Raw genomic sequence first — 70,884 nt, forward strand, 5'->3', positions numbered from 1 at the left:
AGGTCGTGGAGGGTGTTGAAGTGGTTGACGTGGTTGAGGTGGTTGAGGTGGTTGAAGGAGTTGAGGTGGTTGAGGTGGTTGAGGTGGTAGAGGTGGGAGAGGTGGCAGAGGTGGTGGGTGAGGCTGAGGTGGTTGAGGTGCCGGTTGAGGTGGTGAAGGTGGGAGAGGTGGTGGAGGTCGTGGAGGTCGTGGAGGGTGTTGAAGTGGTTGACGTGGTTGAGGTGGTTGAGGTGCTTGTTGAGGGGGTGGAGGTGGTGGACTTCGTGGAGGTGGTGGAGATGGGAGATGTGGTGGAGGTGGGAGAGGTGGTGAAGGTGGTGGAGGTGGTGGGTGAGGCTGAGGCGGTTGAGGTGCTGGTTGAGGGGGTTGAGGTGGTTGATGTGGTGGAGTTGGGAGAGGTGGTTGAAGGGGTTGATGTGGTTGAGGTGGTGGAGGTCGTGGAGGTGGTGGAGGTGGTGGAGGGGGTTAAAGTGGTTGACGTGGCAGAGGTGGTTGAGGTGCTGGTTGAGGGGGTTGAGGTGGTGGAGGTCGTGGAGTTGGGAGAGGTCGTTGAAGGGGTTGTCGTTGAGGTGTTGGAGGTCGTGGAGGTGGGAGAGGTGGTGGGTGAGGCTGAGGTGGTTGAGGTGCTGGTTGAGGGGGTGGGGGTTGTGGAGGTGGTGGAGGGGGTTGAAGTGGTTGACGTGGTTGAGGTGTTTGAAGGCATTGACGTGGTTGAGGTGGTGGAGCTGGTGGAGGTGGTGGAGTTGGGAGAGGTGGTGGTGGTGGGTGAGGCTGAGGTGGTTGAAGTGCTGGTTGATGTGGTGGAGGTGGTGGAGGTGGTGGAGGTGGTGGAGGTGGGAGAGGTGGTTGAAGGGGTTGATGTGGTGGAGGTGGAAGTGGGGTAGGTGGTGGAGGTGGTGGAGGTGCTGGAGGTAGTGGAGGGGGTTAAAGTGGTTGACGTGGCTGAGGTGGTTGAGGTGCTTGTTGAGGGGGTGGAGTTGGTGGAGGTGGTGAATGTGGTGGAGGGGATTGAGGTGGTTGACATGGTTGAGGTGGTTGAAGGAGTTAAGGGGGTTGAGGTGGTGGAGGTATTGGAGGTGGGAGATGTGGTGGAGGTGGGAGAGGTGGTGAAGGTGGTGGAGGTGGTGGGTGAGGCTGAGGTGGTTAAGGTGCTGGTTAAGGGGGTTGAGGTGGTGGAGGTGGTGGAGTTGGGAGAGGTCGTTGAAGGGGTTGACGCTGTTGAGGTGGTGGAGGTGGGGGAGGTGGCAGAGGTGGTGGGTGAGGCTGAGGTGGTTGAGGTGCTGGTTGAGGGGGTGCGGGTTGTGGAGGTGGTGGAGTTGGGAGAGGTCATTGAAGGGGTTGAGGTGGTTGACGTGGTGGAGGTGGTGGAGGTGGTGGAGGTGGTGGAGTTGGGAGAGGTGGTGGAGGTGGTGGTGTTGGGAGAGGTCATTGACGGGGTTGACGTTGTTGAGGTGGTTGAGGAGGTGGAGGTGGTGGAGGTGGTGGAGGGGGTTGAAGTGGTTGACGTGGTTGAGGTGGTGGAGCTGGTGGAGGTGGTGGAGTTGGGAGAGGTGGTTGAAGGCGTTGATGTGGTTGAGGTGGTGGAGGTGGGAGATGTGGTGGAGGTGGTGGGTGAGGCTGAGGTGATTGAGGTGCTGATTGAAGTGGTGGAGTTTGTGGAGGTTGTGGAGGTGGTGGAGGGGGTTGAAGTGGTTGACGTGGTTGAGGTGGTTGAAGGCGTTGACGTGGATGAGGCGGTGGAGCTGGTGGAGGTGGTTGAGGTGGTGGAGGTGGTGGAGGTGGGAGAGGTGGGAGAGGTGGTGGGTGAGGCTGAGGTGGTTGAGGTGCTGGTTGATGTGGTGGAGGTGGTGGAGGTGGTGGAGGTGGTGGAGTTGGGAGAGGTGGTTGAAGGGGTTGAGGTGGTGGAGGTGGAAGTGGGGTAGGTGGTGGAGGTGGTGGAGGTGGTGGAGGTAGTGGAGGGGGTTAAAGTGGTTGATGTGGCTGAGGTGGTTGAGGTGCTGGTTGAGGGGGTGGAGTTGGTGGAGGTGGTGAAGGTGGTGGAGGGGATTGAGGTGGTTGACATGGTTGAGGTGGTTGAAGGAGTTAAGGGGGTTGAGGTGGTGGAGGTATTGGAGGTGGGAGATGTGGTGGAGGTGGGAGAGGTGGTGAAGGTGGTGGAGGTGGTGGGTGAGGCTGAGGTGGTTGAGGTGCTGGTTGAGGGGGTGGGGGTTGTGGAGGTGGTGGAGTTGGGAGAGGTCATTGAAGGGGTTGAGGTGGTTGACGTGGTTGAGGTGGTTGAGGTGGTGGAGGTGGTGGAGGTGGGTGATGTGGTGGAGGTGGGAGAGGTGATGAAGGTGGTGGAGGTGGTGGGTGAGGCTGAGGTGGTTGAGGTGCTGGTTAAGGGGCTTGAGGTGGTGGAGGTGGTGGAGTTGGGAGAGGTCGTTGAAGGGGTTGAGGTGGTTGAGGTGGTTGAGGTGGTGGAGGTGGTGGGTGAGGCTGGGGTGGTTGAGGTGCTGGTTGAGGGGGTGGAGGTGGTGGAGGTGGTGGAGTTGGGAGAGGTCATTGAAGGGGTTGACGTTGTTGAGGTGGTTGAGGTGGTGGAGGTGGTGGAGGTGGTGGAGGGAGTTGAAGTGGTTGACGTGGTTGAGGTTGTGGAGCTGGTGGAGGTGGTGGAGTTGGGAGAGGTGGTTGAAGGAGTTGAGAGGGTTGAGGTGGTGGAGCTGGTGGAGGTGGTGGAGGTGGCGGAGGTGGTGGAGGTGGGAGAGGTGGTGGAGGTCGTGGGTGAGGCTGAGGTGGTTGAGGTGCTGGTTGAGGGGGTTGAGGTGGTGGCGGTGGTGGTGGAGATGGGAGAGGTGGTTGAAGGCGTTGACGTGGTTGAGGTGGTGGAGGTGGTGGAGGTTGTGGAGGGGGTTGAAGTGGTCGACGTGGTTGAGGTGGTTGAGGTGCTGGTTGAGGGGGTGGAGGTGGTGGCAGTGGTGGAGTTGGGAGAGGTGGTTGAAGGTGTTGACGTGGTTGAGGTGGTGGAGGTGGTGGAGGTCATGGAGGGGGTTGAAGTGGTTAATGTGGTTGAGGTGGTTGAAGGGGTTGAGGGGGTTGAGGTGGCCGAGGTGGTGGGTGAGGCTGAGGTTGTGGCGGTGCTGGTTGAGGCGGTTGATTCAGTGGAGGAAGCCGAGGTCGTTGAGGTGGAGGAGGTGGTTGACGTGGTGGACTTGGTGGGGGTGGACTCGGTGGTGGAAAAGATGGACTCAGTGGGGGCGGCTGAGGTGGATGAGGTGGTCAATTGAGGGGGCCTGACCGAGGTGGTTGAGGTGGTGGTGGACATTGTGGACTCGATGGGGGCAGCCGATGTTCTTGAGGTGGACAGAGTGGACTCAGTGGCAGAGGTGGCTGAGGACGTGGTAGAGGAGGTGGTGGAGGAGGTGGTGGATTCAGTGGGAATGGCCGAGGTGGTTGAGGAGGTGGTTGAGGTGGTCGATTCAGTGGGCCCAGCTGAGGTGGTTGAGGTGCTGGACTCGGTGGTGGATGTGGTGGACACAGTGGGGGCAGCTGAGGTGGTTGAGGAGATGGTGGAGGTGGTGGACCAGGGGGTGGACGTGGTGGTAGAGGTGGCGGACAGGGTTGATTCAGTGGGACCAGTCGAGGTGTTTGAGGTGCTTAAGGTGGTGGAGGACGTGGTCGATTTGGTGGATGCAGCTGAGATGGTTGAGGTGGAGGTGGATGTGCTGGACTCAGTGGGTGCAGCAGAGGTGGTTGAGGTTTTGGTCGACATGGTTGGTTCAGTGGATGCAGCTGAGGTGATTGAGGTTGAGGTAGAGGATGTGGTGGACTCAGTGGACACAGCTGAGGTGGTTGAGGTGGAGGTGGACGTGCTGGACTCAGTGGGGGCGGTTGGTGTGGTTGAAGTGCTGGTGGTGGTGGACTCAGTGGGCATGGGCGAGGTGGTGGACGTGGTTGAGGTGGTCGATTTAGGGGGCCGGACGGAGGTGGTTGAGGTGGTGGTGGACGTGGTGGGGGTGAACGAGGTGGTGGAGGTGGTGGATTTGGTGGGGGTGGCCGAGGAGGTTGAGATGGTTGAGGTGGTTGATTCAGTGGGCCCGGCCAAGGTGGTGGAGGTGGTGGACTTGGTGGTGGACATGGTGGACTCAGTGGGCATAGACAAGGTGCTGGAGGTAGAGGAGGTGGTCGATTCAGTGGGCCTGGCTGAGGTGGTTGGGGTGGTGGACTCGGTGATGGACTCAGTGGGGGTAGCCGAGGTGGCTGAGGAGATGGTGGAGGTGGTGGACCAGGGGGTGAACGTGGTGGTAGAGGTAGTGGACAGGGTTGATTCAGTGGGACCGGCCGAGGTGATTGAGGTGCTTAAGGTGGTGGAGGACGTGTTCGATTCGGTGGACGCAGGTGAGGTGGTTGAGGTGGAGGTGGATGTGCTGGACCCAGTGGGTGCAGCAGAGGTGCTGAAGGTGGTGGTGGATGTGGTCAATTCGGTGGGGGTGGTTGGCGTGGTTGAGGTGGAGGTAGAGGACGTGGTGGACTCAGTGGGGGTGGATGAGGTAGTTGAAATGGTTGAGGTGGTTGATTCAGTGGGCCCGGCCAAGGTGGTTGAGGTGCTGGACTCGGTGGTGGACGTGGTGGACACAGTGAGGGCAGCCGGGGTGGTTGAGCCTGAGGTGGACATTATGGATTCGGTGGGGATGGATGAGGTGGTGGACGTGCTGGACTCGGTGGGTGCTGCTGAGGTGGTGGAGGTGAAGGTGGACATGGTGGACTCCGTGGGCATAGACGAGGTGTTGGAGGTGGAGAATGTGGTGGATTCAGTGGGCCCGGCTGAGGTGGTTGGGGTGGTGGACTCGGTGGTGGAGTCAGTGGGGGCAGCCAAGGTGGTTGAGGTGCTGATGGACGTGGTCAATTTGGTGGATGCAGGTGAGGTGGTTGAGGTGGAGGTGGACATGCTGGACTCAGTGGGTGCAGTAGAGGTGGTTGAGGTGCTGGTGGTGGACATGGTTGATTTGGTGGATGCAGCTGAGATGGCTGAGGTGGAGATGGACATGGTGGACTCTGTGGGTGCAGCAGAGGTGCTGAAGATGGTGGTGGACATGGTCGATTCGGTGGGGGTGGTTGGCGTGGTTGAAGTGCTGGTGGTGGCGGTGGTGGACTCGGTGGGGGCGGATGAGGTAGTTGAAATGGTTGAGGTGTTTGATTCAGTGGGCCCGGACAAGGTGGTTGAGGTGCTGGACTCGGTGGTGGACATGGTGGACACAGTGAGGGCAGCCGAAGTGGTTGAGGCTGAGGTGGACATTATGGATTCGGTGGGGATGGATGAGGTGGTGGACTCAGTGGTGGAGGTGGTGGACTCAGTAGGTGCGGCCGAGGTGGTGAAGGTGGAGGTGGACATGGTGGACTCTGTGGGCGAAGACGAGGTGGTGGAGGTGGAGGACGTGGTGGATTCTGTGGGCCCGGCTGAGGTGGTTGGGGTGGTGGTAGGCATGGTGGACTCGGTGCGGGTGAACGAGGTGGTAGAGGTGGTGGACGGGGTTGATTCAGTGGGACCGGTCGAGGTGGTTGACGTGCTTAAGGTGGTGATGGACGTGGTCAATTTGGTGGACACAGCTGAGGTGATTGAGGTGGAGGTGGATGTGCTGGACTCAGTGGGTGCAGCAGAGGTGCTGAAGGTGGTGGTGGACGTGGTCGGTTTGGTGGATGCAGCTGAGGTGGTTGAGGTGGAGGTAGAGGACGTGGTGGACTCAGTGGGGGCGGATGAGGTGGTTGAGGTGGCTGAGGTGGTTGATTCAGTGGGCCCGGCCAAGGTGGTTGAGTTGCTGGACTCAGTGGTGGACGTGGTGGACACAGTGAGGGCAGCCGGGGTGGTTGAGGCTGAGGTGGACATTATGGATTCGCTGGGGATGGATGAGGTGGTGGACGTGCTGGACTCAGTGGGTGCTGCTGAGGTGGTGGAAGTGGAGGTGGACATGGTGGACTCCGTGGGCATGGACAAGGTGCTGGAGGTGGAGGATGTGGTGGATTTAGTGGGCCCGGCTGAGGTGGTTGGGGTGGTGGACTCGGTGATGGACTCAGTGGGGGCAGCTGAGGTCATTGAGGAGATGGTGGAGGTGGTGGACCCGGGGGTGGACGTGGTGGTAGAGGTGGTGGACAGGGTTGATTCAGTGGGACCGGTTGAGGTGTTTGAGGTGCTTAAGGTGGTGGAGGACGTGGTTGATTTGGTGGACACAGCTGAGGTGGTTGAGGTGGAGGTGGATGTGCTGGACTCAGTGGGTGCAGCAGAGGTGCTGAAGGTGGTGGTGGACGTGGTCGGTTCGGTGGATGCAGCTGAGGTGGTTGAGGTGGAGGTAGAGGACGTGGTGGACTCAGTGGGGGCGGATGAGGTGGTTGAGATAGTTGAGGTGGTTGATTCAGTGGGCCCGGGCAAGGTGGGGGAGGTGGTGGACTCAATGGTGGACGTGCTGGACTCGATGGGGGCAGCTGAGGTGGCTGAGGAGGTGGTGGAGGAGGTGGTGGAGGAGATGGGGATGGCAGAGGTGGTGAATGAGGTGGCTGAGGTGGTTGATTCAGTGGGCCCGGCCAAGGTGGTTGAGGTGCTGGACTCGGTGGTGGATGTGGTGGACACAGTGAGGACAGCCAAGGTGGTTGAGGCTGAGGTGGACATTATGGATTCGGTGGGGGTGGCCGAGGTGGTTGAGGTGGTGGACTCCGTGGTGCAGGTGCTGGACTCGGTGGGTGCTGCTGAGGTGGTGGGGGTGGAGGTGGACATGATGGACTCAGTGGGCGTAGACGAGGTGTTGGAGGTGGAGAATGTGGTGGATTCAGTGGGCCTGGCTGAGGTGGTTGGGGTGGTGGACTCGGTGGTGGAGTCAGTGGGGGCAGCCAAGGTGGTTGAGGTGGTTGAGGTGCTGATGGACATGGTCAATTCGGTGGATGCAGGTGAGGTGGTTGAGGTGGAGGTGGACATGCTGGACTCAGTGGGTGCAGCAGAGGTGGTTGAGGTGCTGGTGGTGGACATGGTTGATTCAGTGGGTCCAGCTGGTGTGGTTGAAGTGCTGGTGGTGGCAGTGGTGGACTCAATGGCGGTGGACGAGGTGGTGGACATAGTTGAGGTGGTCGATTCAGTGGGCCCGACAGAGGTGGTTGAGGAGGTGGTGGATGGGGTTGATTCAGTGGGACCGGCCGAGGTGGTTGAGGTGCTGAAGGTGGTGGAGGACGTGGTCGATTCAGTGGACGCAGCTGACGTGGTTGAGGTGCTGATGGACGTGGTGGACTCTGTGGATGCAGCAGAGGTGCTAAAGATGGTGGTGGACGTGGTCGATTTTGTGGGGGCGGTTGGCGTGGTTGAAGTGCTGGTGGTGGCAGTGGCGAACTCGGTGGGGGTGGATGAGGTGGTTGGTGTGGTGGACACAGTGGTGGACTCAGTGGGGGCAGTCGAGCTGGTTGAGGAGATGGTGGAGGTGATGGACTCAGTGGACGTCGATTCAGTGGTGGAGGAGGTGGACTTGGTGGGGGTGGACTCAGTGCTGGACTCGGTTGACTCAGTGGATGCAGCTGAGGTGGCTGAGGTTGTGGTGGACATGGTGGACTCACTGGGTGTGAACGAGGTGGTGGACATCATGGACTCAGTTGGGGTGGCCAAGGTGCTGGAGGCTGAGGACGTGCTTGAGGTGGTTGAGGTGGTTGGTTCAGTGGGCCCTGCTGAGGTGGTTGATTCCGTGGGCCCTGCTGAGGTGGTTGATTCAGTGGTGGACTCAGTGGTGGAGGTGGTGGAGTCAGTGGGAGCAGCCGAGGTAGTTGAGGTGGAGGACGTGGTTGATTCTGTGGGGGCAGCTGAGGTCATTGAGATGGACTCAGTGGTGGACATGGTGGACTCGGTGGGGGTGGACTCGGTGGTTGAGGTTGAGGTGGACATGGTGGACTCGGTGGGGATGAAGGACGTGGCAGAGGCGGCGGACAGGGTTGATTCAGTGGGACCGGCCGAGGTGATTGAGGGTCTTAAGGTGGTGATGGACATGGTCAATTCGGTAGATGCCACTGAGGTGGTTGAGGTGCTGATGGACGTGGTCAATTCAGTGGATGCAGCTGAGGTGGCTGAGGTGGAGGTGGACATGCTGGACTCAGTGTGTGCAGCAGAGGTGGTTGAGGTGCTGGTGGTGGATGTGGTTGATTCAGTGGGGGCGATTGGCATGGTTGAAGTGCTGGGGGAGGCGCTGGTGGACTCGGTGGGGGCCACTGAGGTAGTGAAGGTAGAGGTGGGCATCATGGATTCGGTGGGGGTGGATAAGGTGGTGGCTGTGGTGGTTTCAGTGGGCCCAGCCGAGGTGGTTGATGAGGTGGTTGAGGTGTTTGATTCAATGGGCCCAGCTGAGATGGTGGAGGAGGTGGACTCGGTGGAGGTGGACACAGTGGTGGGGGAGGTGGACTCAGTGGATGCAGCTGAGGTGGTTGAGGTTGCGGTGGACATGGTAGACACAGTGGGGATGAATGACGTGGCAGAGGTGGTGGAAGGGGTTGATTCAGTGGGACTGGCCGAGGTGATTGAGGTGGTTGAGGTGCTGATGGACGTGGTCAATTCGGTGGACGCAGCTGAGGTGGTTGAGGTAGAGGCGGACATCGTGGACTCAGTGGGGTTGGAGGAGGTGGTGGAGGAGGTGGGGAAGGCTGAGGTGGTGAAGGAGGTGGTTGATGTTGTGGATTCAGTGGGCCTGGCTGAGGTGGTTGGGGTGGTGGACTCAGTGGTGGACTCAGTGGGGGCAGTCGTGGTGATTGAGGAGATGGTGGAGGTGGTGGACTCAGTGAAGGTCGACTCAGTGGTGGACTCGGTGGATGCAGCTGAGGTGGTTGAGGTTGCGGTGGACATGGTGGACTCACTGGGTGTGAACAAGGTGGTGGACATCATGGACTCAGTGGGGGTGGACTCGGTGGGGGTGGCCGACGTGGTTGAGGTTGAGGTGGACATGCTGGACTCAGTGGGGATGAATGACGTGGCAGAGGTGGTGGACAGGGTTGATTCAGTGGGACTGGCCGAGGTGATTGAGGTGGTTGAGGGGCTGATGGACGTGGTCAATTTGGTGGACGCAGCTGAGGTGGTTGAGGTGCTGATGGACGTGGTAAATTCGGTGGACACAGGTGAGGTGCCTGAGGTGGAGGTGGACGTGCTGGACTCAATGGGTGCAGCAGAGGTGGTTGAGGTACTGGTGGTGGACGTGGTTGATTCAGTGGGGGCAGTTTGCATGGTTGAAATGCTGGGGGTGGAGGTGGCGGACCAGAGGGTGGATGTGGTGGTAGAGGTAGTGGACAGGGTTGATTCAGTGGGACCAGCCGAGGTGATTGAGGTGCTTAAGGTGGAGGACGTGTTCGATTCGGTGGACGCAGCTGAGATGGTTGAGGTGGAGATGGACATGGTGGACTCAGTGGATGCAGCAGAGGTGCTGAAGATGGTGGTGGACGTGGTCGATTCGGTGGGGGCGGTTGGCGTGGTTGAAGTGCTGGTGGTGGCGGTGGTGGACTCGGTGGGGGTGGATGAGGTGGTTGAGGAGATGGTGGAGGAGGTCGACTCAGTGGGGGCAGCTGAGGTCATTGAGGAGATGGTTGAGGTGGTGGACTCAGTGGGGGGCCCTGAGGTAGTTAAGGTGGAGGTGGACATCATGGATTCGGTGGGGGTGGACGAGGTGGTGGATGTGGTGGTTTCAGTGGGCCCGGCCGAGGTGGTTGATGAGGTGGTTGGGGTGTTTGATTCAGTGGGCCCAGCTGAGGTGGTTGAGGTGGTGGACTCAGTGGTGGAGGTGGTGGACTCGGTGGGGGCTTCCAAGGTTGTTGAGGAGACGGTATAGGTGGCGGACTCAGTGGAGGTCGACTCAGTGGTGAAGGAGGTCGTTGAGGTTGTGGATTCAGTGGGTCTGGCTGAGGTGGTTGGTGTGGTGGACACAGTGGTGGACTCAGTGGGGGCAGTCGAGCTGGTTGATGAGATGGTGGAGGTGGTGGACTCAGTGGACGTCGATTCAGTGGTGGACTCGGTGGGGGCAGTCGCGGTGGTTGAGGAGATGGTGGAGGTAGTGGACTCGGTGGAGGTCGACTCAGTGCTGGACTCGGAGGACTCGGTGGATGCAGCTGAGGTGGTTGAGGTTGCGCTGGACATGGTGGACTTGCTGGGTGTGAAGGAGGTGGTGGACATCGTGGACTCAGTGGGGGTGGCCAAGGTGCTGGAGGCAGAGGACGTGCTTGAGGTGCTTGAGGTGGTTGATTCCGTGGGCCCTGCTGAGGTGGTTGATTCAGTGGTGGACACAGTGGTGGAAGACTCGATGGGAGCAGCCGAGGTAGTTGAGATGGAGGACGTGGTTGATTCTGTGGGGACAGCTGAGGTCATTGAGATGGATGAGGTGGTTGACAAAGTGGACTCAGTGGGGTTGGACTCAGTGGTGGACATGGTGGACTCAGTGGGGGTGGACTTGGTGGTTGAGGTTGAGGTGGACATGGTGGACTCGGTGGGGATGAATGAAGTGGCAGAGGTGGTGGACAGGGTTGATTCAGTGGGACTGGCTGAGCTGATTGAGGTGCTTAAGGTGGTGATGGACATGGTCAATTCCGTGGACACAGCTGAGGTGGTTGAGGTTGCGGTGGACATGGTGGACTCGCTGGGTGTGAACGAGGTGGTGGACATCATGGACTCAGTTGGGGTGGCCAAGGTGCTGGAGGAGCAGGACGTGCTTGAGGTGGTTGAGGTGCTTGATTCCGTCGGCCCTGCTGAGGTGGTTGATTCAGTGGTGGACTCAGTGGTGGAGGTGGTGGAGTCACTGGGAGCAGCCAAGGTAGTTGAGGTGGAGGACGTGGTTGATTCTGTGGGGGCAGCTGAGGTCATTGAGATGGAGGAGGTGGTGGACATGGTGGACTCGGTGGGGGTGGACTCGGTGGTTGAAGTTGAGGTGGACATGGTGGACTCAGTGGGGATGAAGGACGTGGCAGAGGTGGTGGACAGGGTTGACTCAGTGGTACCAGCTGAGGTGATTGAGGTGCTTACGGTGGTGAGGGACATGGTCAATTCAGTGGACGCAGCTGAGGTGGTTGAGGTTGAGGTGGACATGCTGGACTCAGTGGGTGCAGCAGAGGCAGTTGAGGTGCTGGTGGTGGACGTGGTTGATTCAGTGGGGGCAGTTGGCATGGTTGAAGTGCTGGTGGTGGCGGTGGTGGACTCAGTGGGGGCCACTGAGGTAGTGAAGGTGGAGGTGGACATCATGGATTCGGTGGGGGTGGATGAGGTGGTGGATGTGGTGGTTTCAGTGGGCCCGGCCGAGGTGGTTGATGAGGTGGTTGAGGTGCTTGATTCAGTGGGCTCTGCTGAGGTGGTTGATTCAGTGGTGAACTCAGTGGTGGAGGTGGTGGACTCCGTGGCAGCAGCCGAGGTAGTTGAGATGGAGGACGTGGTTGATTCTGTGGGGGCGGCTGAGGTCATTGAGGTGGAGGAGGTGGTTGTGGAAGTGGACTCAGTGGGGGTGGATTCGGTTGTGGAGGAGGTGGATTTTGTCGGGGTGGCCGAAGGGTTTGATGTGGAGATGGACATGGTGGACTCAGTGTGGGTGAATGAGGTGATTGAGGTGGAGACCATGGTTGATTCAGTGGGGGTGGCCGAGGTGGTTGAGGTGGACATGGTGAACCCCGTGGGGGTGTACGAGGTTGTGGATGTGGTGGGGATGGACAAGGTGCTGTAGGTGGGGGACGTGGTTGATTCAGTGGGACTGGACGAGGCAGTTGCGGTCGTTGAGGTGATGGAAGACATGGTGGACTCAGTGGGTGCAGAAGAGGTGGTTGAGGAGGTGATTGAGGTGGTTGATTCAGTGGGCCCAGCTGAGGTGGTTGAGGTGGTGGACTCGGTGGTGGACATGGTGGACTCAATGGGGGTGGACGAGGTGCTGGAGGTGGAGGATGTGGTGGATTCAGTGGGTCCGGCTGACGTGGTTGGGGTGGTGGACTCGGTGGTGGACTCAGTGAGGGCAGTCGAGGTGGTTGAGGAGATGGTGGACTCAGTGGACTCGGTGGACGCAGCTGAGGTAGTTGAGGTTGAGGTGGACATGGTGGACTCACTGGGGGTGAACGAGGTGGTGGAGGAGGTGGACGTGGTTGATTCGGTGGAGGAGGCCGAGTAGGTTGTGAAGGTGGTTGTCCTGATTGATTCAGTGGGCCTGGCCGAGGTGGTTGAGGTGATGGACTCGGTGGTGGAGGTGGTGGACTCGGTGGGAGCAGCTGAGGTGGTGGACTCGGTGGTGGAGGTGGTAAAGTCGGTGAGGGTGGAGGTGATGGAGGAGGTGGTTGATTCAGTGGGTCCGGCCAAAGTGGTTGAGGTGGTTGAGGTGATGGACATGGTCAATTCGGCGGAGGCAGCTGAGGTGGTTGAGGTTGAGGTGGACAGGGTTGACTCGCTGGGGGTGGACAAGGTGGTGGAGGGGGTTGAGGTGCTGCTGGTGGACGTGGTGGACTCAGTGGGGTTGGAAGTTGGGGACTCTGTGGTGGACGTGGTGGACTCAGTGGTGGCAGCTGAGGTGGTGGAGGAGATGGTTGAGGCAGTTGGTTCCGTGGGCCCGGCCGAGGTGGTTGAGGTGGTTGAGGCGATGAACGGGCTTGATTCGGTGAGGGCAGCTGAGGTGGTTGATGTTGAGGTGGACAGGGTGGACTCGCTGGGGGTGGACAAGGTGGTGGAGGAGGTGGCTGAGGAGATTGATTCAGTGGAGGTGGAGGAGGTTGTTGAGGTGCTGGGGGACACAGTCGCGCTGGTGAGGGTGGTGGACAGGGCTGATTCGCTGGTGGCAGCCGAGGTGGTTGAGGCGCCTGGGGATGCAGTTAGGCTGCTGGTGCTGCTGGATGGGCGCGATTGGGTGGGGGAGAGGATTGATTCAGTGGTGGCAGCCGAGGAGATTGAGGAGCTGGGGGATGCAGATAAGCTGGAGGGGGTGGTGCTGCTGGATAGGGCTGATTCAATGGTGGCAGCTGAAGTGCTGGAAGGGCCTGGGGATGCAGTCGAGGTGGTGGTGCTGGTGCTGAATGGGTTCATTATGGTGGTGGCAGCCGAGGAGATTGAGGCTCCTGGCGATGCAGGCGAGCTGGTGATAGGGGTTCTGGATGGGTTTGTTATGGTAGTGATGGCCGAGGAGATTGAGGTGTATGGGGACTCAGTCGAGCTGGTGGTGCTGGTGCTGGATGGGTTTCTTATGGTAGTGGCAGCCGAGGAGATTGAGGCTCCTGGGGACGCAGGCGAGCTAGTGATGGGGGTGCTGGATGGGTTTGTTATGGGGGTGACGGCCGAGGAGAATGAGGTACCTGGTGACTCAGTCGAGCTGGTGGTGCTGGGGCTGGATGGGTTTGTTATGGTGGTTGCAGCCAAGGAGATTGAGGTGCCTGGCGACTCAGTGGAGGTGGTGATGGTGGTGCTGGATGGGTTTGATTGGCCAGTGGCAGCCGAGGAGATTGAGGTGCCTGGCCACTCCTTTGAGCTTGTGGTGCTGGATGGGTTTGTTATGGTGGTGATGGCCGAGGAGCTTGAGGTGCCTTGGGAGGCAGTCGAGCTGGTGGTGCTGGATGGGTTTGTTATGGTAGTGATCGCCGAAGGGATTGAGGTGCCTGGGGACTCAGTCGAGCTGGTGGTGCTGGTGCTGGATGGGTTTGTTATGGGGGTTATAGCCGAAGAGATTGAGGTACCTGGCGACTCAGACGAGCTGGTTACGGTTGTGCTGGACGGGTTTGTAATGGGGGTTATAGCCGAAGAGACTGAGGTGCCTGGAGAGGCAGTCGAGCTGGTGGTGGTGGATGGGTTTGATTGGCCGGTGGCAGCCGAGGAGATTGAGGTGCCTGGCGACTCTGTCGAGCTGGTGCTGCTGGTGCTGGGTGGGTTTGTTATGGTAGTGGCAGCCGAGGAGATTGAGGCTCCTGGGGACTCAGTTAAGCTGGTGGTGCTAGGGCTGGATGGGTTTGTTATGGTGGTAATGGCCGAGGAGATTGAGGTGCCTGGGGATGCAGTCGAGCTGGTGGTGCTGGTGCTGGGTGGGTTTGTTATGGGGGTGACAGCCGAGGAGATTGAGGTACCTGGCGACTCAGTGGAGGTGGTGATGGTGGTGCTGGATGGGTTTGATTGGCCAGTGGCAGCCGAGGAGACTGAGGTGCCTGGCCACTCCATTGAGCTTGTGGTGCTGGATGGGTTTGTTATAGTGGTGATGGCCGAGGAGATTGAGGAGCCTGGTGACTCAGGCGAGCTTGTGATGGGGATGCTGGATGGGTTTGTTATGGTGGTGATGGCCGAGGAGCTTGAGGTGCCTTGGGAGGCAGTAGAGCTGGTGGTGCTGGATGGGTTTGTTATGGTAGTGATCGCTGAAGGGATTGAGGTGCCTGGGGACTCAGTCGAGCTGGTGGTGCTGGGGCTGGATGGGTTTGATTGGCCGGTGGCAGCTGAGGAGATTGGGGCACCTGGGGACTCAGTCAAGATTGTTACGGTTGTGCTGGATGGGTTTGTTATGGTCGTGATGGCCGAGGAGATTGAGGTGCCTGGGGACTCATTCGAGCTGGTGGTGGTGGATGGGTTTGATTGGCCGGTGGCAGCCGAGAAGATTGAGGTGCCTGGCGACGCTGTCGAGCTGGTGGTGCTGGGCAAATTTGATTGGCCAGTGACAGGCGAGGAGATTGACGTACCTGGCCAGTCAGTCGAGCTGGTGGTGCTGGGACTGGATGGGTTTGATTGGCCAGTGGAAGCCGAGGAGATTGAGGTGCCTGGCGACTCCGTTGAGCTGGTGATAGGGGTGCTGGATGGGTTTGTTATGGGGGTTATAGCCGAAGAGATTGAGGTGCCTGGTGACACAGGCGACCAGGTGATGCTAGGGCTGGATGGGTTTGTTATGGGGGTGGCGGCCGAGGAGATTGAGGCACCTGGCGACTCAGTCGAGCTGGTGGCGCTGGTGCTCGGAAGGTTTGTTATGGTTGTTGCAGCCAAGGAGATTGAGGTGCCTGGCGACTCCGTGGAGGTGGTGATGGTGGTGCTGGATGGGTTTGTTATGGTGGTGATGGCCGAGGAGATTGAGGCTCCTGGCCACTGTGTCGAGCTGGTGGTGCTGGGGCTGGATGGGTTTGATTGGCCGGTGGCAGCCGAGGAGATTGAGGTGCCTGGCGACTCAGTCGAGCTCGTGGTGCTGAATGGGTTTGTTGGGGTGGTGATGGACGAGGAGATTGAGGTGCCTAGTAACTCCGTTGAGCTGGGGGTGCTGGTGCTGAATGGGTTTGATTGTCCAGTGGCAGCCGAGGAGATTGAGGTGCCTGGGGATTCAGGAGAGCTGGTGATGCTAGGGCTGGATGGGTTTGTTATGGGTGTGATGGCCGTGGAGAATGAGGCTCCTGGCCACTCAGTCGAGCTGGTGGTGCTGGGACTGGATGGGTTTGATTGGCCGGTGGCAGCTGAGGAGATTGAGGTGCTGGGCGACTCCGTCGAGCTGATGATAGGGGTGCTGGATGGGTTTGTTATGGGGGTTATAGCCGAAGAGATTGAGGTGCCTGGGGATGCCGTCAAGCTGGTGATGCTGGGGCTGGATGGGTTCGTTATGGTGGTGATGGCCGAGGAGATTGAGGCACCTGGGGACTCAGTCGTGCTGGTGATGCTAGGGCTGGATGGGTTTGTTATGGGGGGGATGGCTGAGGAGATTGAGGTACCTGGTGATTCAGTCGAGCTTGTGATAGGGATGGTGGATGGGTTTGATTGGCCTGTGGCAGCTGGGGAGATTGAGGAGCCTGGCATTTCAGTCGTGCTGGTGATGGGGGTGCTGGATGGGTTTGTTAATGGGGTGGTGGCCAAGGAGGTTGAGGTACCTGGCCACTCCGTTGAGCTGATGGTGCTGGGGCTGGATGGGTTTGATTGGCCAGTGGCAACTGAGGAGATTGAGGTGCCTGGTGATTCAGGCGAGCTGGTGATGGGGGTGCTGGATGGGTTCATTATGGGGGGGATGGCTGAGGAGATTGAGGTGCCTGGCCACTCAGTTGAGCTGGTGGTGCTGGGGCTGGATGGGTTTGATTGGCCGGTGGCAGCCGAGGAGATTGAGGTGTCGGGCGACTCTGTCGAGCTGGTGATAGGGGTGCTGGATGGGTTTGGTATGGGCGTGCTGGCCAAGGAGATTGAGGTACCTGGCGACTCCGTCAAGCTGGGGGTGCTGGTGCTGGACGGGTTTGATTGGCCATTGGAAGCCGAGGAGATTGAGGTTCCAGGCAAGTCAGTCGTGCTGGTGGTGCTGGGGCTGGGTGGGTTTGATTGGCTGGTGGCAGCTGAGGAGATTGAGGAGCCTGGCGTTTCAGCCGAGCTGGTGATGAGGGTGCTGAACGGGTTTGTTATTGGGGTGGTGGCCAAGGAGGTTGAGGTGCCTGGGGACTCAGTCGAGCTGGTGGTGCTGGATGGGTTTGATTGGCCGGTGGCAACTGGGGAGATTGAGGTTCCAGGCAAGTCAGTCGAGCTGGTGATGCTGGGGCTGGATGGGTTTGTTATGGGGGGGATGGCCGAGGAGATTGAGGTGCCTGGCCACTCAGTTGAGCTGGTGGTGATGGGGCTGGATGGGTTTGATTGGCCGGTGGCAGCCGAGGAGATTGAGGTGCCTGGCGACTCCGTCGAGCTTGTGGTGCTGAATGGGTTTGTTGGGGTGGTGATGGCCGAGGAGATTGAGGTGCCTAGTAACTCCGTCGAGCTGGGGGTGCTGGTGCTGGATGGGTTTGATTGTCCAGTGGCAGCCGAGGAGATTGAGGTGCCTGGCGATTCAGGCGAGCCGGTGATGCTAGGGCTGGATGGGTTTGTTATGGGGGGGATGGCTGAGGAGATTGAGGTACCTGGTGATTCAGTCGAGCTTGTGATAGGGGTGGTGGATGGGTTTGATTGGCCGGTGGCAGCTGAGGAGATTGAGGTGCTGGGTGACTCCGTCGAGCTGGTGATAGGGGTGCTGGATGGGTTTGTTATGGGGGTTATAGCTGAAGAGATTGAGGTGCCTGGGGACTCAGTCAAGCTGGTGATGCTGGGGCTGGATGGGTTCGTTATGGTGGTGATGGCCGAGGAGATTGAGGCACCTGGGGACTCAGTCATGCTGGTGATGCTAGGGCTGGATGGGTTTGTTATGGGGGGGATGGCGGAGGAGATTGAGGTACCTGGTGATTCAGTTGAGCTTGTGATATGGGTGGTGGATGGGTTTGTTATTGGGGTGATGGCCAAGGAGGTTGAGGTGCCTGGGGATGTTGTCGAGCTGGTGGTGCTGGATGGGTTTGATTGGCCGGTGGCAGCTGAGGAGATTGAGGTTCCTGGCCATTCCGTCGAGCTGGTGATGCTGGGGCTGGATGGGTTTGATTGGCTGGTGGCAGTCGAGGAGATTGAGGTGTCTGGTGACTCTGTCGAGTTGGTGATAGGGGTGCTGGATGGGTTTGCTATGGGGGTTATAGCCGAAGAGATTGAGGAGCCTGGGGATGCAGTCGAGCTGGTGGGGCTGAGGCTGGATGGGTTTGTTATGGTTGTGGCAGCCGAAGAGATTGAGGTGCCTGGTGACTCCGTTGAGCTGGGGATGGTGGGGCTGGATGGGTTTGTTATGGTAGTGACGGCCGAGGAGATTGAGGTGCCTGGAAACTCAGTCGAGGTGGTGATGGTGGTGCTGGATGGGTTTGTTTGGCCTGTGGCAGCTGAGGAGATTGAGGTGCCTGGCCACTCCATCGAGCTTGTGGTGCTGGATGGGTTTGTTATGGTGGTGATGGCCGAGGAGATTGAGGTTCCAGGTGAGTCAGTCGAGCTGGTGATGCTGGGGCTGGATGGGTTTGTTATGGTGGTGACGGCCGAGGAGAATGAGGCTCCTGGCCACTCAGTCGAGCTGGTGGTGCTGGTGCTGGATGGGTTTGATTGGCCGGTGGCAGCCGAGGAGATTGAGGTGCCTGGCGATTCAGGCGAACTGCTGATGGGGGTGCTGGATGGGTTTGTTTCGGGGGTTATAGCCGAAGAGATTGAGGTGCCTGGTGACTCCGTTGAGCCGGGGATGGTGGGCCTGGATGGGTTCATTATGGTGGTGATGGCCGAGGAGATTGAGCCGCCTGGGGACTCAGTCGTGCTGGTGGTGCTGGGGCTGGGTGGGTTTGATTGGCCTGTGGCAGCCGAGGAGATTGAGGTGCCTGGCGAATCAGTTGAGCTGGTGGTGATGGGGCTGGATGGGTTTTTTATGGTGGGGACGGTTGAGGAGATTGAGGCTCCTGACGATTCAGGCGAGCTGGTGGTGCTGGTGCTGGATGGGTTTGTTATGGGGGTGGTGGATGAGGAGATTGAGGTACCTGGTGACTCAGTTGAGCTTGTGATAGGGATGGTGGATGGGTTTGATTGGCCTGTGGCAGCTGAGGAGACTGAGACTCCTGGGGACTCAGTCGAGCTGGTGATGGGGGTGCTGGATGGGTTTGTTAATGGCGTGATGGCCAAGGAGGTTGAGGTGCCTGGCGAATCAGTTGAGCTGGTGATGCTGGGGCTGGATGGGTTTGTTATGGTGGTGATCGATGAGGAGACTGAGGTGTCTGGCGATTCAGGTGAGCTGGTGATAGGGGTGCTAGATGGGTTTGTTAAGAGGGTTATAGCCGAAGAGATTGAGGTGCCTGGGGATGCAGTCGAGCTGGTGGTGCTGGGGCTGGGTGGGTTTGGCTGGCCTGTGGCAGCTGAGGAGACTGAGGAGCCTGGTGTTTCAGTCGAGCTGGTGATGGGGGTGCTGGATGGGTTTGTTATGGTGGTGACGGCCGAGGAGAATGAGGCTCCTGACGATTCAGGCGAGCTGGTGGTGCTGGTGCTGGATGGGTTTGATTCGCCGGGGGCGGCCGGGGAGATTGAGGTTCCTGGCGAGTCAGTCGAGCTGGTGATGCTGGGGCTGGATGGGTTCGTTATGGTGGTGACAGCTGAGGAGAATGAGGCTCCTGGCCACTCAGTCGAGCTGGTGGTGCTGGGGCTGGATGGGTTTGTTTGGCCGGTGGCAGCCGAGGAGATTGAGGTGCCTGGCGATTCAGGCGAACTGCTGATGGGGGTGCTGGATGGGATTGTAATGGGGGTTATAGCCGAAGAGATTGAGGTGCCTGGTGACTCCGTTGAGCCGGGGATGGTGGGGCTGGATGGGTTTGTTATGGTAGTGACGGCTGAGGAGATTGAGGTGCCTGGAAACTCAGTCGAGGTGGTGATGGTGGTGCTGGATGGGTTTGTTTGGCCTGTGGCAGCCGAGGAGATTGAGGTGCCTGGCCACTCCATCGAGCTTGTGGTGCTGGATGGGTTTGTTAAGGTGGTGATGGCCGAGGAGATTGAGGTGCCTGGTGATGCGGGCGAGCCGGTGATGGGGGTGCTGGATGGGTTTGTTATGGGCGTTATGCCCGAGGAGATTGAGGTTCCTGGCCACTCTGTTGAGCTGGTGGTGCTGGTGCTGGATGGGTTTGATTGGCCGGTGGCAGCTGAGGAGATTGAGGTGCCTGGCGACTCCGTCAAGCTGGGGGTGCTGGTGCTGGGTGGGTTTGATTGGCCGGTGGCAGCCGAGGAGATTGAGGTGCCTGGGGATTCAGGCGAGCTGGTGATGCTGGGGCTGGATGGGTTTGTTATGGTGGTGATGCCCGAGGAGAATGAGGCTCCTGGCCACTCTGTCGAGCTGGTGGTGCTGGGGCTGGATGGGTTTGATTGGCCGGTGGCAGCCGAAGAGATTGAGGCACCTGGTAACTCAGTCGAGCTGGTGATGTGGGTGCTGGATGGGTTTGTTATGGGCGTGCTGGCCAAGGAGATTGAAGTTCCTGGCGACTCCGTCAAGCTGGGGGTGCTGGTGCTGGATGGGTTTGTTATTGGGGTGGTGTCCAAGGAGGTTGAGGTGCCTGGGGATTCAGGCGAGCTGGTGATGCTGGGGCTGGATGGGTTTGTTATTGGGGTGGTGTCCAAGGAGGTTGAGGTGCCTGGGGACTCAGTCGAGCTGGTGGTGCTGGATGGGTTTGATTGGCCGGGGCCGGCCGGGGAGATTGAGGTTTCAGGCAAGTCAGTCGAGCTGGTGATGCTGGGGCTGGATGAGTTCGTTACGGTGGTGATGGCCGAGGAGATTGAGGTATCTGGCCACTCCGTTGAGTTGGTGATGGGGGTGCTGGATGGGTTTGTCATGGTGGTGATGTCCGAGGAGATTGAGGTACCTGGCCACTCCGTTGAGCTGGTGATGCTGGGGCTGGATGGGTTTGTCATGGTGGTGATGTCTGAGGAGATTGAGGTATCTGGCCACTCCGTCGAGCTGGTGATGCTGGGGCTGGATGCGTTCATTACGGTGGTGATGGCCGAGGAGATTGAGGCTCCTGGCGACTCAGGCGAGCTGGTGGCGGTGGGGCTGCTGCTCGTTTCTGTTTTTGTCTTCCCGGCTGGAATAAGTGGTGGCTCTGTCATCCCAGGACAGACACGGCCACGCCCTTCAAGATGGCCGTCCCATCATCTCCTACATGTGAATCACCTGCCCTGGCCAACCTCACCAACATCTCCCAAACCCCATGGACCTCCAAAGCCTGCAGCGCCCCAAGGGAACAAAGACCCCCCACCCCAGAGGTGTCCTCAAGGACCCCCCCCCACAACACACCAACCCTTCCCTAAGCCTCGCCGTTGGTTCTCCAAAAATGCCCCAAGAATTCCCGAGACCCACAGTTGAGTCCCAAAACGCCGTGACCCCAAAGATCCATTGACCCCCACCCCCCCAAAACACCACTGGACCCCCAAAGACCCTCACCCACTTCAGACTCCCCCAAAAACCCAACCTTGGTTCTTCAAAGATGCCCCAAAAATGCCCCAAGGATTCCCACTTGGGTCTCAAGACCCCCATAGTGGGATCCCAAAGCCCTGTGACCCCAAATATCCATTGACCTCCCCTAAAGACCCCTGGATCTCCCCCAAAGACCCCTGGACCCCCCAAGACCCTCCGCCACCACAGACCAGCAGCCCCCCCAAGACCCAACCTTGGTTCTCCAAAGATGCCCCCATGATTGCCCCCAAGACCCCCAGTTGGGTCCCAAAAACCCGTGAACCCCAAGACCCATGGACCCCATTGAGGGTTGCTGGACCCCCTCAAAGACCCTCACCCACCTCGTGCCGACATCCCCCCAAAACCCCAACCTTGGTTCTCCAAAGATGCCCCCAGGACTCCCCAGACCCTCCAGATCCTCAGCTGGGTCCTGAAGACTCAAGTATCCACCTCAAAAACCCCCCAGACCCCCTCAAAAGACCCCTGGACCCCTCCCAAAATCCCCTTGACCTCCCCTTGAGCCCCCTCCAAAGACCCCTGGACCTCCAAAGACCCCCGTGCGCAACATCCCCCCAAAGACCCAACAGTGGTTCTCCAAAAATGCCGCCAAGGCTCCCAAGACCCCCAGCTGGGTTCCAAAGACCCAAGGACTCCCCCCAAAGACCCCCCAGACCCCCCCAAAGACTCCTGGACTTCCAAAGACCCTCCCCCCATCCACAACACCCCCCCCCCAAAGACCCACCCTTAACTCCCAAGACCCCAATTGGGTCCTGAACCCACCAGGTGGGTCCCAAACACCCCTGGATCCCCCCAAAGACCCCTGAAGCCCCCCCCCAAACACCTCTGAAAACTCCCAAAAATCCACTGACTCCCACCCCCCCCACAAAGACCCCTGGACCTCCAAAGACCCCCATCCACAACATCCCCCCAAAGACACAACCTGGGCTCTCCAAAGACCCTCCCAAGACCCCAGCTGGGCCCTGAACCCTCCATGTGGGTCTCAAAGTCCCCTGGATCCCCCCAAAGACCCCTGAACCCCCCAAAGACCCCTGAATCCCCCCAAAGATCCCTGAACCCCTCCAAAGATCCCTGGACCCTCCCCAAAGACCCCTGGACCCTCCCCAAAGACCCCCCACCTTGGGGTGTGGGACGTGTCCCAGTGCCACCACGGGGTGGGGGACATGTCCCGGTGCCCCCATGGGGTGGGGAGGGGTCCCAGTGCCACCACGGGGTGGGGAGGGGTCCCAGTGCCACCACGGGGTGGGGAGGGGAGGGGTCCCAGTGCCACCAGGGGAGGGGAGGGGTCCCAGTGCCACCACAGGGTGGGGGGAGGTCCCAGTGCCACCACAGGGTGGGGGACATGTCACAGTGCCACTACAGGGTGGGGAGGGGAGAGGTCCCAGTGCCACCAGGGGATGGGGGATGTGTCCCAGTGCCACCACAGGGTGGGGAGGGGAGAGGTCCCAGTGCCACCACAGGGTGGGGGACACGTCCCAGTGCCACCACCAGGTGGGGAGAGGTCCCAGTGCCACCACAGATGGGGGATGTGTCCCAGAGCCACCAGGGGGTGGGGAGAGGTCCCAGTGCCACCACAGATAGGGGATGTGTCCCAGTGCCACCATGGGGTGGGGAGGGGTCCCAGTGCCACCACAGATGGGGGATGTGTCCCAGTGCCACCACAGGGTGGGGAGGGGTCCCAGTGCCACCAGGGGGTGGGGAGGGGTCCTGGTGCCACCATGGGGTGCAGGACGTGTCCCAGTGCCACCAGGGGGTGGGGAGAGGTCCCAGTGCCACCAGGGGGTGGGGAGGGGTCCCAGTGCCACCACGGGGTGCAGGACATGTCCCAGTGCCACCATGGGGTGGGGAGGGGTCCTGGTGCCACCACAGGGTCAGGAGAGGTCCCAGTGCCACCATGGGGTGGGGGACATGTCCCACTGCCACCACGGGGTGGGGAGAGGTCCCAGTGCCACCACAGATGGGGGATGTGTCCCAGTGCCACCAGGGGGTGGGGAGAGGTCCCAGTGCCACCAGGGGGTGGGGAGAGGTCCCAGTGCCACCAGGGGGTGGGGAGAGGTCCCAGTGACACCTGGGGGTGGGGAGAGGTCCCAGTGCCACCACAGATGGGGGATGTGTCCCAGTGCCACCATGGGGTGGGGAGGGGTCCCAGTGCCACCACTGTGTGGGGGATATGTCCCAGTGCCACCATGGGGTGGGGAGGGGTCCCAGTGCCACCACAGATGGGGGATGTGTCCCAGTGCCACCACAGATGGGGGATGTGTCCCAGTGCCACCACCGGGTGGGGAGGGGTCCCAGTGCCACCATGGGGTGCAGGACATGTCCCAGCGCCACCATGGGGTGGGGAGGGGTCCCAGTGACACCATGGGGTGGGGGATGTGTCCCAGTGCCACCACGGGGTGGGGAGGGGTCCCAGTGCCACCAGGGGAGGGGAGGGGTCCCGGTGCCACCATGTCCCACCTGAGAAGAGGAGCAGGACGCAGACGCAGAGCACGGCCGGGTGTCCCCAGAGCCGCCCCATGTCCCCCCGGACTCCGGAGTTGGGGACAGAGGGACGCGAGAATCCGTCCCCAACGGCGGGCGCGGCGGGACTGGGGACACGGAGGGCGCCCGGAGGGGACCTTTGTTCGCAATAAAAGGAGGGGGAAGAAACGAAAGCGACACCGCCGCAGGTGCCAGGAATGTGCCAGGCAGGTGCCACCACCCTGTTCCCGGCACATGACACCGCAAAATGACAATAGGGTGGCCTTGAGGGGACAGTGACACTCCCAGGAGGTTCCTCGGGGCACCTCGCGGTGTCACCACCGAGGGGAACATCCAGGTGTGGCTCTGATCCCGTGGGGACGTGGGGCGGGGGGGGGGACAGGGGACAAGGGACACGGGATGGGCATGTCGGGCATGGGGTCAGGATGAGGGACAGGGGACAAGGGACAAGGGACAAGGGACGTGGGATGGGGACGTGGAGCATGGGATGGGGAGGTGGGACACGGGGTGGGGACATGGGACAGGGGACAAGGGACATGGGATGGGGATGTGGGGCATGGGGTCAGGATGAGGGACTGGGGACATGGGACAAGGGACAACGGACATGGGATGGGGAGGTGGGACACAGGGTGGGGACATGGGACAGGGGACAAGGGACATGGAATGGGGAGGTGGGACACAGGGTGGGGACATGGGACACGGGATGGGAACATGGGACATGGGATGGGGACATGGGGCATGGGATGGGGATGTGGGACACAGGATGGGGACATGGGACATGGGATGGGGACAGGGGACAGGGGACATGGGACGTGGGGTGGGGACATGGGACATGGGATGGGGACATGGGATAGGGGACAAGGAACAAGGGACATGGGATGGGGACGAGGGACGTGGGGTGGGGACATGGGACACGGGATGGGGACATGGGACATGAGATGGGGACGGGGACAGGGGAGAGGGGACATGGGATGGGGACATGGGACATGGGATGGGGACGGGGACAGGGGACAGGGGACATGGGATGGGGATATGGGACATGGGATGGGGAGAGGGGACAGGGGACAGGGGACATGGGATGGGGAGATGGGACATGGGGTGGGGACAGGGGACACGGGACAAGGGACATGGGATGGGGACATGGGACGCAGGATGGGGACATGGGACATGGGATGGGGACATGGGACATAGGGTGGGGACAGGGGACATGGGATGGGGAGGTGGGACACGGGGTGGGGACAGGGGACAGGGGACAAGGGACATGGGATGGGGACATGGGACATGGGATGGGGAGAGGGGACAGGGGACAGGGGACATGGGATGGGGAGATGGGACATGGGATGGGAACAGGGGACATGGGATGGGGACATGGGACATGGGATGGGGACGTGGGACGTGGGACGTGGGACATGGGACATGGGACATGGGATGGGGATGTGGGACAGGGGACAGGAGACAAGGGATGGGGACAAGGGACACGGGATGGGGACATGGGGCATGGGATGGGGAGGTGGGACACAGGGTGGGGACATGGGACAGGGGACAAGGGACAAGGACATGGTGGGGCACAGGATGGGGACATGAGTTGGGATGGGGACACGGGACAAGGGGTCAGGATGTGGGAGAGGGGACACAGGACAGGGGATGGGGACAGGTGACATTGGAAGGGACACGGGATAGAGGACGAGGGACAAGGACATGGTGGGACACGGGATGGGGAAGTGGGGCAGGGGGCACGGGACAAGGGATGGGGATGTGGGGCACAGGGTCAGGATGTGGGACAGGGGACAAGGGGACAGGGACACGGGATGGGGACATGGGACAGGGGATGGGGACACGGGATGGGGATGTGGGGCACAGGGTCAGGATGAGGGACAGGGGACAAGGGGACAGGGACACGGGATGGGGACATGGGACAGGGGATGGGGACACGGGATGGGGATGTGGGGCACAGGGTCAGGATGAGGGACAGGGGACAAAGGACAAGGACATGGTGGGACAGGGGATGGGGACACAGGATGGGGAGGTGGGACACGGGGTCAGGATGTGGGACAGGGGACAAGGGGACAGGGACAATGGTGGGACACGGGATGGGGACACGGGATGGGGAGGTGGGACACGGGGTCAGGATGTGGGACAGGGGACAAGGGACAAGGACAATGGTGGGACACGGCATGGGGACAGGGGACATGGGGTCAGGATGTGGGACAGGCTACACAGGACATGGGATGGGGACATGGGACACAGGAGGGGGACGTGGGTGATGGGATGGGGAGGTGGGACAGGGGACAGGGGACAGGGACAATGGTGGGACACAGGATGGGGATGTGGGTGATGGGATGGGGAGGTGGGACACAGGGTCAGGATGTGGGACAGGGGACAAGGGGACAGGGACAATGGTGGGACACGGGATGGGGACATGGGACAGGGGATGGGGACACGGGATGGGGACAGGGAATGGGGACGTGGGACACGGGGTCAGGATGAGGGACAGGGGACAGGGGACAAAGGACAAGGACATGGTGGGACACGGGATGGGGACAGAGGACATGGGATGGGGACACGGGATGGGGACGTGGGACACAGGGTCAGGATGAGGGACAGGGGATGGGGACAGGGGACATGGGGTCAGGATGAGGGACAGGAGACAGGGGACAAGGACAATGATGGGACACGGGATGGGGACATGGGACAGGGGATGGGGATGGGGACATGGGACACGGGGTCAGGATGTGGGACAGGGGACAAGGGACAAAGGACAAGGACATGGTGGGACAGGGGATGGGGACACGGGATGGGGACACGGGATGGGGATGTGGGGCACAGGGTCAGGATGAGGGACAGGGGACAAGGGACAAGGACAATGGTGGGACACGGGATGGGGACATGGGATGGGGACATGGGATGGGGACATGGGACAGGGGATGGGGACACGGGATGGGGACAGAGGACATGGGATGGGGACACGGGATGGGGATGTGGGGCACAGGGTCAGGATGAGGGACAGGGGACAAGGGACAAAGGACAAGGACATGGTGGGACAGGGGATGGGGACACAGGATGGGGACGTGGGACACGGGGTCAGGATGAGGGACAGGGGACAAGGGACAAGGACAAAGGTGGGACAGGGGATGGGGACACGGGATGGGGACATGGGGCACGGGGTCAGGATGAGGGACAGGGGACAGGGGACAAGGACAAGGACATGGTGGGACAGGGGATGGGGACACGGGATGGGGACACGGGATGGGGACAGGGGATGGGGACAGGGGATGGGGACAGGGGACATTGGCAGGGGCACAGGATTTGGGACACGGGATGGGGACACCGTAGGAGATTTGGGACACGAAGGGGACAGGAAGGGGACACCCCTGTGGGGGTGGGGACAGATTTGGGATCTGCTGGAGGTTTTGGGGTGAATCCCTTCAGTTTTGGGGTGCAGTGAGGATTTGGGGTGAATCCACGTGGATTTGGGGGTGAATCCATGGAGATTTTGGGGTGAATCCATGGGGATTTGGGGGTGAATCCAAGTGGATTTTGGGGTGAATCTCTCCTGATCTGGATCTGTGAAAGTTTTTGGGGTGAATCCTTTCATTTTTGGGGTGCAATGAGGATTTGGGGTGAATCCATAGGGATTTGGGGTGAATCCAGGTGGATTTGGGGTGAATCCATGTGGATTTTGGGGTGAATCTGTGGAGATTTGGGGTGAATCCATGTGGATTTTGGGGTGAATCCACGTGGATTTGGGGTAAATCCGTGGAGATTTTGGGGTGAATCCGTGGAGATTTGGGGTGAATCTCTCCTGATCTGGATCTGTGAAAGTTTTTGGGGTGAATCCTTTCATTTTTGGGGTGCAATGAGGATTTGTGGTGAATCCATAGGGATTTGGGGGTGAATCCGTGGAGATTTTGGGCTGAATCTCTTCAGCTTTGGGGTCAATCCCAGTCACTTTGGGGCTGTGAAAGTTTTTGGGGTGAATCCCTCCGGCTTTGGGGTCACAGCGAGGTTTTTGGGATGGATTTGGGACCCGGTGCCCGTTTTTGGGGTGAATCATGAGGAATTTGGGATGAGCTGGACGTGACACCCACCCCACCTCCCCGGGGACCCCGCAGGAAGGAGCTGAGACCCGGCTGAGTCACCCCAAAATGAGTCACCCCGGGGAGGGGAGGGTCCTGGGGGGGGAATTTGGGGGGTCCCAGAAGGGATTTGGGGTCCTGGTGGGGTTTAGGGGGGTCCCAGGGGGGATTTTGGGGTCCTGGATGGGGTTTTGAGGGGTCCCAAGGGGAATTTTGGGGTCTTGGGTGGGATTTGGGGGGTCCAAGGGGAATTTTGGGGTCCTGGATGGGGTTTGGGAGGGGTCCCAAGGGGAATTTTGGGGTCTTGGGTGGGGTTTTGGGGGGGTCTCAAGGGGGATTTGGGGTCCTGGGTGGGGTTTTGGGATCCTGGGTAGGATTTTGGGGTTCCCAGGGGGGATTTTGGGGTCCTAGGTGGGGTGCTGGGGGTCCTGGGTGGGGTTTGGGGGTCCCAGGGGGAGATTTGAGGTCCTGGGTGGGGTGCTGGGGGTCCTGGGGGGATTTTGGGGGTCCTGGGTGGGGTGCTGGGGGTCCTGGGTGGGATTTTTGGGGTCCTGGGGGGAATTTTGGGGTCCTGGGTGGGGTTTGGGGGGGTCCCAAGGGGGATTTTGGGGGTCCCAGGGAGGATTTTTGGGGTGTTGGGTGGGATTTAGGGGGGTCCCAAGGGGGATTTTGGGGTCCTGGAGGGGATTTTGGGGTCCTGGGTGGGGTTTGGGGGGAGTCCGAAGGGGAATTTTGGGGTCTTGGGTGGGATTTGGGGGGGTCCAAGGGGAATTTTGGGGTCCTGGATGGGGTTTGGGAGGGGTCCCAAGGGGAATTTTGGGGTCTTGGGTGGGGTTTTGGGATCCTGGGTAGGATTTTGGGGTTCCCAGGGGGGATTTTGGGGTCCTAGGTGGGGTGCTGGGGGTCCTGGGGGGGATTTTGGGGTCCTGGGTGGGATTTTGGGGGTCCTGGGTGGGGTGCTGGGGGTCCGGGGGGGGATTTTTGGGGTCCTGGGGGGAATTTTGGGGTCCTGGGTGGGGTTTGGGGGGGTCTCAAGGGGGATTTGGGGTCCAGGGGGGAATTTTTGGGGTTCTGGGTGGGATTTTGGGATCCTGGGTGGGATTTTGGGGTCCTGGGTGGGGTTTGGGGGGGGTCCCAAGGGGAATTTTGGGGTCTTGGGTGGGATTTTGGGGGTCCTGGGGAGGATTTTGGGGTCCTGGGTGGGGTTTTGGGGGGTCCCAAGGGGGATTTCGGGGTCCTGGGTGGGGTTTTGGGGTCCTGGGGGGGATGTTGGGGGTCCAGGGGGGATTTGGGGGGGTCCTGGGGGGAATTTGGGGGTCCTGGGGGGGGTTGGGGGGAATTCCGGGTGTGTTTGGGGGGGGGGAGCGTTCTGGGTTTTTGGGGTGTTCTGGGTTTTTTGGGGAGATTTGGGGGCACTTCTGGGGTTTTTTTTAGGGGAGGTTTTGGTGCAGTTCTGGGTTTTTTGGGGGTTTTAGGGGAGATTTTGGGGCACTTCTGGGGTTTTGGGGTTTTTTTGGGGAGATTTTGGGGCACTTCTGGGGTTTTGGGGTTTTTGGGTGGAGATTTTGGGGCAGGTTCTGGGATTTTTTGGGTGGTTTTGGGGGAGATTTTGGGACAGTTTTGGGATATTTAATTTTTGGGGGGTTTTGGGGGAGATTTTGGGGTGGTTCTGGGATTTTTGGGGGGTTTTGGGGGAGATTTTGGAACAGTTCTGGGATTTTTTTTGTGGAGGTTTTTGGGGACGTTCTGAGATTTTTGGGGGGTTTCTGTTTTTTTGGGGGGGAGGAATTTTGGGAACGTTCTGAGATTTTTTTTGGGGGGGGGCGTCAAATTTTTTAGAGGGATTCTGGATTTATTTTTCTTTCATTTTGGGGTTTTTTTGGGGGGGAGATTTTGGGGCAGTTTCTGGGTTTTTTGGTTTGTTTGGGGTTTTTTTTGTGGGGGAGACTTTGGGGCAGTTTTGGGGTTTTTTGGGGTTTTTTTTTGGGAGATTTTGGGTTTTTTGGGGGGGGGGATGTCCCCATGTCCCCCCCCTTTTGTCACACGCGTGGCTGAACGTGACCAGACGCATCCCCCACCCCCACGATGAATAATTCCCCTATTTTGGGTGGAAAAACGGCGATTTTGGGTTCCTGAGGAAATTCCTCTCCTTTGACTCCGCTCCCGCGCCCCCACAACGGGACGAGTTTGGCCAAGTTTGGGCAAAAAAAGGCGCCGGAGATTAAAAAAAAAAAAAAGGGAAAAAAAATTGAATAAAAGGGAAAAAAAAAGGAAAATAAAAAGTGAAAAAAGGGAGGGGGGGGGAAGGAGAAAAAAATGGGAAAAAAGGGAAAATGGGGAAAAATGGCAAAAATAAAAAGGAATAAAAAAGGGGGAAAAAAGGAAAAAATTGGGATTTCTTTTTTTTTTTACCCCAGAGGGGTTTGGGATTGGGGGGATTTATGGGGTCTATAGGGGATCTATGGGGTCTATAGGGGATCTATGGGGTCTATAGGGTCTATAGGGGATCTATGGGGTCTATAGGGGGTCTATGAGGATCTATAGGGGATCTATGGGGTCTATGGGGTCTATGGGGTCTATAGGGGATCTATGGGGTCTATGGGGTCTATAGGGGATCTATGGGGTCTATGAGATCTATAGGGGATCTATGGGGTCTATGGGATCTATGGGGTCTATAGGGGATCTATGGGGGATCTATAGGGTCTATAGGGGTCTATGGGGTCTATAGGGGATCTATGGGGTCTATGAGATCTATGGGGGGTCTATGGGGTCTATAGGGGATCTATGGGGTCTATAGGGGTCTATGGGGTCTATGGGATCTATGGGGGGTCTATGGGGTCTATGAGGGTCTATAGGGGATCTGTGGGGTCTATAGGGGGTCCATGGGGTCTATGGGGTCTATAGGGGGTCTATGGGGTCTACGGGGTCTATAGGGGTCTATAGGGGTCTATAGGGGGTCTACGGGGTCTATAGGGGATCTGTGGGGTCTATAGGGATCTATAGGGGATCTATGGGGTCTATAGGGGTCTATGGGGTCTATAGGGGGTCTATGAGGATCTATAGGGGATCTATGGGGTCTATGGGGTCTATGGGGTCTATAGGGGATCTATGGGGTCTATGGGGTCTATAGGGGATCTATGGGGTCTATGGGGTATATAGGGGTCTATGGGGTCTATGGGGTCCATAGGGGTCTATGGGGTCTATAGGGGTTCTATGGGGTCTATGGGGGATCTATGGGGTCTATGGGGTATATAGGGGTCTATAGGCATCTATAGGGGATCTATGGGGTCTATGGGGTCTATAGGGGTCTATGGGGTCTATAGGGGGTCTATGAGGATCTATAGGGGATCTATGGGGTCTATGGGGTCTATGGGGTCTATAGGGGATCTATGGGGTCTATAGGGGATTTATGGGGTCTGTAGGCATCTATAGGGGATCTATGGGGTCTATGGGGTATATAGGGGTCTATGGGGTCTATAGGGGATCTATGGGGTCTATGAGGGTCTATAGGGGATCTATAGGGGATCTATGGGATTTATGGGGTCTATAGGGGATCTATAGGCATCTATAGGGGGTCTGTGGGGTCTATGGGATCTATGGGGTCTATAGGGGGTCTATGGGGTCTATGAGGGTCTATAGGGGTCCATAGGAGTCCATGGGGTCTATAGGGGATCTATGGGGTCTATAGGGGGTCCATGGGGTCTATAGGGTGTCTAGGGGGTCTATAGGGGTCTATAGGGGATCTATGGGGTCTATAGGGATCCATAGGGGTCCATGGGGTCTATAGGGGGTCCATGGGGTCTGTGGGGAGCTGGAACAGACCCCAGACCCCACAGGGAGGTTGGGACAGCCCCAATTCCCCTCCCCCCACCCCCCGCCCTCTGTCCCCGGTGTCCCCAGAGCTGCCACCGCAGCTGCCGGCGCGTCACCCCGCAGGAAGGGGCCCGGGTGACACCCGGGGTGACAGCGGGGGGGGACAGCGGGGGGACAGCTGGGGACAGCCAGGGGACAGCCAGAGGACAGCTGGGGACAGCCTGGGGACAGCCAGGGGACACAAAGGTCACAGGGGACAGCCAGGGGACAGCCAGGGGACATGGGGGGGACACAAAGGTCACAGGGGACAGCCAGGGGACAGCTGGGGACAGCCAGGGGACACAAAGGGCACAGGGGACAGCCAGGGGACAGCCAGGGGACACAAAGGGCACAGGGGACAGCCAGGGGACAGCCAGGGGACACAAAGGGCACAGGGGACAGCCAGGGGACATGGGGGGGTCACAAAGGTCACAGGGGACAGCCAGGGGACAGCCAGGGGACAGCCAGGGGACAGAAAGGGCTCAGGGGACAGCCAGTGGACAGCCAGGGGACACAAAGGTCACAGGGGACAGCCGGGGGACAGCTGGGGACACAAAGATCACAGGGGACAGCCGGGGGACAGCTGGGGACACAAAGATCACAGGGGACAGCCGGGGGACAGCTGGGGACACAAAGATCACAGGGGACAGCCGGGGGACAACCAGGGGACACAAAGGGCACAGGGGACAGCCAGGGGACACAAAAGTCACAGGGGACAGCCGGGGGACAGCCAGGGGACATGGGGGGGGTCACAAAGGGCACAGGGGACAGCCAGGGGACAGCCAGGGGACAGCCAGGGGACAGCCAGAGGACATGGGGGGGTCACAAAGGGCACAGGGGACAGCCAGGGGACAGCCAGGGGACAGCCAGGGGACACAAAGGTCACCGGGGTCACAGGGGACATGGGAGGGACATGGTGTCACCCCAGGGTGACAGCGGGGCGGGGGGGGGGACAGCCAGGGGACAGCCAGGGGACACGGGGGGACACAGGGGGACACGGAAAGGGACACGGGGCGGGGGACACGGGGGACACAGGGGGGACATGATGGGGACACCCAGGGACATGATGGGGACACCCAGGGACATGGGGGGGACATGGGGGGGGACATGGGGGACACGGAAAGGGACACGGGGCGGGGGTCACGGGGGACACAGGGGGGACATGATGGGGACACCCAGGGACATGATGGGGACACCCAGGGACATGGGGGGGACATGGGGGGGGACATGGGGGACACGGAAAGGGACACGGGGCGGGGGTCACGGGGGACACAGGGGGGACATGATGGGGACACCCAGGGACATGGGGGGGACATGGGGGACACGGAAAGGGACACGGGGCGGGGGTCACAGAGGGGACATGATGGGGACACCCAGGGACATGGGAGGGACACCCAGGGACATGGGGGGGACATGGGGGGTGTCACGGGGGACATGGGGGACACGGAAAGGGACACGGGGCGGGGGTCACGGGGGTCACAGAGGGGACATGATGGGGACACCCGGGGGGTCACAGAGGGGTCATGGGAGGGGACACGGGACACGGGTGGTGACGTCAGGGGGGGACACCAGTGGAAATCCCCCCCTCCCTCTTTGTCCCGCCCCCGCCCCGCCCTTTAAAGGCGCCGGCGGGGCCGGAGGCGGCTCCAGAGACGGGACCGGGACCGGGACAACCGGAACGGGATCGGAACCGGGACCGAGATCAGAACCGGGACATCGGAATCGGAACCGGGACATCGGGTCCGAGATTAAAACACCGAGACCGGGATCGGGAACGGGACATCAGAACCGGGACACCGGGAGAGAGACCGGGACCGGGACCGGGACATCAGGAACGGGATCGGAACCGGGACATCGGGACCGGGGACATCAGGACCGGGACATCGGGAACGGGATCGGAACCGGGACATCGGGTCCGAGATTAAAACACCGGGATCGGGATCCGGGACGGGACAGCGGGAGTGAGACCGGGACATCGGGACTGGGGCCGGGACCGGGTTCGGGATCAGAACCGGGACATCGGGACCGGGATCAGAACCGGGATTAAAACACCGGGACCAGGATCAGGACTGGGATCAGGATCGGAACCGGGACAGCAGGACCGAGACTGGGACTGGGATACTGGGATACTGGGAGTGAGACCAGTACCAGTACCGGGATACTGGGAGTGAGACCAGTACCAGTACCGGGATACTGGGAGTGAGACAGGACCGGTACCGGGATACTGGGAGTGAGACCAGCACCAGTACCGGGATACTGGGAGTGAGACCAGTACCAGTACCGGGATACTGGGAGTGAGACGGGACTGGGACCGGGATACCGGGAGCAGAACCGGAGCTGATTCTGGGACAACGGAACCGGAACTGAGACCAGAGAGAGGTGAGGGGACAGCGGGACTGGGACTGGGAATGGAACTGGGACTGGGACTGGGATTGGGACTGGGACTGGGACTGGGAATGGAATTGGGACTGGGACTGGGATTGGGACTAGGATTAGGATTGGGACTGGGACTGGACTGGAACTGGGACTGGGACTGGGACTGGGACTGGGACTGGGACTGGGATTGGGACTGGGACTGGGACTGGGATTGGGATTGGGATTGGGACTGGGACTGGGACTGGGGGTGAAACTGGGACTGGGATTGGGACTAGGATTAGGATTGGGACTGGGAATGGAATTGGTATTGGGACTGGGATTGGGACTAGGATTAGGATTGGGACTGGGACTGGACTGGAACTGGGACTGGGACTGGGACTGGGATTGGGACTGGGACTGGGATTGGGATTGGGACTGGGACTGGGGGTGAAACTGGGTCTGGGATTGGGACTGGACTGGAACTGGGACTGGGACTGGGATTGGGACGGGGACTGGGATTGGGATTTGGACTGGGACTGGGACTAGGACTGGGACTGGGACTGGGACTGGGACTGGGATTGGGACTGGGACTGGGATTGGGACTGGGACTGGGATTGGGACTGGGAGTGAAACTGGGTCTGGGACTGGGGCTGGACTGGGACTGGGACTGGGGCTGGACTGGGATTGGGACTGGGACTGGGACTGGGGCTGGGACTGGGATTGGGACTGGGACTGGGACTGGGACTGGGACTGGGACTGGGACTGGGACTGGGGCTGGGACTGGGATTGGGACTGGACTGGGACTGGACTGGGACTGGGACTGGGACTGGGACTGGGACTGGGACTGGACTGGGACTGGACTGGGGCTGGGACTGGGACTGGGACCTGGACTGGAACTGGGACTGGACTGGGATTGGGACTGGACTGGGACTGGACTGGGACTGGGACTGGGACTGGGGCTGGACTGGGGGTGACACCAGGACTGGGACTGGGACTGGGACTGGGACTGGGACTGGGACTGGGACTGGGACTGGGACTGGGGCTGGACTGGGGGTGACACCAGGACTGGGACTGGGACTGGGACTGGGACTGGGACTGGGACTGGGACTGGGGGTGACACCAGGACTGGGACTGGGACTGGGACTGGGACTGGGGGTGACACCAGGACTGGGATTGGGACTGGGACTCGGTTTAGGATTGGGATTAGGACTGAGGGTGACACCAGCACTGTCCCCACCCCTGGTGCCACCCCAGGTGTCACCCTGGTGTCCCCTGGGAGCGGGAGGGGGCTGCCCCATCACCCCCAGTGTCCCCAGTGTCCCCAGTGACCCCAGTGTCCCCATGTCCCTCCAGGATGCACGTGACCCTGATGACCCTGATGACCCTGGTGACCCTGGTGGCCCTGGTGGCCCTGGTGGCCCTGGCGGGCTCAGAGCCACCAGAACCGGCCGGGGTGTCCCAGCTGGTGACAGATTTTGGGCTGCGGCTGTTCCGGGCGGCGCTGGCGGACCGAGGTGACACCAATGTCATCTTGTCACCCTACGGGGCCACCTCGGTGCTGGTGGCCCTGCAGGTGGCCACGGCCGGGAGGGGCCGGCGGCAGCTGGAGGAGGCCACCGGCTTCAGCATCGACGGTGAGGGGACACGGAGGGGACACCTGGGGACACTGTCACAATAAGGGGGGGGTTAGAGGTCATTGTCACCACTGGGGACACCTTGAGGTCATTGTCACCATGGAGGGGGGGTGGGTTTGAGGTCATTGTCCCCATTGGGGACACTCTGGTGTCCCTGTCCCCATGGCAGGGGGGCGGGGTCGCCCTCCGTGCCTCACTTTCCCCCTCCGTGCCTCAGTTTCCCCCTCCATGCCTCAGTTTCCCCTCCGTGCCTCAGTCTCCCTCTCCGTGCCTCAGTTTCCCCGCCCGTGCCTCAGTTTCCCCCTCCGTGCCTCAGTTTCCCCTCTGTGCCTCACTTTCCCCTTCCGTCCGTGCCTCAGTTTCCCCATCCGTGCCTCACTTTCCCCATCCATATCTCAGTTTTCCCCTCCGTCCGTGCCTCAGTTTCCCCCCCGAACCTCAGTTTCCCCCTCCGTGCCTCAGTTTCCCGGTCCGTGCCTCAGTTTCCCCTTCCGTGCTTCAGTTTCCCTGTCCTTGCCTCACTTTCCCCCTCCATCCGTGCCTCAGTTTCCCCCTCCCTTTCTCAGTTTCCCCCTCCGTGCCTCAGTTTCGCCTTCCGTCCGTGCCTCAGTTTCCCCCTCCATGCCTCAGTTTCCCCATCCATATCTCACTTTCCCCCTCCGTGCCTCAGTTTCCCCATCCGTGCCTCAGTTTCCCTGTCCGTGCCTCAGTTTCCCCATCCGTACCTCAGTTTCCCTGTCCGTGCCTCACTTTCCCCGCCCGTGCCTCAGTTTCGCCCTCTGTCCGTGCCTCAGTTTCCCCCTCCGTGCCTCAGTTTCCCCGTCCGTGCCTCAGTTTCCCCCTCCGTTCCTCAGTTTCCCCGTCCGTGCCTCAGTTTCCCCTCCGTGCCTCACTTTCCCCGCCCGTGCCTCACTTTCCCCCTCCATCCGTGCCTCAGTTTCCCCCTCTGTCCGTGCCTCAGTTTCCCCATCCGTGCCTCAGTTTCCCCGCCCGTTCCTCAGTTTCCCCGTCCGTGCCTCAGTTTCCCTGTCCATGCCTCACTTTCCCCTTCCGTGCCTCAGTTTCCCCCTCCATGCCTCAGTTTCCCCCTCCGTCCGTGCCTCAGTTTCCCCCCCGTGCCTCAGTTTCCCCCTCCATCCGTGCCTCAGTTTCCCCTCCGTCCGTGCCTCAGTTTCCCCCTCCCTGTCTCAGTTTCCCCTCCGTCCGTGCCTCAGTTTCACCCTCCGTCTGTGCCTCAGTTTCCCCCTCCGTTCCTCAGTTTCCCCCCCGTGCCTCAGTTTCCCTGTCCGTGCCTCAGTTTCCCCCTCCGTCCGTGCCTCAGTTTCCTCTCCGAACCTCAGTTTCCCCCTCCGTGCCTCAGTTTCCCTGTCCGTGCCTCAGTTTCCCCATCCGTACCTCAGTTTCCCTGTCCGTGCCTCACTTTCCCCGCCCGTGCCTCAGTTTCGCCCTCTGTCCGTGCCTCAGTTTCCCCCTCCGTGCCTCAGTTTCCCCCTCTGTCCGTGCCTCAGTTTCCCCATCCATATCTCACTTTCCCCGCGCGTGCCTCAGTTTCCCGGTCCGTGCTGCCTCACTTTCCCCCTCCATCCGTGCCTCAGTTTCCCCTCCGTCCGTGCCTCAGTTTCCCCCCCGAACCTCAGTTTCCCCCTCCGTGCCTCAATTTCCCTGTCCGTGCCTCACTTTCCCCGCCATCCGTGCCTCACTTTCCCCTCCGTCCGTGCCTCAGTTTCCCCGCCCGTGCCTCAGTTTCCCCGCTTTCCCCGCAGGCCCGGGGGTCTCGGCCCAGCTGCGGGGGCTGCGCCGGGCGCTGCGGGGTCGCGGCCACACCCTGGAGGTGGCCCAGGGTCTCTTTGTCGCCCCCGGGGTGACCCTGCGGGGGGGCTTCGTGCCGCGGCTCCGGCGGGCCCTGGGACCCCGCAGCCTCGCCCGCCTGGAGCTCGGAAATGGGGAGGGGGCCACGAGGGTCCTCAACGCCTGGGCCCGCCAGAGGACCCGCGGTGAGACCCCCGGGGTTGGGGAATTGGGGAGGGGGGAGCCCCGGGATTTGGGGATTTGGGGAGGGGGGACCCCGGGATTTGGGGATTTGGGGATTTGGGGATTTGGGGTGTGGGACCCCCGGGATTTGGGGATTTGGGGTGGGGGACTCCCGGGATTGGGGATTTGGGGAGGGGGGAGCACCGGGATTTGGGGATTTGGGGATTTGGGGATTTGAGGAGGGAGAGCCCCGGGATTTGGGGTGTGGGACCCCCGGGATTTGGGGATTTGGGGAGGGGGAGCCCCGGGATTTGGGGATTTGGGGAGGGTTGTGGGACCCCCGGGATTTGGGGATTTGGGGAGGGGGGAGCCCCGGGATTTGGGGATTTGGGGATTTGGGGATTTGAGGAGGGAGAGCCCCGGGATTTGGGGTGTGGGACCCCCGGGATTTGGGGATTTGGGGAGGGGGAGCCCCGGGATTTGGGGATTTGGGGAGGGTTGTGGGACCCCCGGGATTTGGGGATTTGGGGAGGGGGGAGCCCCGGGATTTGGGGATTTGGGGTGTGGGACCTCCGGAATCGGGGATTTGGGGAAGGGGGAGCCCCGGGATTGGGGATTTGGGGTGTTGGACCCCCGGGATTTGGGGATTTGGGGTGGGGGGACCCCCGGGATTGGGGATATGGGGTGCGGGACCCCCGGGATCGGGGATTTGGGGTGTGGGACCCCCGGGATTTGGGGATTTGGGGTGTTGGACCCCCGGGATTGGGGATTTGGGGAGGGGACCCCCAGGATCCCTTTATTGGGGGGCTCAATGGGATTTTTTTAGGCTCAAAGGGGATTTTTGGGGCTCAATGGGGATTTTTTTAGGCTCAAAGGGGATTTTTTGGGTCTCAATGGTGATTTTTCACCCTCACCTCCCTTTCCCGTCCCCGGTGACCCCGCGGTGTCCCCTCAGGGCTGGTGTCCGGCCTGGTGGCCCCCGGGGCGCTGTCCCCCCGTGTCCGGCTCTTGGTGGCCAGCGCCGAGTTCTTCGGGGGGCTCTGGGGGGTCCCGTTCCCGGCCCGCGCCAGCCGCGCCCGCCCCTTCCTGCGGCCCGGCGGCACCTGGGGCAGCGCCACCATGATGGAGGCCACGCTGCGGCTGCCGTGTGGTGAGACACGGGGACACCGGGGACACCTGTGTCATCTCTGCCACCTGAGTGTCACCTGAGTGTCACCTGTGTCATCTGTGTTACCTGTGTGTCACCTCTGTTACCTGTGTCTCACCTCCCTGTGCCACCTGTGTCACCTGTCAACCCCTGTGTCACCTGTGTGTCACCTGTGTCACCTCCATCACCTGTGGGGCACCTGTGTGTCACCTGTGGCACCTGTGTGTCACCTGTGTCACCTCTGTCACCTGTGTGTCACCTGTGTTACCTGTGTTACCTGTGTGTCACCTGTGTGTCACCTGTGTCATTTGTATGTCACCTGTAGCACCGGCATGGCACCTGTGTGTCACCTATGTCACCTGTGTGTCACCTGTGTCACCTGTGTCATTTGTGTGTCACCTGTGTCATCTGTGTTACCTGTGTGTCACCTGTGTGTCACCTCTGTTACCTGTGTGTTACCTGTGTCACCTCTCTGTCACCTGTGTTATCTGTGTCCCTGTGTGTCACCTGTGTCATCTCTGTCACCTGTGTGTGACCTGTGTCATTTGTGTGTCACCTGTGGCACCTGCACGGCACCTGTGTGTCATCTGTGTCACGTCTGTCACCTGTGGGGCACCTGTGGCACCTGTGTGTCACCTGTCCCACCTGTGTGGCACCTGTGTGGCACCTGTGTCACCTGTGTTATCTGTGTTCCTGTGTGTCACCTGTGTCATCTCTGTCACCTGTGTGGCACCTGTGTGTCACCTGTGTGGCACCTGTGGCACCTGTGTGTCACCTGTGTGGCACCTGTGGCACCTGTGTCACCTGTCCCACCTGTGTGTTACCTGTGTCACCTCTCTGTCACCTGTGTTATCTGTGTCCCTGTGTGTCACCTGTGTCATCTCTGTCACCTGTGTGTCACCTGTGTGTCACCTGTCCCACCTGTATGGCACCTGTGTGTCACCTGTGTGTCACCTGTGCTATCTGTGTCACCTGTGTGTCACCTGTGGCACCTGTGTGGCACCTGTGTCACCTGTCAACCCCTGTGTCACCTGTGTGTCACCTGTGTGTCACCTGTGTGTCACCTGTGTCACCTGTGTTACCTGTGTTACCTGTGTGTCCCTGTGTGTCACCTGTGCCACCTGCGTCACCTCTGTCACCTGTGTGTCACCTGGGGCACCTCTGTCACCTGTGGGGCACCTGTGTGTCACCTGTGTCACCTGTGTGTCACCTGTATTACCTGTGTGTCACCTGTGTGTCACCTGTGTCACCTGTGTCACCTGAGTGTCCCCTGTGTGTCACCTCTGTCACCTCTGTCACCTGTGTCATCTGTGTCACCTGTGTGTCATCTGGGTGTCACCTGTGTTACCTGTCAAACCCTGTGTCATCTGTGTGGCACCTGTGTGTCACCTGTGTGTCACCTGTGTCACCCTAAGTCCCCCTGTCTGTCCCAGTGCCACCACCCCGTGTCCCCCTGCCTGTCCCCGCGTCCCCTCTCACCCCTCCCCCCCGATGTCCCCCCCCAGGTGACTTTGTGACCCCCGGGGGGGTCCCGTTCACGGTGGCCGAGGTCCCCTACGCGGGGGGGGAGGTGGCCCTGCTGCTGGTGGCACCCCTGGAGCGCCACGTCCCCCTTGTCACCCTGGTGCCACTGCTGGACGCCGCCGCTGTCACCGGCTGGGTGACACAGCTGCGCCCCGCCCCCCGCGTGCTGGTGCTGCCGCGGTGAGAGGGAGGGGACATTTGGGGACATTGGGGACATTGGGGACATCTGGGGGGATTGGGGGGATTGGGGACATTGGGGACATTGGGGGGGTTGGGGACATTGGGGACATTGGGGACATTGAGGGGGGTTGGGGACATTGGGGACATTGGGGACATTGAGGACATTGGGGGGATTGGGGGGATTGGGGGGTTGGGGACATTGGTGACATTGGGGACATTGTTGGGATTGGGGACATTTGGGATACTGGGGGCATTTGGGGACAGTGGGGACATTGGGGACATTAGGGTGTTGGGGAACATTGGGGACATCGGGGACATTGGGGACATTGGGGGGTTGGGGACATTGGGGACACTTGGGGACACTGGGGGAATTGGGGACATTGTGGGGATTGCGGACATTGGAGATATTGGGGACACCGGGGACATTGGGGACATTTGGGGACAGTGGGGACATTGGGAATATTGGGGGGATTGGGGACATTGGGGGGGACTGGGGACATTGGGAACATTGGGGACATTGGGGGCATTTGGGGACATTGGGGACATTGGGGACATTGGGGACATTTGGGGACATTGGGGACATTTGGGGACACTTGGGGGACTGGGGACAGTGTGGGCATTTGGGAACATTGGGGACATTGGGGGGACACTGGGGACATTTGGGGACACTGGGGACATTTGGGGGATTGGGGACATTGGGGACATTGGGGGCATTTGGGGGACTGGGAACATTTGGGGGGTTGGGGACATTTAGGAACATTGGGGACATTTGGGCGCATTTGGGGACACTGAGGACATTGGAGACATTGGGGACATTTGGGGACAGGGGGGACATTGGGGACAATGGGGACAATAGGGACATTTGGGGACATTGGGGACAGTGGGGGACAGTGGGAACATTTGGGGTGTTGGGGACACTGGGGGGACTGGGGACATTGGGACATTGGGGGGATTGGGGACATTGGGGGGACACTTGGGGACACTTGGGGACACTTGGGGGGATTGGGGACATTGGGAGGACACTTGGGGACACTTGGTGACACTGCCACCCTCCCGCAGCTTCTCCCTGGAGACCTCCTGGGACCTCCGGGGTCCCCTCAAGGCCTTGGGGGTCCTCGACCTCTTCGACCCCGAGCGCGCCGACTTCTCCCCGCTGACAGGTAACGTCCCCAAATGTCCCCAAACGTCCCCAAACGTCCCCAAATGTCCCCAAATGTCCCCAAATCCCCCAAATCAGGCAAATGTCCCCAATGTCCCCAACCCACCCAATGTCCTCAGTGTCCCCAATGTCCCCAAATCCCCACAATGTTCCCCAATGACACCAATCCCCCAAATCCCATAAATGTCCCCAAATGTCCCCAATGTCCCCAATGTCCCCAAAATGTCCCCACTGTCCTCAAAGTCCCCCCAATGTCCCCCCAACGTCCCCAATCCCCCCAACGTCCTCCATGTCCCCAATGTCCCCAAATGTCCCAAATGCCCCTGATGTCCCCAGCTCCCCTGATGTCCCCAGTGTCCTCAAAGTCCCCAATGTCCCCAAATGTCCCCAACCCCCCCAATGTCCCCAACCCCCTGATGTCCCCAATGTCCCCAAATCCCCCCAGTGTCCCCAATGTCGGCAATGTCCCCAGTGTCCCCAAATGTCCCAAATGCCCCTGATGTCCCTAACCCCCCTGATGTCCCCAATGTCCCCAACCCCCCCAATGTCCCCAAACCCCTGATGTCCCCAATGTCCCCAATGTCCCCAATGTCCCCAATGTTCCCAATGTCCCCAATGTTCCAAATGTCCCCAACCCCTCTAATGTCCCCAATGTCCCCAATGTCCCCAAATCCCCACAATGTCTCCAATGTCCCCAAGTGTCCCCAACCCCCCCAATGTCCCAAATATCCCCAGTGTCCCCCAATGTCCCCAATCCCACAAATCCCTCCAGTGTCCCCAATGTCCTCAATGTCCCTGATGTCCCCAATGTCCCCAAATGTCCCCAACCCCTCTAATGTCCCCAATGTCCCCAAATCCCTGCAATGTCCCCAAATCCCCCCAATGTCCCAAATCCCCCAAATGTCCCCAATGTTCCCAATGTCCCCAATGTCCCCAATCCCCCCAATGTCCCCAATGTCCCCAAAGTCCCCGATGTCCCCAAATCCCCCCAGTGTCCCCAATGTCCCCAACGTCCCCAATGTCCCCAAATCCCTGCAATGTCCCCAAATCCCCCCAATGTCCCCAATGTCCCCAAATCCCCACAATGTCCCCAATGTCCCCAAATGTCCCCAATGTCCCCAGTGTCCCCAGTGTCCCCAATGTCCCCAAATGTCCCCAATGTCCCCAGTGTCTCCAATGTCCCCAAATCCCTTTAATGTCCCCAATGTCCCCAATGTCCCCAATCCCACAAATCCCTCCAGTGTCCCCAATGTCCCTGATGTCCCCAATGTCCCCAACATCCTCACAGTCCCCAATGTCCCCAATGTCCCCAACCCGCCCAATGTCCCCAACCCCTCTAATGTCCCTAATGTCCCCAAATATGCCAAATGTCCCCAATGTCCCCAAATCCCCCCAGTGTCCCCAATGTCCCCAACGTCCCTGATGTCCCCAAATGTCCCCTCCCAGGTGAGGAGCACCTGGTGCTGGGCCCGGTGCTGCAGAAGGTTCGGATGGAGGTGACGGAAAACGGCACCGAGGCGGCCTCGGCCTCAGGTTTGGGGCATTTTGGGGCATTTTGGGGCATTTTGGGGCATTTTGGGGCATTTGGGGGAATTTTTAGGGGTTTGGGGAACTTTGGGGGTTTTGAGGGATTTTTAGGGATTTTTGTGTTGAGGGGGTTTGGGGAATTTTGAGGATTTGGGGAGTTTTGGGGTGATTTTGAGGATTTTGGGGTGTTTGGGGTATTTTGAGGATTTTTGGGGATTTGGGGGATTTGGGGCATTTTTGGGGCTTTGGGGAATTTTGGGGGATTTTAGGGATTGGGAGACTTTGGGGATTTTTGGGGCTTTGGGGGATTTTGGGGTTTTGGAGAAATTTGGATGGATTTGGGGGGATTTGGGGAGTTTGGGGCAATTTGGGGCATTTGGGGCATTTTGGGAATTTGGGGGGTTTGGAGAATTTGGGGGGATTTTTGGGAGTTGGGAGGGTTTGGGGAGTTTGGGGCAATTTGTGGGGTTTGGGGGAATTTGGATGGATTTGGGGGATTTGGGGGATTTCTGGTGGTTTAGGGGTTTGGGGGATTTGAGGAGTTTGGGGCAATTTGGGGCAATTTGGGGGATTTTTAGGAGTTTGGGGTATTGGGGGAATTTTGGGAGATTTGGGGGTAATTTAGGGGGGATTTTGGAAGAATTTTAGCAGAATTTTGGGGTATTTGGGAAAACTGGAGGGTTTAGGGGTTTGGGGGGATTTGGGGGGATTTTGGGGTTTTTGGGGAGGGTCTCACTTTCCCCCCCCATCCCGCAGCTGCCGTGGTTTATTCCCGCATGGCCCCCCCTGAAATCATCTTGGATCGACCCTTCCTCTTCCTCATCCGGCACCGCCCCACAGGTTTGGGGGATTTGGGGGGAATTTGGGGGAATTTGGGGGTTTTGGGGGAATTTGGGGGGTTTGGGGGGATTTGGGGAATTAGGGGGAGTTTGGGGAATTTGGGGGGATTTGAAGGTTTGGGGGGTTTTGGGGGATTTGAGGGGTTTTGGGGGATTTGGGGAATTTAGGGGATTTTGGGGAATTTGGGGGGTTTGAAGATGTGGGGGGGTTTGGGGGGATTTGGGGGATTTGGGGAATTTTGGAGAGTTTGAAGGTTCGGGGGGGTTTGGGGGATTTGAGGGATTTGGGGGATTTGGAGGATTTGGGGGGATTTAGGGGTTAGGGGGGTTTGGAAAATTCTGGAGGATTTTGGGAGATTTGGGGATTTTGAGGGATTTTGAGGGATTTGGGAGGGATTGGAGGATTTGGGGGATTTAGGGATTTTGGTGGGATTTGAGAATTTTGGGTGGATTTGGGTGATTCAGGGGCTTGGGGGAATTTTGGGGCTTTTGAGGGAATTCGAGACTTTTGGGAGGTTCGGGAGAATTTGGAGTGTTTGGGGAACTTGGGGGAATTTTGGGGGATTTTGGGGATTTTGGGGGGGGTCTCAGCCCCACGAATTTGGGTCTGGGGGTGCCCCTGACCCCCTCTCTCCCCCTACAGGCACCGTTCTCTTCGTGGGGCAGGTGACGGAGCCCTGAACGCCCCAAAATTGGGACACCCCAAAATTGGGACACCGCAAAACTGAGGAAACCCCCAAAGTGGAGTCACCCCACACTGGGGTCACCCCAAAATTGGGGTCTTGTGGGGTCTGGGGGCAGCTGTAATTTATTGGGAAGAGTTTAATATATTATATATAATAAATCTATTAAATTTAATAAATTTATTAAATACGTTAAATATCATAAATTTATTAAATATATTAACTATCTTGGGGGTCACCCCAAAACCTGGCCATGTGGTCACTCTGTCCTGGCCTTGACGTCACCACCATGTCCCCATGGGCATTTCCAACCCCAGAACCCCAAATTCCCCTTTCCCCCCCCAAAAAAAATCCCCTTTCGTTACCATAGCAACACCCCATAGCAACCGTTACGCGCCAGCGCCGCGTTGCCACGGTAACAGCCCCGCCCCCTCGCGTTAGACCACGCCCCTTCCCCGTTACCACGGCAACACCCGCCCTTTGGCGGGAAGCGCACCCCGGTTGCCGTGGCGACAAGTCCCGCCCTATCTCCGTTGCTATGGAAACCCCCCGCCCTCACAGCGGTAAAACACACCCCAGATCACGCCCCTTTTTCGGTTGCCATGGCGACACGCCGCGCCCCGGCGCATGCGCGGTGACGTCACACCCGGAAGCGGCGGGCCCGGCGCGGCGCTGCCGGAGGGCGCGGAGCGGCCCCGTCCGACCCCCCCCGACCCCCGGGACCCCTCCGGGACCCCCTCCCGGATCCCCCCCCGACCCATCCCCGGCCCCCGGCCCCGGCCTCGGCCGCGGCCCCTCCCCCCGGACCCGGCGCTATGGTGAGCGGCGGGCGCGGCAGGTCACGTGGGTTTGGGAGGGGCGGGAAATTTGGGGAGGGGGGTCGTGACCTTTGACCTTTGAGCACGTGACCTCGGGTTGGCAAGGTGGGGGGGGCGGCGAAACTCCCGAGACCATCCCGGGGTCCGATCCCACGTGACCTCACCCCTCCCCCCCCCCCGGGTATCACGTGGTTTTCCAGACCCCTCCCCCCACCAAGGGATCCCCCCCTTTAAGGGGTCCTCAAACCCCAAATCCCCCCAAAATTCCCTTAAACCCACCCCAAATCCCTCTTAATTTCCCCCAAATTCCCCCAGACTCCCAAAATTCCCCCAAATCCCCCTAAAACTTGCACAAAACTCCCCAAAATCCCCCCAAAGTCCCTCCCAGTCCCTCCCAGTTCCATCCCAGTTGCTCCCAGTCCCCCCAGTGACCTTAAATCCCCCCAAAACTCCCCAAAATCCCCCCAAATCTCCCCAAAACTCCCCCAAATCTCCGCAAATTCTCCAAAATCTCCCCAAATCTCCCCAAAATTCCCCATAATTTTCCTCAAATCCCCCCAAACCTGCTCCCAGCCTCTCCCAGTCCCCTCCCAGTTCCCTCCCAGTTGCTCCCAGTCCCTCCCAGTGACCTCAAATCCCCCATGACTCACCCAAATCCCCCCAAAATCTCCCCAAATGCCCCCCAAACCCCCTCCCAGTCCATCTCAGTCCCTCCCAGTTATCTCCCAGTTGCTCCCAGTCTCTCCCAGTTCCCTCCCAATTCCTTCCCAGTCCCTCCCAGTTCATCCCAGTCCCTCCCAGTCCCTCCCAGTGAGCTCAAATCCCCCGTAACTCACCCAAATCCCCCCAAAATCTCCCCAAATGCCCCACAAACCCCCTCCCAGTCCATCTCAGTCCCTCCCAGTTATCTCCCAGTTGCTCCCAGTCTCTCCCAGTTCCCTCCCAGTCCCCTCCCAGTTCCCTCCCAGTCCCTCCCAGTCCCTCCCAGTGACCTCAAATCCCCCATAACTCACCCAGATCCCCCCAAAATCTCCCCAAATGCCCCACAAACCCCCTCCCAGTCCATCTCAGTCCCTCCCAGTTATCTCCCAGTTGCTCCCAGTCTCTCCCAGTTCCCTCCCAGCCTCTCCCAGTCCCCTCCCAGTTCATCCCAGTCCCTCCCAGTGACCTCAAATCCCCCATAACTCACCCAAATCCCCCCAAAATCTCCCCAGAGCTCCCCTAAATGCCCCCCAAACCCCCTCCCAGTCCCTCCCAGTCGCTCCCAGTTCCCTCCCAGTGACCCCCCAGCCCCCCCAGATGCGGTTCATGCTGCTGTTCAGCCGCCAAGGGAAACTGAGGCTGCAGAAGTGGTACCTGGCCACGGCTGACAAGGACAAGAAGAAGATGGTGCGGGAGCTGATGCAGGTGGTGCTGGCCAGGAAACCCAAAATGTGCAGCTTCCTCGAGTGGAGGGACCTCAAGGTGGTCTACAAGAGGTAAAAAAAAAGTTTTAAAGTGGTAAAAAATGAGGTTTGGTGGCCAAAAAAGAAAAAAGTCGAGGGAAAAGTGGGCGCGTGTACAAAAAAACGGAGTTTCGCGGCAAAAAAAAAAGGGATTTTCTGAGCCAAAAATGGGGGGGTTGATCGTGGTTGGGTTGACCATGATGGGTTGACCATGGTTGAGTTGATTATGATGAGTTGATCATGGTTGGGTTGACCATGGTTGGGTTGACCATGATGGGTTGACCATGATGTGTTGACCATAATGGGTTGGCCATGATGGGTTAACATTCATGAGTTGATCATGGTTGAGTTGACCGTGGTGAGTTGACCATGATGAGGTGACCATGATGGGTTGACCACAGTTGGGTTGACCATGATGTGGTGACCATGGTTGGGTTGACCATGGTGAGTTGACCATGGTGAGTTGACCATGATGGGTTGACCTTCATGGGTTGACCTTCATGAGTTGACCATGGTTGGGTTGACCATGGTGAGTTGACCATGATGAGGTGACCGTGATGGGTTGACCACAGTTTGGTTGACCATGATGGGTCGGCCATGATGGGTTGACCTTCATGAGTTGATCATGGTTGAGTTGACCATGGTGAGTTGACCATGATGAGGTGACCATGATGGGTTGGCCATGATGGGTTGACCTTCATGAGTTGACCATGATGGGTTGACCAAAGTTTGGGCTGACCATGGTTGGGTTGACTTTCCTGGGTTGACCATGATGGGTTGACCTTCATGAGCTGATCATGGTTGAGTTGACCATGGTGAGTTGATCATGATGAGGTGACCATGATGGGTTGACCACAGTTGGGTTGACCATGATGGGTTGGCCATGATGGGTTGACCATTGTGAGTTGACCGTGATGAGTTGACCAAAGTTTGGGCTGACCATGGTTGGGTTGACTTTCCTGGGTTGACCATGATGGGTTGACCTTCATGAGCTGATCATGGTTGGCTTGACCATGATGAGTTGACCATGATGGGTTGACCATGATGAGGTGACCATGATGGGTTGACCACAGTTGGGTTGGCCATGATGGGTTGACCACAGTTGGGTTGACCATGATGAGGTGACCATGGTTGGGTTGACCATGATGAGTTGACCATGGTTGGGTTGACCATGATGGGTTGGCCATGATGGGTTGACCTTCATGAGTTGATCATGGTTGAGTTGACCATAGTGAGTTGACCATGATGGGTTGGCCACGATGGGTTGACCTTCATGAGTTGACCATGATGGGTTGACCAAAGTTTGGGCTGACCATGGTTGGGTTGACTTTCCTGGGTTGACCATGATGGGTTGACCTTCATGAGCTGATCATGGTTGGCTTGACCATGATGAGTTGACCATGATGAGGTGACCATGATGGGTTGACCACAGTTGGGTTGACCATGATGAGTTGACCATGGTTGGGTTGACCACAATGGCTCGACCATGGTTGACTTGACCATGATGAGGTGACCATGGTTGGCTTGACTGTGATGGGTTGACCACACTTGGGTTGACCATGATGAGTTGATCATGGTTGGCTTGACTGTGGTTGGCTTGACCATGATGAGTTGACCATGGTCAGTTGACCATGGTTGTGTTGACCATGATTGGACTGACCATGACAGGTTGACCATGGTCAGTTGACCATGGTTGCGTTGACCATTGTGGCTTGATCTTTATGAATTGACCATGATGAGTTGACCATGGTTGGCTTGACCATGGTTGGCTTGACCATGGTTGGGTTGACCTCGATTGGACTGACCATGACAGGTTGATCATGATCAGTTGACCATGGTCAGTTGATCATGATGGGTTGACCGTGGTTAGGTTGACCATCATGGGTTGATCTTCATGAGCTGACCATGATCGGGTTCACCATGGTTGGGTTGACCATGATGAAGTGACCATGCTTAGGTTGACCATGGCTAGCTTGACCATGATGGGTTGACCACAGTTGGATTGACCATGATGAGTTGACCATGACGGGCTGATCATGATGGGTTGACCATGGTTGGACTGACCATGATTGGACTGACCATGATGGGTTGACTTTCATGAGTTGACCATGATTGGACTGACCATGATTGGACTGAACATGATGGATTGACTTCCATGAGTTGACCATGATTGGACTGACCATGATGGATTGACTTTCATGAGCTGACCATGGTTGGGTTGACCATGATTGGACTGGCCATGATTGCACTGACCATGATGGGTTGACCATGATGGGTTGACTTTCATGAGTTGACCATGGTTGGACTGACCATGATAGGTTGACCATCATGGATGGACTTTCATGAGTTGACCATGGTTGAATTGACCATGGTTGGGTTGACCATGATGGATTGACTTTCATGAGCTGACCATGGTTGGGTTGACCATGATTGCACTGACCATGATGGATTGACCATGATGGATTGACTTTCATGAGTTGACCATGGTTGGACTGACCATGATTGGACTGACCATGATGGGTTGACCATGATTGGACTGACCATGATGCGTTGACTTTCATGAGTTGACCATGGTTGGACTGACCATGATGGGTTGACCATTATGGGTTGACTTTCATGAGTTGACCATGATTGGACTGACCATGATTGGACTGACCATGATGGATTGACTTTCATGAGTTGACCATGGTTGAGTTGACCATGATTGGACTGACCATGATGGGTTGACCATGATGGGTTGACTTTCATGAGTTGACCATGGTTGGACTGACCATGATTGGACTGACCATGATTGCGCTGACCATGATGGATTGACTTTCATGAGGTGACCATGGTTGGGTTGACCATGATTGGACTGACCATGATTGGACTGACCATGATGGATTGACCATGATGGGTTGACTTTCATGAGCTGACAAAGGTTGGCTTGACCATGATTGGACTGACCATGATAGGTTAACCATGATGGGTTGACTTCCATGAGTTGACCATGATTGGACTGACCATGATGGGTTGACCATGATAGGTTGACCATGATGGATTGACTTTCATGAGCTGACCATGGTTGAGTTGACCATGGTTGGACTGACCATGATGGATTGACCATGATTGGACTGACCATGATTGGACTGACCATGATTGGACTGACCATGATGGGTTGACTTTCATGAGTTGACCATGGTTGAGTTGACCATGATTGGACTGACCATGATAGGTTGACCATGATGAGTTGACTTTCATGAGTTGATCATGGTTGAGTTGACCATGATTGGACTGACCATGATGGGTTGACCATGATGGATTGACTTTCATGAGCTGACCATGGTTGAGTTGACCATGATTGGACTGACCATGATTGGACTGACCATGATGGGTTGACCATGATGGATTGACTTCCATGAGTTGACCATGATTGGACTGACCATGAGTGGACTGACCATGATGGGTTGACTTTCATTAGTTGACCATGGTTGGCTTGACCATGATTGGACTGACCATGAGTGGACTGACCATGATGGATTGACTTTCATGAGTTGACCATGGTTGAGTTGACCATGATTGGACTGACCATGATGGGTTGACCATGATAGGTTGACCATGATGGATTGACTTTCATGAGTTGACCATGATTGGCTTGACCATGATTGGACTGACCATGATTGGACTGACCATGATGGGTTGACCATGAGTGGACTGACCATGATGGGTTGACCATGATGGATTGACTTCCATGAGTTGACCATGGTTGGACTGACCATGATTGGACTGACCATGACGGCTCCACCATGGTTGGCTTGACCGTGGTGGTGTCTCCTTGGGGCCCCGTCCCGCTGGGTTTTGGTGGCCTTGGGGACGTCCCCACGGCGGCGTTGTCCCCCAGGTACGCCAGCCTCTACTTCTGCTGCGCCATCGAGGGCCAGGACAACGAGCTGATCACGCTGGAGCTCATCCACCGCTACGTGGAGCTGCTGGACAAGTACTTCGGCAGCGTGAGTGGGGACACGGCCCGGGACACCCCGGGGACATCCTGGGGTCACCAGGGTCACCAGAAACATCTCAGGGACACCTCAGGGACACCCCGGGGTCATCAGGGTCACCAGAAACATCTCAGGGGCACCTCAGGGACACCCCGGGGTCATCAGGGTCACCAGAAACATCTCAGGGGCACCTCAGGGACATCCCGGGGTCACCAGGGTCACCAGAAACATCTCAGGGGCACCTCAGGGACTACCTGGGGTCATCAGGGTCACCAGAAACATCTCAGGGTCACCAGGGACATCCCGGGGTCACCAGGGTCACCAGGGTCACCAAAAACATCTTAGGGGCACCTCAGGGACACTCCGGGGTCACCAGGGTCACCAGAAACATCTCAGAGACACCTCAGGGACATCCCGGGGTCACCAGGGTCACCAGGGTCACCAGAAACACCTCAGGGACATCCCGGGGTCACCAGGGTCACCAGGGTCACCAGAAACATCTCAGGGACACCCTGGGGTTATCAGGGATGTCCTGGGGTCATCAGGGACACCCTGGGGACATCCTGGGATCATCAGGGACATCTCAGGGTCACCAGGGACACCTTGGGGTCACCAGGGACACCTTGGGGTCACCAGGGACACCCCGGGGTCATCAGGGCCACCTTGGGGACATCCTGGGGTCATCAGGGTCACCACAAACATCTCAGAGACATCCCGGGGTCATCAGGGATGTCCTGGGGTCACCAGGGGCACCCTGGGGACAGCCTGGGGTCATCAGGGACACCAGAAACATCTCAGGGACACCCCGGGGTCATCCCGGGGTCATCAGGGACACCAGAAACATCTCAGAGACACCCTGGGGTCATCAGGGACACCCTGGGGACATCAGGAACACCCTGGGGACATCCTGGGGTCATCAGGGACACCAGAAATATCTCAGGGACACCTCAGGGACACCCCGGGGACATCAGGGACACCCTGGGGTCATCAGGGATGTCCTGGGGTCATCAGGGACACCCCGGGGTCACCAGGGACACCTCAAGGTCACCAGGGACACCCCGGGGTCATCAGGGACACCTCAGGGTCATCAGGGACATCTCAGGGTCACCAGGGACATCTCAGGGTCATCAGGGACACCCCGGGGTCATCAGGGACACCTCAGGGTCATCAGGGACATCTCAGGGTCATCAGGGATGTCCTGGGGTCACCAGGGACACCTCAGGGTCACCAGGGACACCCCGGGGTCATCAGGGACACCCTGGGGACATCCTGGGGTCATCAGGGACAGCAGAAACATCTCAGGGACACCTCAGGGACACCCCGGGGACATCAGGGACACCTCAGAGTCATCAGGGACACCCCGGGGACATCCTGGGGTCACCAGGGTCACCAGAAACATCTCAGGGGCACCTCAGAGACACCCCGGGGACATCAGGGTCACCAGAAACATCTCAGAGACACCCTGGGGACATCCTGGGGTCATCAGGGATGTCCTGGGGTCACCAGGGACACCTCAGGGTCACCAGGGACACCCCGGGGTCATCAGGGACACCCTGAGGTCATCAGGGACATCTCAGGGGACATCCCGGGGTCATCAGGGACAGCAGAAACATCTCAGGGACACCCCGGGGTCATCCCGGGGTCATCAGGGACACCAGAAACATCTCAGAGACACCCTGGGGTCATCAGGGACACCCTGGGGACATCAGGGACACCCTGGGGACATCCTGGGGTCATCAGGGACACCAGAAACATCTCAGGGACACCTCAGGGACACCCCGGGGACATCAGGGACACCTCAGGGTAAACAGGGACACCCCAGGGTCATCAGGGACACCCTGGGGACATCCTGGGGTCATCAGGGACACCCTCTCAGGGCCACCAGGGTCACCCCAAATGCCACCTGGAGCCTCTCAAGGCCACCAGGACCACCCCAAGTGCCACCAGGAGCCCCTCAGGGCCACCCCAAGTGCCACCAGGGCCACCCCAAGTGCCACCAGGGCCACCCCAATGTCCCCAACCCCTCGTGGCAGGTGTGTGAGCTGGACATCATCTTCAACTTCGAGAAGGCGTACTTCATCCTGGACGAGTTCGTGATGGGCGGCGAGATCCAGGACACCTCCAAGAAAAGCGTCCTCAAGGCCATCGAGCAGGCAGACCTGCTGCAGGAGGTGGGGACACCCCAAAAACCCAGAAACCTACCCCAAAAAATCCACCCCGAAAAATCCAACCCAAGAAACCCAGCCCGAAAAATCCACCCCAAAAATCCACCCCGAAAAATCCACCCCAGAAAATCCACCCTGAAAAACCCACCCCAAAAAATCCAGCCCAAAAAATCCAGCCCAAAAATCCACCCCCAAAAAAATCCCCCCCAAAAAATCCACCCCAGAAAAGCCACCCAGAAAAATCCACACCAAAAATCCACCCCAAAAAATCCACCCTAAAAAATCCACCCCAAAAAACCCAGCCCAAAAAATCCAACCTGAATATCCACCCCGAAAAATCCACCCAAAAACCTACCCCAAAAAACACACCCCGAAAAACCCACCCTAAAAATCCACCCTGAAAAATCCACCCCAAAAAACCCACCCCAAATATCCACCCCAAAAAATCCACCCAAAAAAATCCACCCCAAAAATCCACCCCAAAAAAGCCATCCCAAAAAAATCCACCCCAAAAAATCCACCCCAAAAATCCACCCCAAAAAATCCACCACAAGAAACCCACCCCAAAAAATCCACCCCAAAAAATCCAGCCCAAAAAATCCACCCCAGAAAATCCACCCCAGAAAATCCACCCTGAAAAACCCACCCTGAAAAACCCAACCCAAAAAATCCACCCCAAGAATTCTACCCCAAAAAACCCAACCCCAAAAATCCAACCCAAAAAACACACCCCAAAAAACCCACCCTAAAAATCCACCCCAAAAAATCCACCCCAAAAAATCCATCCCAAAAAAATCCACCCCAAAAAATCCACCCTGAAAAACCCAACCCAAAAAACCCACCCCGAAAAATCCACCCAAAAAATCCACCCCAAAAAATCCACCCCGAAAAATCCATCCCAAAAAATCCACCCTGAAAAATCCACCCGAAAAATCCACCCCGAAAAATCCACCCAAAAAATCCACCCCAAAAAATCCACCCCAAAAAATCCACCTCAAAAAACCCACCCCAAAAATGCACCCCAAGAAATCAACCCCGAAAAACCCACCACAAAAAATCCACCCCAAAAAATTCACCCAAAAAAATCCACCCTGAAAAATCCACCCTGACAAAATCCAACCCAAGAAACCCACCCTGAAAAATCCACCCCAAAAAATCCACCCCGAAAAATCCAACCCGAAAAATCCACCCCAAAAAATCAACCCCAAAAAATCCACCCCAAAAATCCACCCCAAAAAATCCACCCCAAAAAATCCACCCCAAAAATCCACCCCAAAAAATCCAGCCCAAAAAATCCACCCCAAAAAATCCACACTAAAAAATCCACCCCAAAAAATCTACCCCAGAAAACCCACCCTAAAAAATCCACCCTGACAAAATCCAACCCAAGAAACCCACCCCAAAAAATCCACCCCAAAAAATCCACCCTGAAAAACCCAACCCAAAAAATCCACCCCAGAAATCCACCCCAAAAAATCCAACCCGAAAAATGCACCCCAAAAAATCCAACCCGAAAAATCCACCCTGAAAAACCCAACCCAAAAAATCCACCCCGAAAAATCTACCCCGAAAAATCCACCCCAAAAACCCCAAAAAACCCAACCCAAAAAATCCACCCCAAAAAATCCACCACAAAAATCCACCCCAAAAAATCCACCCCAAAAAATCCACCACAAAAATCCACCCCAAAAAATCCACCCCAAAAAATCCACCCTGAAAAATCCACCCCAAAAAATCCACCCTGAAAAACCCAACCCTGAAAAACCCAACCCAAAAAACCCAACCCAAAAAATCCACCCCAAAAATCCACCCCAAAAATCCATCAGAGTGGCTGGGGACACCCCAAAAACCCCAAAAAATCCACCCCAAAAAAATCCACCCTGAAAAATCCACCCCAAAAAATCCAGCAGGAGGGGGTCGGGACACCCCAAAAACCCCAAAAAATCCACCCCAAAAAATCCATCCCAAAAAAATCCACCCCAAAAAATCCAACCCAAAAATCCACCCCAAAAAATCCACCCCAAAAATCCACCCCAAAAAACCCACCCCAAAAAATCCACTGGGAGGAGTTGGGGACACCCCAAAAACCCCAAAAATCCACCCGGAGGGGCTGGGGACACCCCAAAAATCCCAAAAAATCCAGCAGGAGGGGTTGGGGACACCCCAAAAACCCCAAAAAATCCTCCTGGAGGGGTTGGGGACACCCCAAAATCCAGGGGGGACCTTGTAGGGTCGTGGTGACCCCAAAAATCTCTTGTGGTTCATCCACGGGGTCGTGGTGACCCCAAAAATCCCTGGGGAGGGGGAGTTGAACCCCCAAAATGGGATGGATCGTTCCAAACTGGGATTAACCCCCCCCCCAAACTGGGATGGAACCACCCAAACTGGGACAGAGCCCCCCCAAACTGGGATTGAACCCCCCAAACTGGGACAGAACCCCCCCCAAACTGGGACAGAGACCCCCAAACTGGTTCCAGTCCCCCAAACTGGGATTGAACCCCGCTAAACTGGGATTGAACCCCCCCCAAACTGGGACAGAGCCCCCCCAAACTGGGATTGAGCCCCCCCAAACTGGGACAGAGCCCCCCCAACTGGGACAGAGCCCCCCCAAACTGGGATTGAACCCCGCTAAACTGGGATTCAACCCCCCCCAAACTGGGACAGAACCCCCCAAACTGGGACAGAGCTCCCCCAAACTGGGATTGAACCCCGCAAACTGGGACAGAGGCCCCCCAAACTGGTTTTAACCTCCCCCAAACTGGGACAGAGACCCCCAAACTGGTTCTAGCCCACCCAAACTGGGATTGAACTCCCCCCAAACTGGGACAGAGCCCCCCCAAACTGGGATTGAAGTCCCCCAAACTGGTTCCAGCCCCCCCAAACTGGTTTGAAACCCCCCCAAACTGGTTCCAGCCCCCCCCCATTTTGCTGCAGAGCTCGGGGGGGCCCCTCGGGCGCTGCAGGGAAATGAGTCACCGGGCGCTGCAGTGTCACCTCTGCCGTGTCACCTCCCCCGTGTCACCTCCCCCCCCCCCCCCGTGTCACCTCCCCCGTGTCACCTCCCCCCCGTGTCACCTCCCCCGTGTCACCTCCCGTGTCACCCCCCGTGTCACCTCCCATGTCACCCCCCCGTGTCACCTCCTGTGTCACCTCCCCAGTGTCACCTCACCTGTGTCACCTCCCCCCCATGTCACCTCACCCGTGTCACCCCCCGTGTCACCTCCCGTGTCACCTCCTGTGTCACCTCCCATGTCACCCCCCCGTGTCACTTCCTGTGTCACCTCCTCCCGTGTCACCTCCCCCCGTGTCACCTCCCGTGTCACCTCACCCGTGTCACCTCCCGTGTCACCCCCCCGTGTCACCCCCCCGGACACGTGACACCCCCCCAGTGTCCCCAAATGTGTCCCCAAATGTCCCCCCCAACATGTGACGTCACCAGTGTCACCTCCCCTGTGCCACCCCCTCCCCAAATGTGTCCCCAAATGTGTCCCCAAATGTCCCCCCCGCCAAAAAAATGGAAAATTCTGGGGAGATTTCCCCCCTTTTCCGCCCAAATTTTGGGGTTCAACCCCCCCAGATTTTGAGATTGGTTCCTCCCGCCCCACCCAGACCAGACCCCCAAAAATTTTGGGGTTCACTCCCCCCTTTCCCCCAAATTTTGGGCTCTTCCCCCCCCAGATTTTGGGGTTCAATCCTCCCTTTCCCCCCCAAATTTTGGGGTTCACTCCCCCCTTTATCCCCTCCAATTTTTGGACTTTTTTCCCCCCCAAATTTTGGGGTTCACTTCCCCTTTTCCCCCCAAATTTTGGGGTTCACTCCCCCCTTCCCCCAAAAATTTTGGGGTTCAATCCTCCCTTTTCACCCCCAAATTTTGGGGGGGATTTCCCTTTATCCCCCACCCAGAACTCCCCAAATTTTGGGGTTCACTCCCCCCTTTCCCCCCAAATTTTGGGCTCTTCCCCCCCCAAATTTTGGGGTTCACTCCCCCCTTCCCCCCAAAATTTTGGGGTTCAATCCTCCCTTTTCACCCCCAAATTTTGGGGGGGGGTTCTTCCATTCCACCCCCCAAATTTTGGGGTTCACTCCCCCCTTTCCCCCCAAATTTTGGACTCTTCCCCCCTCCAAATTTTGGGGTTCACCCTCTTTATTCCCCCCTCAAATTTTGGGGTTCACTCCCCCCTTCCCCCCAAATTTTGGGCTCTTCCCCCTCAAATTTTGGGGTTCACTCCCCCCTTCCCCCCAAATTTTGGACTCTTCCCCCTCCAAATTTTGGGGTTCATTCCCCCTTTCCCCCCCAAATTTTGTCCTCTTCCCCCCCAAAATTTTGGGGTTCACTCCCCCCTTCCCCCCAAATTTTGGGCTCTTCCCCCTCAAATTTTGGGGTTCACTCCCCCCTTCCCCCCCAAATTTTGGACTCTTCCCCCCTCCAAATTTTGGGGTTCACTCCCCCCTTCCCCTCCAAATTTTCTCCTCTTCCCCCCCAAATTTTGGGGTTCACTCCCCCCCCAAATTTTGGGGTTCTCCCCCACCCCCCACCCCAAATTTAACCCTTTCTTTCCCCCACAGGAGGACGAATCCCCCCGGAGCGTCCTGGAGGAAATGGGGCTGGCGTAGCCCCCCCCCCCCCCAAAATTTTGGGGGATCCCCCCCACCCCAAAAAAATTTTGGGGGACACCGTGGGACCAATCCCAGCCTGGAGAAAAATTTGGGGGGGGAGGGGAGGGGATGGGAGACCCCCCTATGGCCCCCCCAAATTGTAAATATATCTATAAAGGAAAGGGGGGGCCCGAAATTTTTTTGGGGGGGGATCCCCAAATTTTTTTAGGGGGGGTTGGGATCTCAAATTTTGGGGTTCTTCCCCTTCTCCCCCTCCTCAAATTGGCCACAAATTTTCAGCTGCTTTTTTTTTTGGGGGGGAAATTCAAGTTTTTCACCCCAATTTTTGAGGACCCCCCCCCTAAAAAAAATAAAAAATTCTTTGGGGACCCCACCCCGATTTTTTGGGGACCTCCCCCCCTTTAATTATGGACCATTCCACCCCCTCTCCCCCCCAAAAAAAAAAAAGAAATTAATTTGGAATAAAATCGAGTGGAGAATTGAGCTGAGCTTCCTGATTTTTTTGGGGTAAAAAAAATGAGATTTTCGGGTTTTTTTGTCCTTTTTTGGGGTTTTTTTGTCCTTTTTGGGGGGTTTTTTTGGTCATTTTTTGGGGGTTTTTTTTGTCCTTTTTGGGGTTTTTTTAGTCATTTTTTTGGGTTTTTTTTTTAGTCATTTTTGGGGGTTTTTTTTGGTCATTTTTTGGGGTTTTTTTGTCTTTTTTAAAAAATTTTTTAGTCATTTTTTTGGGTTTTTTTGTCATTTTTGGGGGTTTTTTTTGGTCATTTTTGGAGGTTTTTTTATCCTTTTTAGGTGTTATTCTTTATTTTTTAATATTTTTTAATTTTTTACCTATTTGGGTTTTTTTACCTTATTTTGGGTTTATATTTCCTATTTTGGGGTTATTTTTCCTATTTTAGGTTTATATTTCCTATTTTAGGTTTATTTTCCTTTTTTTGGTGTCATTTTTCCATTTTTTTATGTTTATTTCTCCATTTTTTGGTGTTATTTTTCCATTTTTTGGGCTTTATTTTTCCTTTTTTGGGGGTTTATTAAATCCTTTTTGGGGGTATTTTATCATTTTTGGGTTTTTTTTAACCCCATATTGGAGTTATTTTACCTCATGGAGTAATTTTGCTCCTTTTGGGGTTATTTCACCCCTTTTTGGGTTTATTTTTCCATTTTTTGGGTTTATTTCACCCCATTTTGGGCTCCTTTTACCCCTTTTTGGTGTTATTTTACCCTTTGTGTTATTTTACCTTTTTTGTGGTGATTTTACCCCTTTTTGGGGTCGTTTTTTCTCTTTTTGGGGTCATTTATTTCCTTTTTAGGGTCATTTTTTCTCTTTTTAGGGTCATTTCTTCTCTTTTTGGGGACATTTATTCCCTTTTTGGGTCATTTATTCTCTTTTTGGGGTAATTTCTTCCCTTTTTGGGGTCATTAATTCCCTTTTTAGGGTCATTTATTCCCTTTTAGGGTCATTTATTCCCTTTTTGGGGTCATTTTTCCTCTTTTTAGGATCATTTTTTTCCCTTTTTGGGGTAATTTTTTCTCTTTTTAGGGTCATTTCTTCCCTTTTGGGGTCATTTCTTCCCTTTTTGGGGACATTTATTCACTTTTTAGGTTCATTTCTTCCCTTTTTGGGGACATTTATTCCCTTTTGGGGTCATTTATTCCATTTTTAGGGTCATTTTTTCTCTTTTTCGGGTAATTTCTTCCCTTTTTGGGGTCATTTCTTCCCTTTTTGGGGACATTTATTCCATTTTTAGGGTCATTTATTTCCTTTTTAGGTTCATTTCTTCCCTTTTTGGGGACATTTCCTTTTTGGGGACATTTATTCCATTTTTGGGGTCATTTCTTCCCTTTTTGGGGTCATTTTTTCTCTTTTTAGGGTCATTTATTTCCTTTTTAAGGTCATTTATTCCCTTTTGGGGGTAATTTCTTCCCTTTTAGGGTCATTTATTCCCTTTTGGGGTCATTTCTTCCCTTTTTGGGGTCATTTCTTCCCTTTTTGGGGTCATTCATTCTCTTTTAGGGTAATTTATTTCCTTTTTGGGGACATTTATTCCCTTTTTAGGGTCATTTATTCCCTTTTTAAGGTCATTTATTCCCTTTTTGGGGTAATTTCTTCCCTTTTAGGGTCATTTATTCCCTTTTGAGGTCATTTATTCCCTTTTTAGGGTCATTTATTCCCTTTTTTGGGTCATTTCTTGCCTTTTTGGGGTCATTTCTTCTCTTTTTGGGTAATTTATTCCCTTTTAGGGTCATTTCTTCCCTTTTTGGGTCATTTTTTCTCTTTTTGGGGGTATTTTCACCCATTTTAGGGACTGTTTTTCACCCAGGGGGTCCGAATTTGCCCCAGGGGGGTGGAATTTGCCCCGGGGGGTGGAATTTGCCCCAGGGGGGTGGGCAGGAGGAGCCCCCACCCCCCCAAAAAACGGGAGTAACTCGTACTAAAATAGTCGCTTTTATTCGTTAGCAAAATTAGTGATTGGGGGGTTATTTACAGGCAACCCCCCCGCGGGGAACTGGGAGGGACTGGGATGGACTGGGAGGCAACTGGGATATACTGGGAGGGACTGGGAGGCAACTGGGAGGGACTGGGATGGACTGGGAGGGAACTGGGGGGGACCGGGAGGGACTGGGGGGGACTGGGATGGACTGGGAGGGAACTGGGAGGAACTGGGGGGGACTGGGAGGCAACTGGGAGGAACTGGGATGGACTGGGAGGGAACTGGGATGGACTGGGAGGGACTGGAATGGACTGGGAGGCAACTGGGATATACTGGGATGGACTGGGAGGGAACTGGGATGGGACTGGGAGGGAACTGGGGGGGACCGGGAGGGACTGGGGGGGACTGGGATGGACTGGGAGGGACTGGCAAGGGTCTGGGGCTGGAATTGGGATGGACTGGGAGGGAACTGGGATGGACTGGGGAGAACTGGGATGGACTGAGAGGGAACTGGGAGAGGTTTGGAGCTGGGAGGGGACTGGGAGGGGATTGGGGGGGAACTGGGATGGACTGGGGAGAACTGGGAGGAACTGGGGAGAACTGGGATGGACTGGGAGGGAACTGGGCGTCTCTAGGGCCGAGGGGGACTGGGCAGAACTGGGATTAACTGGGAGCGGGGGGGAGGGGCAAAACAGGGGATGGGGGTTGGGGGAAGGGGGGTGGTGGAACTCTACAATCGGAACTGGGAGGAACTGGGACGAACTGGGAGGACCCAACTGGTGGCCACCGGACCGGGGAGGGGACAACACATCCGAGCATGGGGGAGGGGGGGTTTTTTTTGGGGGGGGGGGGAATTTGGGGGTTTTTGGGGGTGGAGGGATCCCCCCCTTCCCCTCAGGGATACCCCCGGGGGGCGCTCCCCAAAACCCTCTCCAGGTATTTCTCCACCTGGCGGTCCCTCAGCGGGGGCGGGGGGCGCCGGGGCGGGGCCGGCAGGAAAGTCCTGGCCGGGATCTGCTCCGGTGGCGGCCGGATCCGGGATTTGGGGGCACGGCCCAACTTCGGGGGGGTCTCCACGGGCGCCACCACCCCCATGGCCGCCATGGCCATGCCCAGGCCGGCCTCCTCCTTGCGCTTCTGCTCCACGTCGTGGATGATGTCCACCACGTCGTCGGCCGGCAGGTGAAGCCGGCTGGACAGCTCGATCAGTTGGTCGATGGTGCCGGGGTCCAGCTCGTCCACCTCGGCCGGATCCTGCGGCGTCACCTCCTCGGAATCTCCAGCAGGCGCCACCTCCAACGCCACCTCCGATGGCACCTCCGACGCCACCCGGTTGCCCCGCGCCGGCACCCGGTGGCCGCGCGCCGGGAGGATCTCGTTGTCCTCCAAGCCGCCGTTGCCGTCGAGGTCGTTGGTGGCGGTGTCATCGAAGCCACCCCTGATCTTGAAGTTGTCACCGAGGTCATCGTCGGCCTTCAAGGTCCCCAAGTCCTCGCCGGCGCCGCCTTTGAGCTTGAAGCGCCGGTTGACCTTGAAGACCTCGTTGGCGTCGTTGGCGCCCTTGTAGCCGCCGAGGTCGAATCTGTCCTTGGCCTTGTAGACGTCGAGGTCGTCGTTGAGGTCGTTGCCGAAAGCAGATCTGTCCCTGGCCTTGTAGGTCCGGCGGCCGTCGAGGTCATCGTTGAGGTCATCGTTGAGGTCGTTGCTGAGGTCAAACCTGTCCTTGGTCTTGTAGGTCCGGTGGCCATCGAGGTCATAGTTGAGGTCGTTGCCGAGACCAAACCTGTCCTTGCCCTTGTAGCCGTCGAGGTCATCGTTGAGGTCATTGCTGAGGTCAAACCTGTCCTTGCCCTTGTAGCCCTGGCGGCCACCGAGGTCATCGCTGAGGTCATCGCTGACGTCATCGCCGAGACCGAACCCATCCTTCCTCTTGTAACCGCCAAACTCATCGTCGCCCTCATCCTCCTCGCCGCCTCCACCGAACCCGCCCTTACCGTCGCCAAACCCTTCCTCCTCCTCTTCCTCCACCTCCTCCTCCTCCTCCTCCTCCTCGGAGCGTTTATCCTCGGCCACGCCGGCGCCGGGCCCGCGCAGGAGGTAGCGCAGCAGCAGGTCCGAGGCCAGGTCGGCCAAACGTTCCTCCTCGGCCGCCGCCTTGCGCGCCGCCTGCGCCTGCCGCCGGCTCTCGGCCAGCTCCTGGTAGCGCCGCTCCAGCAGCCGGTGCTCCAGGCTCTGCTGCTGCCGGAGCTGCCGGGAACTCGCCCAGCCCAGCTCCCGTTCCCTCTCCCGGTCCCGCTGCCGGTCCCGTTTGGCTTCGGCTCGGAGCCGCCCCAGTTCTTCCAGTTCTTTCAGCACGTCGGACTGGTGGGAGGAGGAAGGGGGTGGGGAGCGCTTGGAGATGGGGTGGGGAGGGGGTTGGGGGGTGGTCGGGGTGGTCCTGGGGGGTTGTGGGGTGGGTTGGGGGCGGCTCTGGGCCAGGAGGGTGATGCAGAGGAGGAGGGCGGCGCTGCGGAGGGGGCGCGGGGGGGGCGTCATGGCGCCTGGAAAAAAAAAATAAAAACGGGGGGAGATTTTGGGGTGAGCCCCTCAATTTGGGGTGGGGGTGGGGGGTCTTCCCTCAGCACCCCTCGGTGGTGTTGTGCCCACCTGTGATGATGTCATAGACCCCCTCCTCCCCTCCTCCCCAGCCGTGTTCTTGTCACTCTGGGGGTCACTCGTGTCCCCCCAGGGACCCCCCACGTCCCTCGTGTCACCCCCGTGTCCTCCTCGTGTCCCCCACAAGGGACCCCCAGGACCTTCCCAGGGACCCCCCACGTCCCTCGTGTCACCCCCGTGTCCTCCTCGTGTCCCCCACAAGGAACCCCCCCCCCCCCCCACGATGTCCCTCGTGTCACCCCCCCCCAGAGGAATCCCCGGGGACACCCCTCAAGGTGTGAGGGCGCAGGTGGGGCACGCGCAGGTGTGAACACGCAGGTGTGAACACGGAACACACATAGGTGTGAACGCACAGGTGTGAACACAGAACATGCACAGGTGTGAACACAGAACATGCACAGGTGTGAACACAGAACACACATAGGTGTGAAGGCACAGATGTGAACACAGAACATGCACAGGTGTGAACACAGAACACACATAGGTGTGAAGGCACAGATGTGAACACAGAACATGCACAGGTGTGAACATGGAACACACATAGGTGTGAACGCACAGGTGTGAACACAGAACACGCACAGGTATGAACACAGAACACACATAGGTGTGAACACGGAACACACATAGGTGTGAACGCACAGGTGTGAACACAGAACACACATAGGTGTGAACACAGAACACACATAGGTGTGAACACACAGGTGTGAACACAGAACACACATAGGTGTGAATGCATAGGTGTGAACACAGAACATGCACAGGTGTGAACAAAGAACACACATAGGTGTGAACGCACAGGTGTGAACACAGAACATGCACAGGTGTGAACGCACAGGTGTGAACACAGAACACACATGCACAGGTGTGAACGCACAGGTGTGAACACTTGGGGATACTCACACCCACACCCTGCACTGGGTGACACACACACAGGGTGACACTCACCGTGACACACTCACGGTGACACACACACAGGTGTGAACACCTGGGGACACTCACACACCCTGCAGGGTGACACGCTCACGGTGACACTCAGAGGGTGACACTCAGAGGGTGACTCATGGTGACACACGGTGACACGGGGTGACGCATGGTGACACACTCACGGTGACAAATTCCCAGGTGACACACACACACACACACACAGAGAACACACAGGTGTGAACACCTGGGGACACTCACACACCCTGCAGGGTGACACGCTCACGGTGACACTCACAGGGTGACACACGGTGACACTCACAGGGTGACACACGGTGACACAGGGTGACGCATGGTGACAAATTCCCAGGTGACACACATACACACACACAGAGAACACACAGGTGTGAACACCTGGGGACACTCACACACCCTACAGGGTGACACACGGTGACACTCACAGGGTGACACACACAGGGTGACACACAGAGGGTGACGCATGGTGACGCATGGTGACACACGGTGACAAATTCCCAGGTCACACACACACACACACACACAGAGGTGTGAACACCTGGGGACACTCACACACCCTGCAGGGTGATGCACACAGGGTGACACACAGAGGGTGACACACGGTGGCACAGGGTGACGCATGGTGACACACTCACGGTGACAAATTCCCAGGTGACACACACACACAGAGAACACACAGGTGTGAACACGTGAACACCTGGGGACACTCACACCCTGCAGGGTGACACGCTCATGGTGACACTCACAGGGTGACTCATGGTGACACACAGGGTGACGCATGGTGACACACGGTGACAAATTCCCAGGTGACACACACACACAGAGAACACACAGGTGTGAACACCTGGGGACACTCACACACCTTGCAGGGTGACACGCTCACGGTGACACTCACAGGGTGACACACGGTGACACAGGGTGACACACTCACGGTGACAAATTCCCAGGTCACACACACACACAGAGAACACACAGGTGTGAACACCTGGGGACACTCACACACCTTGCAGGGTGATGCACTCAGGGTGACACACAGTGTGACACACACAGGGTGACACATGGTGACACGGGGTGACGCATGGTGACGCACTCACGGTGACAAATTCCCCGGTCACACACACACACACACACACACACACACACACAGGTGTGAACACGTGAACACCTGGGGACACACACACACCCTGCAGGGTGACACACGGTGACACTCACAGGGTGACACACACAGTGTGACACACACAGTGTGACACACACAGGGTGACACACAGTGACGCATGGTGACACACGGTGACAAATTCCCAGGTCACTCACACACACACACACACACAGAACACACAGGTGTGAACACCTGGGGAACACTCACCCACCGCCTGCAGGGTGACACACGCAGGGTGGGTGACGCACTCAGGGTGACACACTCAGGGTGACACACGCAGGGTGGGTGACGCACTCAGGGTGACACACTCAGGGTGACACACACACCGGTGACACACACACCGGTGACACACTCAGGGTGACACACACACCGGTGACACACTCAGGGTGACACCCAGTCCCAGGAGACACTCGCACACGCACGGCACACACACAGGTGTGCACACACATGGAATGCACGCACACAGGTGTGAGCACACGGAACACACACAGGTGTGAGCACACCTGGAACACACAGGCAGGTGTGAGCACACCTGGAACACACACACAGACAGGTGTGAGCACACCTGGAACACACACACGGATAGGTGTGAGCACACCTGGAACACACACAGGGAACACACGGAACACACACAGACAGGTGTGAGCGCATGCAACACACACACATGGACAGGTGTGAACACACCTGGAACACACACACAGGCAGGTGTGAGCACACCTGGAACATAGACAGGTGTGAGCACACCTGGAATACACACAGAGGTGTGAACACATGGAACACACACAGACAGGTGTGAGCACACAGAACACACACACAGACAGGTGTGAACACACCTGGAACACACACACACACATACATATACGGGTGGAGCACACCTGGAACACACACACACACACACACACACACGTGTGAGCACACGCAACATACACACAGGGACAGGTGTGAGCACACGGAACACACACACACAGGTGTGAGCACACCTGGAACACACACAGACACACAGGTGTGAACACACCTGGAATACACCTGGAACACACACACACACACACACAGGTGTGAGCACACGCAACACACACACAGGTGTGAGCACACCTGGAACACACACAGGGACAGGTGTGAGCACACCTGGAACACACACACAGAGGGGTGAGCACACGGAACACACACAGACACACAGGTGTGAGCACACGGAACACACACGGACAGGTGTGAGCACACCTGGAACACACACAGACACACAGGTGTGAGCACACCTGGAACACACACAGGGACAGGTGTGAGCACACCTGGAACACACACACACACACAGGTGTGAGCACACGGAGCACACACACACACAGGTGTGAGCACACCTGCAGCACACACGTGTGAGCGCGCACACAGAGCACAGACAGGCGTGAGCACACCTGGATCGCGCGCGCGCACGCACGTGTGACCACGCCCACTCCCTCGCGCGCGCGCGCGCGCACCGACCACACGTGCGCGCGCGCTCGCCCGCACGTGAGGGACACCCCCCCCCCTCCCCCTCCCCCTCCACTCCCCATCCCTTCCCCCACCCTCGGGAACCCCCCTCTCCCCCCCCCCAACCCCTCCCCCCCCTCTCCTCCCCCACGGCCACACCCACGCGGATCCCGCCCCTCCCCCATTCGGGATCGCACCCACGCGCGCCCATCCCCCCCTCCTCTCTCCCCGCGCGCCCACGCGCTCCTCGCACCCCTCCCCCTCCCCAAATTCCCGCCCCCTGCCCCCCCCCAAAAAAAAACCCCAGGGGGGTGGAGACCCCACCCAATCTCCCCTCCCCCCTAAATCCAAATGGGGAGGGGGCTCCTACCGGCTCCGGGGGGGTCGCTGCCGTTCCGGGGGATCCCCCCCCCCTTTTCCAGCCTGGGGGGGGACAGCGGGGGGGCGGTGCTCTGTGGGGGAGGGGCGCCAAAAATTGGGGGGGGGGGGGGTGTCTTGAAGAAAGGTGGGGGAGGGGGCTCCAAGCGGGGGCGGGGGGTGGTCCCGGTGAGGGGAGGGGGGGGAGGTGGGGGTCGCGAAAGGGGGGGGAGGGGGTTCAGGTGAAGGGAGGGGTCGCGGTGAGAAGGGGAAAAAACGGGGGGAGGGGTCGCGGTGGTCTCGCCGTCGTCTCGCCCTTCAGCACCGCGGACAGCGCCGGCTCCGCCCCCTTTATACGCGCGGGGGCCCCACGTGGGGGGTCTCCGATGACGTCAATGGCCCATTCATAAAATCCGGCCGGGCCCGGGAAAAAAGGGGTGGGGTCGTGGAGGAAGGGATGGGGGGGGGGGGGGAAGGACGCATGCGCAGAGCGCCCCGCCGCGGCGGGATGAATGAACGCGGGGGGATGAATGGGCGGAGGGGGGAGGGGGGGGTGGGTGGGGCGGGGCTGGGGGGGGGGGAAAATGGGGCTGGGGGGATGAATGGGGTGGGGGTGGGGATGTGAGGTGGGGGAGATGAATTGGGGGTGGGGGGAGGGGGGGTCAATTGGATGGGGGCATGAATGGGGCCGGGAAGGAAATGGGGCTGGGGGTGAATGAATGGAGCCAGGGGAGGAATGAATGGGGCTGCAGGGGAATTGGGGCTGGGGGAGATGAATGGGGGGGGAAATGGGGCTGGGGGAGATGAATGGGGGAGAAAATGGGGCTGGGGATGAATGGGATGGGGGCATGAATGAGTCTGGGGGAGATGAATGGGGCTCGGGATGAATGGGGCAGGGCATGAATGAGTCTGGGGGGGGATGAATGGGGCTGGGGGTTAATTAGGGCTGGGGGGGGGGAATGAATGGGGCTGGGAGTTAATTAGGGCTGGGGGGGGGAAATGAATGGGGCTGGGGGTTAATTAGGGCTGGGGGGGGAAATGAATGGGGCTGGGGGTTAATTAGGGCTGGGGGGGGGGAAATGAATGGGGCTGGGGGTTAATTAGGGCTGGAGGGGGGGGAATGAATGGGGCTGGGGGTTAATTAGGGCTGGGGGTTAATTGGGACTCAAAAGAGATGAATGAAGCCGGGGTAGGAATGGGATGGGGACGTGAAAAGGGCGGGGGAAGGAACGAATGGGGCTCGAAAGGGATGAATGGGGGCCAGGGGATGAATGAACGGGGGCAGGGTGTGAATGGGGCTGGGGGTTAATTAGGGCTGGGGATTAATTAGGCCTGGGGGGTTAATTAGGCCTGGGGGGTTAATTAGGCCTGGGGATGAATGGGGTAGGGCGTGAATGAGTCGGGGGGGGTGGGGGTGAATGGGAGCGGGAGTGAATTTTGGGGGGGGGCTGTGACACACATGGAGACCCCCTATAGACCCCTATAGACCCCCTCTACACCCCTATAGACCCCCGACAGACCCCTACAGACCCCTATAAACCCCTATAGACCTCCTATAGACTCCCTATAGACCCCTATAAACCCCCTATAGACCCCTACAGACCCCTATAGACCCCTACAGACCCCTATAGACCCCCTATAGACCCCTTACACGCCCCCTACACCCCAGCCTGCGTCCGTCTATAGGCGCCACACCCATCTATAGGTGCTCCTATAGGAGCTATACATGGCCTATAAGTCCCTCTACGTCTCTATGCATCCCCACACCAATGCCACGTGTCTATAGGTGCCTCTATACATCTCTATACATCAAATTCATGCGTCTATAGGTGCCCCTATACGTCCATATACGTCCCCACAGCAATTCCACAGGTCTATAAGTGCCCCTATACATTTCCATACATCCCCTCTATGCAGTTCCTATGGCCCTATAGGGGTCTCTGTGCCCACGGATGTGTCTCTATACGTGCCCTATAGGTCCTCTATAGGCGTGGAGAGGCCTCTGCCTGCGCCTATAGGACTCTATAGGTCCCCACAAGTCTCTTTGAGGCCTCTATAGGTGTCCATACGTTCCCTATAGGGCTCCCTCTGGATCTATAGGTGCCTGTGGATCTCTCCATGGATCTCCATAGGTCTCTCTATAGGTCCCTCTGGATCTATAGGTGGCCATGGATCTCTCCGTGGGTCTCTCTGTGGATCCCTATGGATCTATAGGTCCCTCTCCGGCTGTCCATAGGTCCCTATGGATCTCCCCACCACCTATGTAACCACCCCTATAGAATTCCTATGGCTCTCCATGGGTCCCCATGCATCCATAGGTCCCCGTGGCTCTCCCTATGGGTCTCTATACGTCCTCTATAGGTCTCAATAGGTCTCAATAGGTTCCTATAGGTTCGTATAGGTCTCAATAGGTTCCTATAGGTTCCTATAGGTCTCTAGAGGTTCCTATGGATGCCCGTGGCTCCGCAGGTACCCCCATAGCCCCTATAGCTCCCATAGTCCCTATAGCCCCCATAGCCCCCATAGCCCCTATAGGCCCCATAGCCCCTATATCCCCCATAGGCCCTATAGCCCCCATAGCCCCTATAGCCCCCATAGCCCCCATAGCCCCCATAACCCCTATAGCCCCCATAACCCCCATATCCCCTATAGCCCCTATATCCCCTATAGCCCCCATAGCCCCCATAGTCCCCATATCCCCTATAGCCCCTATAGCCCCTATAGCCCCCATAGCCCCCATGGCCCCCATATCCCCTATAGCTCCCATAGTCCCTATAGCCCCCATAGCCCCTATAGCCCCCATAGCCCCTATAGCCCCCATAGCCCCTATAGCCCCCATAGGCCCTATAGCCCCTATATCCCCTATGGCCCCCATAGCCCCTATAGCCCCCATAGCCCCCATAACCCCTATAGCCCCCATAGCCCCCATAGCTCCTATATCCCCCATAACCCCTATAGCCCCCATAACCCCCATATCCCCTATAGCCCCTATAGCCCCTATATCCCCCATAGCCCCCATAGCCCCCATAGCCCCCATAGCCCCTATATCCCCCACAGCCCCCATAGCCCCTATGCCCCCATAGCCCCCATAGCACCTATATCCCCTATATCCCCCATAACCCCTATAGCCCCTATAGCCCCCATAGCCCCCATAGCCCCTATATCCCCCATAACCCCTATAGCCCCTATAGCCCCTATAGCCCCCATATCCCCCATAGCCCCCATAGCCCCTATAGCCCCTATAGCCCCCATATCCCCCATCCCCCCCCGGTGCCTCAGGGCCCCCCAGGGGTGGGGGAGGGGCGGGAGCTCCACCCGGGCCCCCCCTTCCCCCCCCTCCCCTCCCCCCCCCAGCAGCTGCATTGGTGACTCACCTCGGCCGCAGTGCTGGGGGGGGCACCTATGGGGGCTATAGGGGACCGGGGGGGCGCAGGGAGCCACGGGGACCTATAGAGACCCATTGGAACCTATAGGAACCTATAGAGACCTATGGGGAGAGCCACAGGGACCCTATGGATCCATTGGGACCCATGGAGAGAACCAGAGAGGGATGTATGGGGGCTATAGGGGCAGCTATAGGGGTCTGGGGGCATCTGGGGAGTCACGGGGACCTATAGAGACCCATAGGAACCTATAGGAACCTATAGAGACCCATAGAGACCTATGGGGAGAGCCAGAGGGATCCATGGAGAGAGCCATAGAGGGACCTATGGGGGCTATAGGGGATCGGGGGCAGCTCGGGAGCCACGGGGACCTGTAGACACCTATAGGAACTTATAGGAACCTATAGGAACCCATAGGGACCTATAGAGACCCATAGGGAGAGCCACGGGGACCTATGGATGCATAGGGACCTATGGAGAGCCATAGGAATTCTATAGGGGCGGCTAGAGGGGGCTGGGGGCATCCAGGGACCTGTAGGAACCCATGGAGACCTATAGGAACCTATAGAGACCTCGATAGGGGCCTATGGGGGGGTTCTATAGGGGTCTGTGGAGTCTGGGGGTGTTCTATAGGGTAGAGGGATTCTATAGGGTCAGACCGGGATCTATAGGGCCTTATAGGGGTCTATAGGATATGGGGGGGTGTTCTATAGGGTCCTATAGGGGTTCCATAGGGTCCTATAGGGGTTCTATAGGATGGGGTGTGTGGGGGGGAAGCTCTATAGGGCCCTATAGGGATCTATAGGATATGTGTGTGTGTCTATAGGGTCTGGTGGGTTCTATAGGGCCCTATAGGGGTCTATAGTTTCTGGGGGCGTTCTATAGGATCGGGGTGGGTGTGTGTGTGTATTTCTATAGGCTATGGGGATGTCCTATAGAGCCCTATAGGGATCTATAGGATATGGGGGGTTGGGGGGTTTATCTAGGATACATGGGGGTTCCTATAGGGCCCTGTAGGGATCTATAGGGTCTGGGGTTGTTCCATAGGATCAGGGGGGGGTTCTATAGGCGGTGGGGGTGTTCTATAGGGTCCCGTAGGGGTTCAATAGGGCTCCTACAGGATGTGGGGGTGCTCTATAGGATCGGACGGGTTCTATAGGGTCCGGGGGTGTCCTATAGGGGTCTATAGGTGTCTATAGGGCCCACGGGTGCCCACGCGGGCCTCCCCTCCCCCTTCCCTCCCCCCCCCCGGCCGATGATTCACCCTGCGGCATCGCCCCCCG

At 58.1% G+C, this 70,884-nt stretch overlaps 2 protein-coding genes across 2 annotated transcripts; both read left to right on the top strand.

Moving 5' to 3' along the window:
- Window positions 1-34,868: 34,868 nt before the first annotated feature.
- On the top strand, window positions 34,869-44,176 carry SERPINE1 (serpin family E member 1; the record flags this gene model as incomplete). Its single annotated transcript, XM_084224469.1, has 8 exons — window positions 34,869-35,148; window positions 36,912-37,142; window positions 38,075-38,269; window positions 39,772-39,970; window positions 41,030-41,130; window positions 42,576-42,662; window positions 43,413-43,496; window positions 44,139-44,176. The coding sequence occupies 8 exons, from the start codon at window positions 34,869-34,871 to the stop codon at window positions 44,174-44,176; spliced, it is 1,215 nt and encodes a 404-aa protein (XP_084080595.1).
- A 740-nt stretch (window positions 44,177-44,916) lies between these two features.
- AP1S1 (adaptor related protein complex 1 subunit sigma 1) lies at window positions 44,917-57,626 on the top strand. Its single transcript, XM_084224444.1, has 5 exons — window positions 44,917-44,996; window positions 46,296-46,474; window positions 50,322-50,430; window positions 52,452-52,589; window positions 57,150-57,626. Exons 1-5 carry the CDS (start codon window positions 44,994-44,996, stop codon window positions 57,195-57,197), a joined length of 477 nt encoding a protein of 158 aa, XP_084080570.1. The 5' UTR covers window positions 44,917-44,993; the 3' UTR covers window positions 57,198-57,626.
- The last annotated feature ends 13,258 nt before the right edge of the window (window positions 57,627-70,884 follow it).

The sequence above is a fragment of the Fringilla coelebs genome (assembly GCF_963513975.1).
Source record: "Fringilla coelebs genome assembly, chromosome: 38".
In the NCBI taxonomy this organism is placed as follows: domain Eukaryota; kingdom Metazoa; phylum Chordata; class Aves; order Passeriformes; family Fringillidae; genus Fringilla; species Fringilla coelebs.

Coding starts and splice junctions, on each gene's coding strand:
- AP1S1 (XM_084224444.1), top strand. Junction 46,475..50,321: donor CTCAAGGTGGTCTACAAGAG/GTAAAAAAAAAG, acceptor GTTGTCCCCCAG/GTACGCCAGCCTCTACTTCT. Junction 50,431..52,451: donor TGGACAAGTACTTCGGCAGC/GTGAGTGGGGAC, acceptor CCCTCGTGGCAG/GTGTGTGAGCTGGACATCAT.